The sequence below is a fragment of the Thunnus albacares genome, chromosome 2 (genome assembly GCF_914725855.1).
Source record: "Thunnus albacares chromosome 2, fThuAlb1.1, whole genome shotgun sequence".
Lineage (NCBI taxonomy): Eukaryota > Metazoa > Chordata > Actinopteri > Scombriformes > Scombridae > Thunnus > Thunnus albacares.
The window spans coordinates 16,475,367-16,537,047 of NC_058107.1; the positions used below are offsets into that span (position 1 = coordinate 16,475,367).

Consider the following 61,681-nt stretch of genomic DNA (forward strand, 5'->3'; position numbering starts at 1 on the left):
GCTATGAGTGCAAGCAGCCAACACTCTCATCATTGCTTCCCACGGCTTCCTTGATGGGTTGCAGTTGTGGCCTCATCACTACTACAGTTGTACTTTGAGCCAACCAGAACAGGCCTGTAAGTACTCCCTTATGAAAGACATAGTAATAGTGTAAGAAGGGTATTATACATGAATCAAAGAAATTGTTTCACAAAATGTATGTTTTCACAGAAAATCCTATAGCAATACCACAGAAGATTAAAGAAATATGACACAGGCCAAATGAGGTCACTATAATCTCACTGCTGAGTACCACAGGTGCATCTTTCCCCAGCTCCCTGCAGGAATATTCAAGCAATACCGTGGCGATTTTTCTATAGGGTAACATTTATTATTGGACCTTGGTGTGACCGAATCCCACGTTTTCCAATGAGGGCACGCGGCGGCAGCGCCCTCTGCTGGCTCACAGAAACTCCTCTTTATAAAGTGCTGCGATGCCTCGACACGCATGCAGTGCAAAAGAAGCGTTCACTCCCTCCAGAGGAGCGCACAGCTTTTGAGGGAGCCAGTTGGGGGGAAAAATCCAGTCAGCGTTTTGTTGCACTTTCAGATGAGTTCTTCTTCCTCGTTAGAGATATTGGCGTAACTGACAGATCATTTCACGCCAGTTTAAGGAATGTTTTAGGGACAAATTGTCTCCAAGGGGCAATATGAGCGGGCAGTCTGAGCCCTTATAATGCGGAGAGATCAAGTCTCAGTAGTTTGTCGGTATGAACGCAGCGCAGACGGACCCTGAGAAACTGCTTTCATGGATTGATTGATTGGTTGATTGGCATTTGATTTTTTTATTTTTTCCAAATCAGAGGATTCTTTTTTTCCTGTGCGGTGGTTAGTAGCCTATATTATATCAAAAACTGTGGAATATTATTGGGAATCGAGGATTTTTGGAGGTGCGTCTTTATTTTGGAGTTGAATGAGGATATTGATTTTTTACAGTTAGCCTACGCCTGGGTCAAGGATCCGGAGAGGGGAATTAACCTTTCACAAGGTGGAAATATTAGTCTAATTGGACTCCAACTCATCTTTCTTGCCGCTGAGTCCAATATGAAGTCTGTCACTGTGTGGGTGTGCGTGTGCAGCTTTCTTCTGCTCCTAGGTGAGAAGTGAAACATGGAGAAAAAAAATGTATAATGAACATTATGTGTAAATACAAGACACAGAGATAAATATTGACATCAATAATTATTGGTAGGGAGAATTTTTACATTTGGTAGGCTATGGTTCCACTTTTCTGAAGCCATACTTGTTTGAGGGCACAAGGTTATTCCGTTTTTATTAATTATTATTATTATGTGCAGTAAAATGCTGATGGGCGTTCACGTTACAGTCGGATGGTTTGATTAGATTACGTTTAATTATCACCCATAGCTACAGACCGAACTTGGTCGTCGCAAGTGAATCACTTATACTGGATCCATTAAACCACCACAGATTTCCTGCTGTAGAAATAAAAAAGCTCATTGTTGTAACAGCACAATGCAGCGTTTAGTCAGAAGAGAGGAATCTCTGTGGTCTTTTCAGTTACACACTTGTATTTGGTCGAATATGAGAAAATCCATCATCATCATCATCATCATCAACCTCATCATCACCTTTATCATCATTAACACGATCACCATCATCAGTGTCGTCCTCAGACGCCGGCACATCCTTTAAAATAATTGGACTGCTAAAACAATTTCACAGTTTAACTTCATGTCACTCTTTTTCTCACCCGTTGCTCTCTGATTCTGATGCAGCATCCATCCTCTTCCTCTCCGAGCTCAATGCTCGAGACCACCACAAGGGGTCTCTCTTGTCATTTCACTAGAACGGCTGGTACTTTGGTTTGTGTGAAGGAAGTGTGTTTGAATCTTGACTCCTGTCAGACGGCAACACCTTAGTCTCTGTGGATCAGTTTACTCATTGTAGGCCAAGTTTCTTGTTACTTAGATGTTAATTAAGTGTCGTTCTTGATTGGGCTCTTTTTTATGAGATAGTTAGTTATCATTCAATGATCTTGATTTAATAAGACTTAACAGGAGACTGAGAGGTGCAGGCTTGTTTGGTTTGGCGACCTCAGATACACTAAAGTGAGCACAGGTAAAGTGCTGAATACAAAATAAATGATACATCAAAATGAAGAAACTTCAGTTACCACATAGAGATACATTACCGGTAGACTCTGGTGGAAATTTAAGGGTTTAAGTGTCCTGCTAAAGATGCTTTGGCATGCATGGACATGCTGTCATACACCAACAAACCTGTTTATTCCTCCCACATCTAACCTGTTGCATCAAAAAACAAACCACCCCCCCCACCAAAAAAAAAAACAAGAATGAAAGCAGGTTTATGATATGATGATATTATTTGCTTGAATTTACACACACACACAAAATTCACATCAATTTACAATCTCCTTTTTCTTGACACCCCCACCTCTTTCTCCTCGTCCCCACCTAGATGAGGCAGCGAGTTCCTGGGATGGCTCCTCATCTTTGTCCATGTCCTTGGCCAACAGTGCTCCTGGATCTCCAGGCACTGACTCTGGGCCTGGAGCTCAGACAGAATGGGTGGACTGCATCCAGGCAAGTGACATGTGCAACCAGAACCCTTATTGCAGCTCTCGGTACCGGGTGATGCGCCAGTGCCTTGTGGGCAAGGAGAAGGAAGCCATGCTGGACAACAACAGGGAGTGCCAGGCTGCCTTGGAAGTGCTGCTAGTTAGTCCCCTGTTTGACTGCCGCTGCAAGAGGGGCATGAAGAAGGAGTTGCAGTGTCTGCAGAACTACTGGACCATCCACATGGGACTCACTGAAGGTAGGAGGCAGATGGTTTTACAATTCTCTGTCTCAGAGGTAGCCACATAAAATTCAAACCTGTCGCATACTAACACCTCTTCAGGTCATACTCTTTGTAAAACTACAAAAGGATTTGTGGAATTTGTGGAATTAGCACTTACTTTTTTCACATTTTACCAGTCTTATTATTGTGAGTGATCAGTCTTCAGTGTCACTTGCTTCCTTTTGTATTCCCTCTGTGGCTGTGAATTCAGTTTACAATGTGCTCAGTGGTGTTATAACTGAACATGTTTTGCACAGCTTTACAAGAGCCTCATATCACATGACAAGTGTACTACAAGATTCATGTGCATTGCAGTAAATAGTCTATCTGTGGATATGCATCATACCTCTATTGATATTAATGTGCATTCTTCTATTCTTCTTGCATCTATTTTAAATGAATCTTCCAATCTCAAGTACCAGTATAGTTTCCGAGCAAAGATGAGAAGGATACACACCACACCCTTTGTTGATGCCCTATTCCCTGATGCCCTCTTATTGTGATACCCAGAACCCCTAATGAAAAATATATGCTTTCCTACTTTCCTCACCCTTTCTAAGGTAATGGAGCTATAATGGGATTACATTAGGTAGACCTGTTATGGTGGACTTATTGGGTTTCACCTAAAGTGTTCCATATTACCATGTAATAAGGTTACAATTGTATAGCTCAGTGGCCCTTATGTGCCCACTTACGCAATACATAAAATAGCACTCTTGTTGTAACTTCTGGTTTTTACATTGCAATACATTTAGAGGGCATAAAGCAGCCCGCTGGACTGACATCACTCTTTCGTCCATCCTTAAGGGTAAAAAGCACACAGTGTTTCATATTAAGACAAATATGACTGAATCAGAGCTATTGGAGATGCCATGCCCCAGGGATCAGGCCAAAGGGGGACCTTTACCCTAGAGTGGCTGTTCTCCACGCTTGTACGCATGGCCGACTCCACAGTCCGAGTCTCTGATGTCACAGAGATATCACTCACAGAGATGCTGTGTAAACACGGAGGACATAATGTACTCAGCTGTTTTGACACGTGGGGTAATGGTGGAAACGTTGCAAAGACTCTGAGCTTTGAGCATTCTGGGCTTTTGTGTTGTGATCCGTGAAGTGATTCGACAGGCTGACTGCTCATAGCACCAGCTACACTTCATCACACTGATGGCAGCAGAGGGTCCCTGACATGAGTTCAAGGGAAATGTAATGACATGGATGCTCCCCAGGCCTTCTGTCTCTCTTCCTGCCTTTCTCCTCTTTTCTAACTCTTTCTCCTTTGCAATGATCTTTCTCTTCTCTCTCCCTCTTCATATGACTTTTTCTTTCTTACTCCTTTCCTAAGAAATAGTGGCATCAGTCAGAAGTGTTTGTGTTTGAATATATCATGCAAGTTGTCTGGCTGTCAAGGATAGAGACCTCCTGTGCCTGCAGTTTGCCCTTCACAGAGCTTTTTGCTTCTTTATGAAGAATGCTTCTCAGCAGTGTCCCGTTTTGGTCCTGTCGCCCTCAGAGATAAAACCCGCTTTAACAAAAACGAAAAGCTCTTACAGTGCAGCTTTAATCTAATCACGATCCATTGTGCAGTCAAGCAAGCTTTTGTTAACTGGAAACAATCTATGTACAACATCCATCTCTGGAAACAAACACGAAAGGCTGAATCCCAACAGACCCTCTCGAAATGGTGCTAAACCACTTTAAAAATCATTTATTCACAAAACGGGGAGTTTTCGATAGTTGTAGTAGTAGGGTTAGATAACATGTATTGCAGCTTTGAAAGTTGTATTTTACTTCTGTTAATATGGAGAAATGGAGAGAGCAAGAGCATATGAGACAGACAGATAAGAAAAGCTAGGAACTAGGAGGACTGAGATTTTAAAAGGCCTATGTAATTTTTGCTGATGTGATAAGCTCTGTATGAAGAGGAGTGTCTGGTTGATGGCTTTAGGACAAACACTCATCACTTTGCACATATGGCCACTTTCCTGTGACCTGAGGCCGATATAAAGTGTGGAAAGTCATATAGAAATCTCACTCTAGCAAGAACTTGGTGTGTTGCCTATGACCCATGTTGACCAGGGGCAGGAATTTGGCTCCTCGAGCTTGAGGGCTAAACCATTGTATCTGTGAAAAGAAAACCGATGTGGACCAGAGATGGAGTGGGTCTAAAACAATCCGCTGTACTCAGACCAGCCATCCACAAATGGCATACAGATACCCCACTGCCTCAGGCAAGGTTATCTCGCTACCTTAGTGTGTACTCTTGATTTCAAATACAGAAACAAATGAATGTAATAAACAGTTCGATAAGTTTACTGCTGAACATTAATAAATATGTAGCCCTAAATTGGACACAGTCAACAGGAAAGAAAATCTAGTGGCTTAAATTTTAATTGCATCAGCGTGATAAAGGTGCTTTATGTGCCTTTTTGTCAGAGCACATGAACTTAAGATTTTCAGATCAAATGTTAGTGTTGCAGCCTCATGATTCTGAAATGAATATAAATAAAAACATAAAATGTAGTTTTTTAAAGACCAGATCCTGTATTCGGTTTCATATTAAAGACTGGTTCTTCTTTAATGTTGACCATTTTGTGGTTTGAGTCTTGAGTAAGAAACACATTTCTTTTGAACAGGGGCATCAGAGAATTGTATGACCATGTCTTTGTAATGTGCTTACAAAATATGCACAGTAGTGAAATATGAATTTAAAAATCCAAGGGCATAGTTTTTGGTTCTTTGATGCTTCTTGATAAAAAAGCCTATAAATGCGATTTCCTGTGTTTATATACATGAACACCTCTTGAACTTAGTTGGAAGACTTGTTCATAACCCGACCACACTTTTTTCACATCTGAATGAAGGAAGGATCGCTTCAAGAACATCAAGCAAAGTACTCACATCAAAGATGATCATATTTCAAATGTGCACGTTACTGCATCCTACTATCTAGAAGATCTTTATTTCCCAGATGAAAAAGAGTTGTCATCTGAAGGACCCTAACATGTAGAAGTGCCATGTGGATCAGTTCAGGAGCCATCCTTGAAGTGATATGAACACAATTCAGGCATTCAAAACAACCTCGGCAAGGTCTGAGTCTTCAAATTCACTACTTTGCTGCTTTGTTTATTTCTTCTTCCACTTCAGAGACAAAACAGTTTTATTAGCACCGTAACCTAAAACAATGATAAGAACTAAATATTCTGATTCTGACTCTCTCAGATTTTTTAAAAATTTAATATGTTTTATTTAATATGTATTTGTAATTTTGAAATAGTGTGTTGAGGTTTTGAATGGATAATATTAATAATATCATTGTTATAATTATAATTCATATGGACCTAGATGACAGGCAGAAATGGATCAAAATCTTACTTTTTATGGGTACTAATTTAAAGCTTGAAATTGATGACTGGCGACCCTTTGAGTCCTTTGTTGAAGTATTTCACAACATGTTTTATGCAGAGCTGTGATGCATAACTTTAACACCTGCAGTTTGGAGACAGTTATGGTCAAAAGGGTTGTGGTCATTTTTTTCAATCATTGTTTGCCAATAAAAAAATTAAAAAGGTACAACCCCCCCCCCAAAAAAAACAAAAAATACTCTTGCCTCTTGTCCTTCTCTCATCTCTGCAAAAGTCAGAGAAAAGAAAAATAAGACTAAAGTAGACGATATCAACTCAATTTTAAGGTTAGCATCAGAAATTAAATACATGTCTTATCTGTTCAATTTTCAATTTCAGTTTTTTATCATTCTAGTTTTCATTTTAAATTGAAAATAATTGATAGCCTACTGAAAAATTGTTCTCCAACACTGAGGTAGTTCATGGCAAGGCCTGATTGCCATGGAAGCATGTAAAACAAGAAGGGAATATGTCATGTTACCTTGTATGTGAGGTGTGTGTTGATTATTGCTAAAACAGGACACCAGCAGCCAAACATTAGCATCACTTGTTCCCCAGATAGTGCACACTTAATCAGTAGAGTGTAGTGGATGCTTTCTGCTGTGAATTTCAGAGTGATTAAGTAAATATTGTCCATACCATTGTCTATGTTAACTGAAAATATCATGCTTATTTGAAAACAAGCTGAAGAGTCTATACCCTGAGATGGAAAAGATAATCTTTCAATCTTCAGCCAAGTCAAATCAGACCCACCAAAAAAGGCCCTGGTGGAAAGGCCCTTAAGCTGCAGTGTGTCTTGTGTCCGTGAGCTGCAACTGTAAATTACAGCGGTAATAAATAGCAAACAAAGTCCTTACACTTAAGAGCAGGATGAGTGTCTCCAGGAAGACGACTGAATCTTTTAAAGGTGTTTCATATTTGACAGTTTGTGTGATGAAATTGTGCATTGTTGCTGAGAAAACACTTAATACAGTACAGAGTGCCTCAGAGTGACAACGTGACTCAGTGCCGTCATCAAGTGTTGCTTGATGTGTCTTCTTGAAATACCACCAGAAAGCATTTTGACACATTTCAGCAGGTGGTGGCAGCTACATTTCTACAGCATTTTAAATTTTAAACACATTCCTCACCAGTGTGAATCTGTTTGAATAACAAGACCCCGTAGCTATGATGTGGGGTCAGATTTCCTTCTTGATCGGTATATTGTTGCCTGCCTTTAGGCTACTGTACTGCACTGTTTGGATTAAAAACCCTCTGCTAAAGGGTGTTATAATGCCATTCTTTGAGCGATCAGCAATGGTGCTAATGGTGACCTGTTAATTGGGTTTTCTAACAGAAAAGAGCAGCTGAATTCAATGCGTCAATGCAGCCGTCTTTGATGGATAATCGGTGGTTTCTGCTCTGAATGAGCCCATGTCAGTGTGAGGCAATGAGGTCTAGCAGTTTGAATCTATAAAAGAAGTAATTACTAAACAAGATACATTGGCTGCTACAGACAGGGATATTGTATAGGCAGCTGCGGTTCTCTTTCAATTGTACCCTGGGCCTCGTGGATATAGCCTAGAAGGTTTGCAGTGGAATTGGTAATTTAAATGATAAGTTCCACACCTCCAACATATATTATTTCATAGCCTTAGCTATGAAACCACAGCCTGCCTCTAAAAGTAGGAATCGAAGATCTTTTGTGAGGACCTTTCAGAGCAGTTTAATTAGCTGAGCCAACTTTCACTGCAGAGAGAAAAAGGAGAGCTCCACCAGTGCTCCACACTAGTCTTTCCCAGCTTATTGTTAGAGGAGACTGTATCTTTACATGAAATCACCAGAATACTAGACAGTTTTGTAGAATGATTTATTTTCTCCATTTTCATGGATGTCAGCATTGCAAAGGTCAGCCTCTGAATATGTCACTATATCATGCTAATATCACAAGTTGGCCCCTAATGCTGTGGGACGTCTCATGAAACGGACAGTGAGAATGCTGTGAACTCTATGATAGACTTACGCAAGGAAGAAGAGAGATGGAGAGAGCGAGAGAGAGGACAGGAGGTGAGGAAAGGGTGGTGGATAAATAATGAGGGGGGGGGGGGGAGAAAATTTAAGAGAGAGATTGAGAAACCCGAAGAATGAAAGAGCAAGAGGGAGAAAGAGAGAGTCACGGGGGTGGGGGGGCGGCGGGGGGGACTACAGAGGAGGGTAGGTTACAAAGGTACACAGTATTCCTGGGTGAAACCATCATTACTATGAGCAATGGTAGCAGTCACCGGCCATTACCTTAGCCATCCACTGTCATAAGCAGAACATTTTTCCAGCCTGCCCCGCATGTCAGGGGATAGGGGAAGCAGGCTCCTGCATGCTGAATATGTCCTCTTTGCTTTTTCCCTCCCTGCGCTGGAGACCCAGCCGACATTCGCTAGGTGGCTACTTCATCATCAGAGGAAGGGACCTGTCGATAGCCTCTGCATGTGATCAATAAGGTCTTTCACAGCTTTCCCATCCTCGTCCTTTTCATCCCTTCTTCTCCCCTTTCATCCCTCGTCCCAAAACGCAAAAAGGATCAGTGAAATATGATGACAAAACAGGCACTGTTTGTCCTCGTAAATCTGTCTAATGATTTTCTATACTGTAAGGTGAACGGCCCGAGATGACTCCCATTCACGAGGAGGCTGGTATAGAGTGTGACAGCATGGCTGAAATGAGGGCCAGGTAGCAGGGTTTAGATTAGCCTTTTATAGCAGAGTGAGTTCTCAGCGTCTCTCCATCAGAGGGGAGGGTGAGTGACGGGCCATTCTGCTCAGTGAATACTGTCATGATGTGGGCATTACGACTCACTCCTGGCAGAAAGATTCACAGCGGTGCTGAATGAATGTGCATCGCAGAAGTCAACTACCAGGCCCGGAGGCTGTCATCACAGCATGGCTACCGCTCTTTCTCTCTCTCTCTCTCTCTCTCTCTCTGTCTGTTACTCTCTTTCTCTCTCTGCATCATTAATAGAAATGGCTGAAAGAAGTCGAGTGAAATTATTGTTTAACACATTTTCTGCAGTCAGATTCAGTATTTGGGTTGTTATCTCTCAGTCACAATGGGAGCCATACAGCAGAAATAATCACGTTTACATTAAATATTTACGTTGTTTAATATCAACCAGCTGTTGTAAGTTTGTAAAATCCAAAATGATGAGGTTTTCTATTCACTAATTTCGATATAAAATGTAAAACGGGGAGGAGAGGAAAGGCTGATATATTGAGCTGCACTGCTTGTAATGTTATGTTGCTATGCCATAAAGATGATAGTCGTTTTTACTGAAAGTTTTGCAGGATTTACACCATATTCAACATTTAGTACCTGACACCAGGTATTAAAATGCTGATTTAGGTAAGCGAGTGTGTAACTATTCATATTAACTTTACATTTGCATAGCCAAAGGGAAAGCTTGAAAATTTCAGCACTCATTTTCTCAGCTGTGTTTGCCCACCATGCCACGCTGGATTGGAATTGTGACTTGAAATATTATTGTGAGCTAATCCAATATGCTATTTGTATGGTTTGAAATTGAGTTTAAAATGTCAATATCACTTCAAAAACTGAGGCGTTAACTGAATTTATGCTTCAACTCTTGTTCTGTGCAGCACAATTCCCAAAAAAAAAAAGATGCATTTATGCTATCACTTAACTTGATCGTCTCTTTGTTAAAATGAACAAATTATGGAAGTTGAAAGGAAAGATGAATGCACTTTATATAAATATAGTAAATTATCATATGCCAGTGTTTCCTCTGACACATTTCTATAAAATTCTGCTAGAAGTGTGTTTTGAGAAGCAATTTAAAGAGGAAACTGCTCTGGCTGACCAGATCTCTGACAGCTCATCTGCAAACTTTGGGAGCTCTGACAGCAAATGCTCAGTCACCTTTTGTTACCATTCAAGTCCATGCAACAACACGCAGGGCTTGGCAGAGGACCTCCGGCTGTGCTGCAGGCTGCTCAGGCTATGTTAAGCTTTCTTTGTGTGCAATTAATATAAAACAGAGGTAGTATTGTAATGTGTTGTTAATATTCAAAATTAAAGTAATATGTAATATGTAACAGGAGTGTTTGGACTTTTTTACAACATTGCCTGTAGCTAAAAGAGGACAATATAAAATCAATATTAAACAGGAACACAATCAGCACAGGGTACCTTTAAAAAAAACAAAACAAGGTGAATGACAGTTATTAAAATTGACTTTGCTTCCAGCCGTAAAGGGGTTGCCAAGAATGTCACTAAAAAAATCCATAGGACAGTTTCCATCACCTCAGGAGTTTAGCTTCATTGATAATGCATGTGAAAAGGTTGAGTGATGGTGCCTAACAGCTTCATAAAACCCCTTATGGCAAAGGAAAGGACTGTGAATCCACTTAAAAGCAGTATTACTCTCATGCTGTAACTAGGGGAAGGCCTGATTGTCTGTCTGAGCCGTGCCGGTCATTCTCCATACTGTCAGAGCAAATGGAGTCAAACGGAGGCTTAATTACAGCGATAAGTTGTTGCCCTGCAGCTAAAAACATCTTATCACTAAATAGCTGGGAAGAATTTTCTATTACTTGATGAATGCATAATTGGGTCCAGGGTGACTGTCAAAGAGCATTTTTTTTAAGTACAACAAGGCCTCCTGCTGTAGGTTTTTTTTCTTACATCCTAAGGGCTCGAGTGATTATGGTGTGTTTCGCAATATTGTAATTCAACACGGCTTGTAACATCCATGTAAATAAGCTTTTAAAATTCCTTCACTACAGCAACTGTTGTGTTTTATAGGATCACCACAGTACATTCTACACAGCTTACTTATGAAATTCAATGTGGCTTAACGCTGTTTGATTCCTGGCTGATAGTGCAGTAAGGCTTCCCCACATTGCAAGATGCTGCCTGAACAAAATGGTAAGCAACCACATAACACAATGTTTTGCTTTTGGCAAAAGATAGGGACTGTATTCCACGTTGTTCTGTTCAGCACAAAGTCCTCTTGGTGTACTGGACGAGGCATTACACTTTTCCATGGAATATTTGCCTCTTTCTGAAATACACAATAGCCATGTCTCCTGCTGAAAAAAAGACATGAAAGTAGGGTTAAGGTGGTTGTTTGCTGAGCAAGTGGTAGTCTTGAACTCTTGAAAGGCTTCTAAAGCACTATAGCTTCAGAAGGTAATTGTTGTAATTAGACATACTGAGAGATCTCAAGTCCGGCAGTCTCTCAAGTCTCTCTCTCTTGACAGAAATGTAAAAGACTAACATGAACGGAGATGTGGGTGATGCAAATCATGGTGAACAGGCAGAACTCCACTTTCAAATAACTGCATTTTTATGCACATCTTTCGATAACCAAACAAAAAAGACAAACTTCGAGGATTTAGATAATTTTCTCTAACGCTCTCTATCGCCCTCTTTGTATTTCTTCTTCTTCTCTTCTCCGATTTTCTCTCTCTTTTCTTTTCTTTTCTTTTCTTTTCTTTTCTTTTCTTTTCTTTTCTTTTCTTTTCTCTCTTTTGTGTCTCTGGTCTGACTCTCCTCCTTTTTTTCTTCTTCTCAAACACATATACAATCCTCAACTGTGCCAGATGTCAATAGCTATATGTGCTCAGAGAATGGCCAGCTGAGCTGCTCCATCTTGTTATGATTGTCAATATTGATGTAGAGGGGAGATGTAGACCTACACATAAAGCAATGACTGCATGAATGCAGATGAACCCACGTCTGAGGTTTGTTTTCTTTGCCCTCTGGACAAATGATAGAATATTCCCTTTAGTAATTCACTTTTCCCCTTGATTACCTAAGTGTAATCATTCCCTTTTACTGTGTGCCAGTGTACATGTCGTGTTTTCTTTTGCTTTTGATCAGTTTTAATGGACAAATTCAACTTGTACAACTTGCATTCCACTTATAGTAAAGTATTATTGCATAGCTGATGTTATCATGGGTTTCATTTTAGATTTCTGACTCTTATTTCATGATTAAATATGTTCACAGGAGACATAAAAAACCACTGTACTGTATGTACTGGTAAACATGGGTACACACACACACATAAATACACCTTCCACATGAGCCTTGCCTATTATCAGAGCAGTTACTAGACACCATTTTATTAGCTTGCCTCATCTGTTTCAAAAGCATCCAGAGAGCACATTGATAAACAAAATGTACTGTATCTATTGATTGGATCTACTGATTGGTTGTCCAGGCAGCGCAGTCTGGTACCAACAGGTTTCAGATTTTCTCATTTGTAGCAGCGGGCCTCCAAGCCTTCCTCACAACACCCTCACTGTGTTTCTGTTGGGATCCGAATGCAAAGCTATTACACACTGGAGGGTTTGTCTCAATCACACCGAATGGCTATGAATTTTAAATGCGGGATTAGGGCCTACAGAGAAGCAGGCACATGGGAGAGACTCAGTCAGTTGAGTGCTAATTTGATTTTTTTTTAATTCTTTTTTTCTTTTTTACAAACAGCTCTGGCAACACGTTGTTAGCAGGGAAGATACATTGCTTGTGCTTTAGTCCTTTAATTATATCCCTGAATCAAACCACATCTGCAACAAATACTCTCTCAAAAACGAAATGATTTGGCCATGGTGAACATCCTGATTTCTGTATGAAACATTTACTAATCGCTCACAATGAGTCACTTGTTGGTCAGCCTTTCGATTACTGGGAAATGACATCATCATCATTACAGTTAAACATTACCTGTCTTGAAATCTAAAACCTGCATCCAGTTGACCCATCAAATGAAAGATCAAAAAATACTTATTACAAAGTGTTTCTGTTATTCAGGGCCAAAAAAGAAATCATGAACAGAATGTACTTTCTGTTCTTGTGTGTTTTCCAGATTATTGGAGCTAAAATACATGTTTTCTAATGATTATTTCTAATGATTGTGCCCGCTTCTGTTTTGTTCTCTCAGAAACACTCAAATGCTCTGCTCTGCAGGGAAGGTAAAGTGCAGGTCATCCATTACAGTGACACTGAAAGTTTGTCATTCTTACTCTTGTTTCAGGTGGAGACATCGATGACTCATCTCCGTATGAACCTGTGGCACCCAACCGACACCCTGACGCATTCCGCTTGGCCTCCATCTCCTCAGGTATGACAGATTTGATCTTAACAGAAGCCTTAGTAGTTGATGAAATGAAAGAAAATACGATGTAAATATTTGCATGAGATGGTGCAATAGTCGTTCCTTTGGGATAAAAACAGCGTGGTGGTCCAAAGAGCCTTTGTGGTCAACTGATCTTCTTTTAATGGCATTTCACCACTTAACTGCTTTTGAATGAATTGGGTGCTTGCCGTTTGATCTGTCTTGTGACATATGAGGGTTGTTGTGGGATTGTGAGGTAAACCATTTACCCTCAGAAAACAACCCTACATTTTTTCCCAGCTATTGATTTTGCTCTCAGTTTGATTTCCTCTTTGGTTTACTAATTAAACAGCCTAGCAATCAGCAGGGGAGCTATAGCTTGCTATTTAATTTAGTGGTTATTACCATCATGGTATCACTAATCAATGCAGATCTTATTATAAAACACAGCTACATTGGTTAATGATGTGCAGAGAAGCAAGTTGTATCATAGGTGTGATTGGACACAGGGACAACGCCTGTCCATTGTCAGAGCTACAGACTACAGTCACTTGAAAATTCATTTTCTTTCATCCAGTTCTGACAGAAATTTCCGGAGGATGTTCTCTCCAATTTTTTTCCTTTTTTGCCAAAAGCAATCTACAAACACTGAAGACAGCACATTTCCCTTTTCTCTTGGCTGATGTATCTTGCTTTGTTTTATAACTGGGAGGTACAAGAAAGACACGCTTTTTGCATAATCCCCTTAGCTTGAAATCAGCAGTGTATCACTTGTTTTTGAAATTATGCTTGTTTGATATTTTGAAAGAAGGAGAGATTACCAATATAAATATGAAAAAGTGCAGGCTTTGATTATGGCAGAGTTTTGGGAAATGATGGCAAACTGTCTTCCTAGATTTAAGTGCATATTAATCTAGAAAGCATTTAGAAAGCACGAGGTTGCACAATCCTCAAAATTTGTTCTTTTAATGATACAAAAGTTTCATCTTTATTTGAGGTCTGCATCAAAAATGTTAATAGTAAATAGATGTATGATTTGTTTTATTAGGACTTTGTGAAAGGATAAACAAGCGAGTAAGAGTTATGGCTGTTTCAGTTTATCATGTTGCTATAACGCCACCTAAAGGGTAAATGCCATCAAGAATTGATAGGTACACATGTCTAAATATGGCTGCAATAGTGCAGTGTGCACAAGAATTATGGCTATGTATGTCAATTAGAATTAGGAAAACAGTTATAAGAAAAAAGTATGCAATATAAAAAAAAAAGAGAAATGAGAAATGTTATGAACTAAATTTGGTGAAGGCTGGATGACATTTGTAGAACGAGTGTTCACTGAAGGAGTAGTTTTGAGATGCCCTGCTAACTAACAGTCAAACTAAATAATAGTCAGAGTTCAGCCGTTTCTTAACCTACCAATGTAAGAGTTCAATTGCTCTGGTAAAACAAGGAGTGCTGTACAGTGCACCTAGACATATTAAGACACAACAAGGGACTCATTACTGTATCCATTTTTCTTCAGCTGTTTCCTCAATTCTCTCCAAGGTGAAATATTGGATTTGCTCTCTGAAATCTGTTTTGCCGCAAGCTTTCCTCATTATTTATCATTTCTGAGGACAGAGTAATTGATTGTGGCACTGAGAGAAAACCACAGGCAAACAGATAAGTAATTACACACTTGTTTTATGGAAATACTTCTCACTTCGATTACTGAACTGCACAAAAATGTTCATAATCACGTCTATAAATGTTAAACTGTAAGGAGACCCAGGGAATATCTGATATCTGGTTGGTTGATGAGGACAGGGGAATGTATACTCTCCAAGAGGAAAGGTAGGAAATTGAAAAATAATCTCTGCTATTTTATAAGTTTTTTTCTGGGAGAGAGATAAGGGACACAATCACACTCACACTCTGAAGTTAAAATGAAACAGAACATATGGAGACTCTGTTTCTGCATCGCCCCAAGAGATACCTACAAAACTATTTCACACAGGCCTCTTCCTCTAATGGGACTGTGTAGTCTTAGCCACTAATTTTTGCATATCTTCAAACTGAAAATTTGCATGCGCTGTACACACTCAGACAATCAGACAGTGAGTCAATTCTACCCTGTGGGGTCTGTCCCTTAAATATAGGCGGTGGCTACCCTCATTGATTTTTCTTTAGCAGCAGCATAACCATGGACAGCTTCGTCACGAAACACTGTGCCAATTTCTGCTCATTCTACTCACTACTACTCACGCAAAGTTCCATCTAGGGCTGACTAGAGGGTCTTTGTCGACAGCAGTGGGCCTTTTGCTGGAAATCTCTTTGCTGTGATGTGAATGTGATGGCATTCCCTGGAGCCCTGATCCACATGGACTATGCCTCTCCCTGCTAAAGGATGAGGGTGATGGTAGATTAGTTTTTTTATGACAAGTTGGACTGCCTTCAGTGTCACAAAACAACACTACACTACAAACACTGACAATTGGCTAACATTGAGAAGCTTTAGAAACTGGACCTTCCCATATTGCTGCTTTAAATGGACAACCTGTCCAATTGACATAGTAGCCTAACAGACACCTGACACAGTTACTGTAGGCCTGTTACATGCTTCCCGTTGCTAGACTCTGCAGACAGGTATGCATGTCAGAATACCTCAGCAATTACATAATTGCGACCTGGCAAATGCCTTATGCAATTTGAAACATCATGGTCTGCGGCCACACCATGGCTGTATAATAAGAACTGGATACAGCATTGGAAGCAGGGCCATGTTCATTTCTATGAAAGTTGCTCAGTTGCTCATGAAGCAAAAAAAGCCACTTCCTGCTGTAAAGAAATTACTCATATGAATGCATACTGTGCATGCGCACCAGAGACTTCAGGCAGCCGGGCCAGCTAACTTCCACTTTAGCCCTCTGGCTAACTTGAACAGGGATAAAACAATTCAAGTGTGCGGCTCTTCTAGACTTTCCAAATGTTACCAGACCGAATGGATCAATTTCTGATGAGTCATTTTGCGGGGGTTGTATCCACCGTTGTACAGCCGCTCCTTTTTCCATGATTGTGTGTGAAAAAAATGCTTTTTGGGCCCCTGTGGGGCTCCTTGTTGATGATTGGCTCATTCACTTCCGCTTCCGCCTCTTTCCAAAATGTTTATAAAGATGAGAGGAACAAAAAAGCAAGTGGAAAACAAAACACGCTTGCTGTACAGTGGCAACATACACCCACTAGAACCATTTTAACTAAAAAACGTTACATTCGGCTTCTCCTGCTTTCTTTTTCTACAGCAGCCTTCTCATGTGCTTGCTGTAGATTACAGTAGTCCACAGCACACGGAGAGCAATGACAACTCCCAGATTGCACACAGGTCGTGGCACGGACCATGCTAAGAGCTTTAGGCTCTGCTATCAGCTGGAACAAACATGTTCCACGTTCTATCCATCCAAGTGCTGCTTCAGGGGCTGCAGACAGATTCTGCCACACTTTGACCCAAAGGCTGGATCTGCCCAGTCTGCCACAATCTCGTTTCTGTCATGAAGTGTGATGCAGCCCACCTGCCCATCTTTCTGATGCAGTCAGGTTATTGCTGAGTGTCAGGTTACAGGGTACGATTATAAGGCGTCTGGTAAGGAGTCCCAAGACTCTGTAGGCACTCTGTAGAGACTGGAGAGGTTATATAGCAAATAGAGCCACACCAATAAATCTGCCTGGCTGATATATTGTCATCATTTTTTTTTAAACTCCTAATGATCAATATTAGTGTCGGCCTCAAAAATACAGGAGTGGGTGAGTTATAGAAGTAAAAACATGAATAAGTACTGACAGCTGACTGGAATCGAAAGTGATTGCTGGTTACCAGCCAGTGGAAATGCTGTGAGAAACACAGTTCTTCTCCTTCAGGAGCGACAGCTGTTCTGGTGTGCACAGTCTAGTCAGCCCTCAGCACTAGTGACAGTAAGCCTGTATCTGAAATATGATGATGGTTATGCATTGTAACCCTAGTTCTCAGGTAGGGCCTTGTAACAAGTCACCCTTATGAAAAGATTTATTGTGACTATGAACATACCTGCTACATACATCAGACAGTCAGATAGAGAGAAAAACAGAGAAAGAGAATGACTTGTTGCACTGGCTATGAAAACAACCAAAAAGTCTTGTCTCTGCCCCACAAAGACACTGACAGCTCCACATGGAAGAGGTTCACTAATAGCACAATGTGTTGCCATTCAGCCACCATAGAGACCAAGTAAGACTGAGTAAGAGAGAAAGAGACAACTTCAGCCCTTATAATCAGCATCTCAGTTGCAGTACTACTATCAAAATGAACACTACTCCAATGACAGAGGCAAAGGATACTGCAGCAAATTAAAGGATGTATGAAAGTGCACTTCACAGGAGCTCTCTGTTCAGCAACATGAAACTACAGCACAAACCAAAGACACACAATGTGCAATAACAGAATTATTTTCCTCTAACCTTACTACTGTCCCCGCCTTGTCTGCCACCAGTATTTCATAAGCGTATTTAGTTATTATTTTACCATGGAATTTAGGCTTGCAGCAAGTCCAGTTCAGTGCCCCATGATTGGATCAGCCAATCATATATTACATTTTTTTTTTCATCTCCAGCAGTATTGTGTCAAAGGAGTGACGCAAAAATGTCCTTCATGTTTATAAAAACACCAAAATATTATCAAATAAAGAACTTCCTAAAGTTAGCTTTCAAGCCCAAACCAAAGCCTCTTGCACTACTACTACCTCTTCACTTGTCATTGTGGTCTTTGGGAAAGCTAAGAAACAAGAGGTACATTTAGTCTTGCAAATAAAAGAGACTGTTTCCTAAAGAAAGGCATTTGCATGTAACTTTTTGCACTCAAAAAAAAAGTTCATCATTGAAATGATAGAGCACGCTGAGTGGGTCTTTCCCAGAGGAAATTTGTTGATAATCAGTTCTTTAGCCAAAACCCCTTCACTCAGTGTATGCATCTTGCGCAATGAATAATATTAATGCATATTTTCCCTGTTATAATCAAATTGGACTACACACCAGTGGGAATCTAACAAAATCAAGCAAAAGGATGAAGCATGGGGATGGTACAGGAAGGCACATTTGTCTTGTTTACAGTCCCACAACTGCCAATGACAGACAGCTTCTCGCCCCACCGACTTTAGTTACTTCAGAAAATGAATCACTTTTGGTGCCTGTCGTGATTCTGCTAGTTTGCCTGATGCATGCAGAACCTTTTGTTGATGAGGAGTAAGGCAACTAAAGATTATTTTCATTATTGATCAATCTGCAGATTACATTTTTGATAAATGGTTAATCATTTGGTCAATAAGATATCGAAAAACTGGGAAATAGCTGTCACAGTTTCCCAGTGTAAATTGACATCTTCAAATTGTTTGCTTTGTCTGAGAAACACTCAAAAATGTTCAGAAAACAATATCAAACAATATCATAGAAAACAAATAGAGCAGCATATCTTAACATTTGAGAAGCTGGAACCAGGGAATGTTTGGCATTTTTGTTTGTCTGACAATGTTGATGGAGCCAGAGATACAACTTGTAACCATTGTTTTCTTGGTTTAAAAGCAGAGCTGCTGTACCAGTCAGTATGCCACAACCTGGGTACCTGGTTATGTTTGGACTTGGGACTTGGAGAGATACATAATTGGTTTGGCTGTCTGGGGGTCTTTCCCACAGAAAAAAAAGAAATTAAAACAAATTTCCTGCATTTCTACACCACCTAACTTCTTGGATTAAATCATTTCCCCATGTTCTGTTTTCAGTCACAGTTAAGCTAAATGGCATGTTTCTCACCTTTGTAAACAGTTGGACTCCTGTGTGGATTGACAGACTGTGATTGACAGCCAAAGTATGCTGTGGCAACAATCAGCGACGGGTTTGACTGAACCAACTCAAAGGGTGGTCCAAAAATGTGTGAATTTTTTACTTGTTTTTGTCAGTTGCTGAAAATACTAAAATGATCATTGATAAAGGCTGCTTAAATATAATCACCTGATTGCGGGGACTGTATGATGATAAGTTTATTTTTAAAAAGACAAAAAGTGGGGTAGTGAAACCATAACTTTGCTCCCTCTAATTGAATAATGCATTTGCTCCACTTGCTGCATTGCTCAGGCGCATATGTGCCTCAACTCAAATCAATAAGACATCATGCATGAAGGATGTGGGAGAGCATCTTTCCTCCACAATACACCAGGACCCCCATCAAAGCCCAGATGAATGCCATATTACATACAGCATGCAAAGACATCATTGACTGTAATTGTTAATATGCTCCACATGAAATGTATTCCGTCCTCTTGACCCATCGCTGAGCTAATTAACTTATTAGGAGCAGAGGGCAGTGAAGAATCCTGCATTCAGGGGTCCCTTCAGGAATTGAGTTTAACATCCTTAAGTTAGACTTTCTAACTCTCAGCACTAAGCCTCTCACCTCGCAGCTCAGTGTGCCCACCATCCAATTAAATCCAGAAAGCTATTCCTACAGCTAGGGAAAAAGGACCAGTGCAACAGCCGTGCTCTGCATGCTGTTGAAATGTTTGACATTTTCACATTGTCCTCATAATAATTACTATTACTTAGGCAAACACTAAGATCTTTTCATGCATGCATATGGCAGGGTTTTTTTGGTTATTAGGGGTCTGGCAGTATCTGTGTATGTGTTTATTTGTGCATGATTGGTTCTGTATACGCCTGTGATTGCACTTGTGTGTATTTATATTACTTTGTTTATATGCTTCATTATTCTGTGTGAATTTTCTAATCAGTTTACCCTTAGCCCAGCCTCAGCTTGTCTTTCTCTGGGTCAGTAATGAGAGTTACTGTTCAAGGCTCACTTAACAGAGACTGTTTGTAATAGTCAGCGTTTTTCTAACAAGTTTGAATTAAACAGCAGTGAATAATCTGAGGCATGTTTGTTGTTTTAGTCTGTTAGTATGTTTAGTTGTTCCCAGCTTTTGCATGTGGTTAATGAATAAGAAAGCAGATTATTGATAGGATGTTGTATAGATTGTTTCAATACATTATGCATTATTTCTGGTGACGGTTGAGGGAGATAAACAGCATGCATATTAAGACTGAGGAGGCCACTGAGGAACGCTCAGGCTTTGAATTCCACAAGGAAGCTAAACTTGAAGGCAGATGCTCATAAACAGCTCAAGTATTTAAAAGTGTGTTTACAATGATTTAAAATTCCTTTGGACGCCCCTTACCCACCTCTCCTCTCCTCTTCTCCACACACATCCTCACATACAAATATTTATCCTTCTCTCATCATTTTCATCTCCCCACTCTCTCTCTTATTCTCACGCTGGTTCATTTCACAGCGATAATTTCATGCTCAGAGGTAAAACTCAGTTCATCCCTTAGAACAGAACATTTCATGAACTCCGCTGGTCTTCCTCTGATGACGTCTACTTGTATGACTTGCTCAGTAAGGCTTAGGGAGATGATGTTGTAGATCCAGTACAGCCTCTTCCTCCCCTCTGGAAACCCTGCTGCGACACAGAGTACAGAGCTAATGACTGATGAGCCCTTTGACACAGAAATGCTTGACATGCTCCTCAGGGTCTGGACTAAAGACTTCCCTAACAAGCTCTCGCACACTCACCCAAGGCCATATTAAATCCAAACTTTGGCACCTTTCCTAATTACTGAGAACATACCCGGAGCCAAGAGCCTCTTCCTAACCTGGGCTGAACTCCCCTCTGCAGCGCAGCGTCCCTCGAGTAAGGGATGATATATGAAATGCAGAATTCAAATTAGGCTGACGGAGAGCAATTACTGGGAAAGGAAGATCCCTTACTCTTTGGGAAAAAAGCATCAAAATCCAGATATAGTGTACGTGAATATTTAATCCACTTCCGCTCATTCAGACGTGCTCTGTCCACCTCCCTCACCTCCCTTTCTCTCTGTCTCTCTTTATTATCTCTCTGTCTTTTTTGGCCCCGGAACACAGATCTTGGGTAATTTTCTGTCCCTCTCCTTCCTCCTCCCTATAAGTCTCTCCTATCTCAGATTTTACTTCTCTGCTTCTTTCTCTCTACACTTCTTTGCCTCTATTTCTTTCTCTTGCTGTGTGTGCCGTATGTGCAGAAAGAATAGATGGTTATTACCACCACATTGCCAGAGAGCCCTATTAAAAGCCTATTTACAGTCAAACAGCAGGATCACCAATAGCAATGACGGTGTTTAACTGTTGTTGACATCAACTTACTGTTATCAGACCATTTTCCACATACACGAGGCAGTTGTGAGTAAACAACATTCGACTTTTTTTTGTGATTTCATATTTTGTGTTCGCCTAATTAATTCAACACGTCGCATTACACTGCATGCGCATGTAAAACATCTCTGCACTCGCTCATATTGGTTTATACAGCAGCCAACAAGTTGCAAGATATGATGGGAAGAACATTATTTATGAGTTTTCCAGCACTTAATGACACTGATTGTTCTGTGGTTATAGCATCCATTAATCAATCAATGCATCCGCCTGCCCATCTATCTGTTCATTCACTCAGTCTGTTCCTCGCTTGCTCATTTATCTATAGTACAACAGCCAGCAAGGTAAGTTAATAGATATGTGTGGACTATTGTGATGCTGAGAGCTGTTGATTGCACTGCTGATGGGCTGGGTTAATTATTCTGAGCATGAGTCGCACGTCTTCCCTGAATTAGGCTGGATTAATTGAAAGCTCTCCAGCATGTCTCTATAAGTGGCTGTCCAATCTGCGTCCTCTCATTTCACTGCTCTATCTGTCATGATCAAGTGCTGTAATCAACTGCTCAAGACTCCTCTCCCCTCTTAAAGCTTTTTCCATTTTTATACATATTGTATCATTAGCTTATCAACCCCTTTCTCTTCACATTATAGCAGAATATGTTTGCTGAAAACCTTCGTTGTAATGCACTTGGAAAATCAATTATCAGTCTGTAACACAATACTGCATATTTCCCCGCCCACATCCACTTCTTTACTTCCTTCCCCTTCTCCTACAGCTCTTTGCAATCATCCTGTTTGTGTGTAAGCACGTCAGAGCCATCAAGTAGGCTTTGTGTCTTATGTTCGCCTCAGGACATCTTTTTTGGTTGAGCACCAAATTCAATCTCAGCTCCCCAATCAGCGGTAGTAAAAATCCGTCCATCGCTGTAGCCTCAAAAGCGGCTTCGGCCCTGCTTGGTCAGATAAATCTTAGTAGCTCATCCTTCCCCTATTTTCTTTTCATCCTGGACCCCCCAGTGACCCACATTAGAGCCTGCAGATGGCCAGGGGAGATTTAGGAGCTGCAATCCATCAATGTAATGTAGCCTGAACCAGTCTCCTCCAGCTGGACCGTACCGCCCCCCTTCAGGCCCGCTTCAGCCAAGCTTGGCCCACTTTTGTAAAACTTTGGCCTTACCTCGGCCTCCTCCTGCCCGGTGCCAAAGTCATCTCTCTTATTGATTCTTATTGTAATCACAGATCAACCAGGCTTCTCCCACTTGACAATTGTCTCACATCTTGCCTGTAAGGTTTGATGTGCATTACTGTCGCATAAGTAAATGTTCTGAGCAGAGTTTTGTCTGCCTTTTCAGTCAATTACTGTACACTAACAAGTCTGAGTATCTTGGCAGACATCTGTTGTGGAGTGTTTATCCTTTCCCATTAGAGAGTGCAAAGATAAACAAGTTTTTCATTTGATGATAGAATGATGTCTTATTTGAATAAGTGTCATAAAAAGTTAATGCCCCATTATGTGAGCAAAGAAGGAAAGGTTCTCCCTGGTGGCCCGGGGACAAACACTGCATAGACAGCACTATTTGAACACCTACATCTGTTGAACTCAGAACATGTCCCTTAACTCCCTGCCTGTTTATCAGAGTGCCTGCTACATTTAACCTTGATGCATCAATGAAAGCCCTGGTTAACGGAAAGCTAGATTTACTGTACTTTCTGCTTTTGGGGATGAACTCCTGAGATTCTACTTCTGCTATTTTTCAGTGGCAGTGAGTTTTGTTTTATCTGATGTGATCTCAAACTGCAAAATCATTAATTTGGAAGGTTTGCTTATTTTTTTTCCTGCCGTTACGATGTGCTGTGTTCAATATATCCCCATTTCTAGGATTGATATTGTGCGATGCACAACTTGGAAACAATACAGCATCTCTGGCACACCCCTCTTAAATAAATGGTCTTCCTCCTGCTCCAGGCTGTCTGATAGACACAGAGTGAGATTGGTTCTGTTGAATAAGAGATGAATCTCACTTGGTGTCACCATGCCACCACGACCTCTGAAATATCATTATCTACAGGGGAGGGAGGTTAACGTCTCTAATATAGCCTGAACACAAGAGAGGGGTGCCACAAGTGAACATGATCCTGCTTTATTACCGGTATATTTCAGGAGAAACTGTGTTTTTTTTACTGCCATGTGGTACTGTTTATGCTGCATCTCAGAACACCCAAACACACCTAATGACATAATCTGTTTTCCAAATATGATGTGTAGCCTGAGGGGTAATTGTTATGTTTCAGTTTGTGATTACACTTGGAAAAAAAAATAATAAATCAGGGAACTTAAATCTTGTACTTGAACCATCCAGTTAGTGGATCATACAGCACAGAATGTATTACAGCATGGAGTCCTTGAGCGTAGCACCTTCTGGGCAGATGTTACAGTATTTAGTGTTGTTTCCCACTGACCAGCAAACACATTAATACATTTTCTTGTCAATAATTTCCCAAGGACTCCTGTTTGCTCTACATAATTTCCACTGAACTAATTTTAATAATCGTGTTTACTTCATTGTAAGTCAAATTACTAATATAACAAAAAAAATATGATTTGTGTTCAATCAAGGTATCTTATAATTCAATATGACAAGCGACAACTTGATAATGTACTAATATTATGATATTCACATCATAGTAATACCTGAAAATGAATAATTTATTAACATCCAATTTGGAATCATAACTTATTTCATTTATATTTCACTCAAGGTCTGAAACGCACTGAATCAATAATTCAGTTAGAGTGGATGTGGGTTAGCTGCAGGCATCCCCAAGTGGTCTGCTGTTGGTTGGAGAAACAGAGAAGTATAGATGATATTGAAGCGTCGTTTTCAGCGTTCAAGTCTAACATTTGCAATCAACTTCCCGTTGGGCAGAGATGCAAGGATTATTGTTTTATTTGTTGACTGTAGTTTGCAGCTGAGCCCACTGTATATCAGATTGATGTTGACTCCGAGGATCAATAGAAAGATTTTTATTTTGTTCTGTTGTGAGTGTATTTGAATCAGGTTGTGTTTGCTTACATACTAAGAAATTAACAAACTGCCCCTTTATGAATCATATGAAAACTATTCATCCCTCTTTGGAAATATACAGATTGTAAATAACACTGAAATCCACAAGACTATTTCATGTGTATCTGCTATGACCGGTATGTTTTAAATCAGTGTTTTGAAGTGGTTATGAGACTTAAGGTGTTTTTATCTTTTAGGTTTATTGTAGTCACTGAGTTCTCTCTCTTCTTTGTATCCACTGTCAGGGATGCTCACAGTGGCCCCAAAAGGTTTCCACTGTGCCGACACCGAGAGAACCTGCAACCCCTGTCTTGATGCGGCCAAAGCCTGCAACCTCAACGGCACCTGCAAGAGGCACCGCTCCTCCTACATTGCTACCTGCAGCAAGGAGGACCCCAACAAGGGTGAAACCTGCAGCAAGAAACGCTGCCACAAAGCACTGAGGTTATTCCTGGACCGTGTGCCCACTGAGTTCAGCCACCGGTTGCTTTTCTGCCCCTGCCAGAGTGAGGGCTGCGCCGAACGACGCAGGCAGACTATCGTGCCTGATTGCTCCTATAAAGATAAGGATAAACCCAATTGTCTGGAGCTGCGGAGGGTCTGCCGCCAGGACTCTCTCTGCAGGTGAAGGGAAGGGAACAATGGGTGGGGGTGTAGTGTATTTACCTGTACTGCGTGTATGAAGGGGTGTCAGGGCAGGCATTTTATGTGTCTGCATGTCTGTGTGTGAGTGTGTCTGTTTTTGTTTTGTTGGTTTGACGGCAGATTTTAGTGCTGAGCGTATGAGATGAGCTGCCACCAAACACATCTGAAGGTTCATCATCATCTTCTTATATTCATGGAAAATAAGAAAAGAAAATAGAATCCGTGTATTAGAGAGAGTTCCTGTTTGACAGCAATTTCCTCCTTCTCATGGCATTCTAAACTTTTGTATTTCTCTGCTGTAACTTTGCCAGCAAAGTAATTAGACTTTCAGGGAAGCCGTGGCTATTAAATGCAGGATGAAGATGTGAGGCTAAGTTGAAGGGACAACGCTCAATTAAGCTGAACAAAACATTAGTGGATCACTTTGGCTGCATGGGCCCTCTATTGGATTCAAGCAGCCGGATTCAATTCACACCTACCCAGCCGTGACATGTTTCCTTGTGTAAGTGCTGCTGAGAGCAGGTGAAACATAGCGGTTGTACTATCAGCCCAATCAGCTGTCAAGATCCCCCCGCCCACCCATCAAAAGCCTACACATCCAGCCAGTTGAAGGAGATATGCTCTGCCTTCATTAGTCTAATAGCATAAAAAAATGTGGGACATTTGAATAATTCTAAGCATTTAAAAGCTCATTTAGGAACCTAATGGAGTTTGACCAAGTGTTAGACCCTTGAATGCTCACTGCTAAAAATAATACTTGTGATGTGAGAATTATCAGAGGGGAAAACTTTTGGCTACTTTTCCATTTCCCAGTGTGACGGATGATTAGGCAGCTGATACAATTCCGTGACAATCAGTGACAGGTCTTGACAGAGTTGGTGTGTTTAATACACCAAGTAGCTGTCCAACCTCAGAAGGCACGGAAGACGACAACGCCAGCCACTTCTTCAGAAAAGTATGTTCAATTATTTTCAGTGTTTATTTTAATGTGACAGGTTTGGAATAAATTGGTTTAGCTTATTAGATATCGTCAGAATAATTTGTTTACCTTTCCTTAGAGTGTTTTTTTGTTATTGTAAGAATTATTAATGATTTACAGTCACCAAAATTGAAATTAGTCTTGATAACCATGCACAACAATCCTTTGTGAGAAATATATCTATGATACTTGACATTTATCTTGTTTCGGTAGAGGTGAGCAGCCTTCAAGGCTGAGTGTTAATGGCAAAAACCCAATTCCTCTCCACCAACACTGAATCCATCCACCACGCTGCTAAAGAAGGGAAACTCTATTGCCTCTCCTCCAATTTATGATTGTCTTGATAATTACCTGCTTGCCTGCATTGTGTAATCTGTTTTCAGGCTGAGTGGCTTTCTTTGACCTTTAGGCCCTCAGGTGCCTGCTGTGTGCCTGCTTATTGAGAAAGATGAAATAGAACGTTAAAGCTCATTATCTGTGGCTGCGTAATGCCCCACTGAGGTCAACAGCTCGATGAGCTTGTACACACTCATACAGTACACGGACACACGCTGGCATGCTCAGCGACAGACCAACAACCACACAGCAGCCATGCACACATCCAAACACACACACTCACTTACAACCACTTTGAGCTTGAACGTGACTCCAATAATCCACTGTTTGAGTGCTGCATTCTCCTGCAGTGAGTAAGTGCTGCCATGCAAGAGAATGTCACAACGATTCAATTAAAGTGAGATGTCATTGGTCAGTGCCGGGCTGACAGTGCTCTCTGATTGGTGATTCTCTCCTGCCTTGAGGTGTCCCCAATCAGTGTGAAATATTCCTAAAGTGTCCTCTATCTGTCTTGATGTCCTCTATCTGTCACATGATGTCAGACTTTATCACAGGTCCTTAGAAACAGTGATTTGTTATTTTATTTCATCTGGTAATTTATTGAAATACTGTAGTAACCAACACATTATATTCTTAATTTGTTCTGCACCTTCAGTATGTTGTACAAGCAAATTGAATTTAAAACTCATTTGTCATGCTAATGGAGAAAAAGTCAAGAGATTTGGGGTTCATTTTGTGCAACCTTGGTGCTGCAATGGAGCAACTCTCCCCAAACTTTTTAAACACAGAACTCACAACACACTCAAGCACAACACCGGAGGAAACTTTCCCTGGCCCTGTTCTCCCCTCTCAGAGATGTGTTGATAAAAGCAGAGAAAGATCATTCAACGACAGGTCTGTCTCCCTTGGGGACACCTGTCTGACTCCAAAGAGGGGATACACAGCGAGCCCAAGCCTGTTTAATTTTAACACTGGGGATGGATCGAGAGAGGGGGGAAGGAATGGTAGGATAAAGAGAGGGAGGGAGAGATAATGAGACACATAGAGAAGGAGGAGGGGGAGGGAGGGTCGCATGATTGATCCGGGCCGTAAAGCTACTGCAGTGGGTTGGAGGTCATTGGTTTGGTCATACAGCTATGGATCTCTGCAGCAAACTCTGCTGGCCATCTCAAAGACGAGCTTAGCTCCCTGCAACACACTCTGTTGAAGAAAGGGTCATGGCTCAAAACACACCCAAGTCAAAATGAATTTAAAAATGTATACTCACCTATTTTATTATTTATTTTAGACTTTGAAAAGCCAGCAATTCCTTGCTTTACACTCTGAAAGATGCCTTCAAATACTTTCTTCTTTGAGTTTTACCTCAAGCACGTCAGATGCCAGATTGGCTGTGATTTCACCTTTAGAGACTGTTCCAGGTGGAGCCCAGTGCTCAATCAAACAAAAGCTTTTTTTTGGGTGTCTTTTTTGGCATTTTTACCTTCATTGGACAGTCAACAGTGAAGTGATAGACAGGAAACATGGGGAGAGAGATGAGTATGACATGCAACAAAGGTCCCTGGCTGGAATCAAACCGGCTGTTACGTGGCATGTGCAGTAACCATTCGGCTACCATGGCGCTCCTAAATAAAAAAATAAATATTTGAAAGGATTTCAAATATTTCATCTTGGCTTGGGCTTAGGTGGCATATTGCACGAGGAGATTTCATTCTCTTCTTGGTCTCTGTGGAGGCAATTGTTGACATACTCTTGAGATCTGGGGACTGTAGATGGACAGTGAACAAGTGTTCCCAGGCCTTATTTCTTACACCTGGTTGTATTTCTGCTGCAGTTATTATGTCATTTCCTTCCATAATCCTGCACAAATAGAGAAAAACAGACATTCCTTTTGGTTACTGTTCTCCTATTTCCCTCACTTCCTCTCTTCTCATTTCTCTACACTGTGTTCTCACCATGCTTCCAGTGGATCCAGCATCTATTCATTTAGGACTGCTGAGTCCACAGAGTGACAATAGGCTATATTTGGATGTGCTGTTTTGGGTAGTGTACTGTGAGCATTTGTGTGTACTGTACATGCATGTATGCAAGCAGAGAAACTCCCTGTCCATTTCCATATCAGTTCACACAACACAAGCCCAATGAAGCCTAACCTAAAGAGCCTTGAGTTGTATATGTGTAGTGTATTGATCGTCTGAAGGATCAATGCAACACTTCTATCTTTGATTTATATTCCATGGTCTCCAGGCTCACTGGGTGCTCTTTGATTGAGTTCTTTAGCCACTGGTTTTCAAAGTGGGGAGCTGAGAGACAATCGATCACTGTACAGGTAACCTGACCCAGTTTGGGAGATGTACTGTACTAGGCTGCCTTTGCTAACAGAAAACTTGCAGACTACTTCAATCTCTCTCTTTCACACATACACACACACACACAGACCTAAATCAACAGTCTATTCTGTTGTATCTGACAACTCCAGCCTCCACTGAGGGGGAACAGTATAGGGAGAATGACTGGCCCAGATGGCATTACTCTGTAGTTTTTCAAACAAAGCTGAAGGAAATCAGGATGCTGTTGCACTTTTATCATCAATCTCTCTCTGTCTCTGTCTCTGTCTCTGTCTCTCTCTTTCATATAAATACACATACACGTTTGTGTACTTGTACTTGATGTATTACCACTAACCCCTAACCCCCGTTCACACATATGGTCAGTTTGCTGTGATGTGCTGTAAAAAAGGTTAAAATATTGTAACCCTAGTTCTATAAACACAGGTGGGGCCCTCTACTAGACTCTATGGGTAATACTTTCCTCCAATCACACGCACGTAATCGCCCACTGAAATTTGCATGTATATAGTGGGCCAATCAGGACCCGCCTACCAATTATGTTTGTCTCACACAGTATGGAAAGCAGCATCTCACTGCTTCTCACATCCTGAAACCACTTCAGTGGATAGCATAGGAACGGCAGGGTCCATAGGTAGAGGGCTCCACCTGTGCTCATAGAACTAGGGTCACAATAACCTAACCTTCGTTCTATCTTACACAGGCCCGATGAATGGAGACACACATCACTGGGCGTAGTCTCCCAACCAGCTGTAAGAAACGTTTCACGAGGGGGTGGGCGAAGACAGGTCTGTCGCCAAACCTCTCCCATTGCACATGTCAGGGGGTCTAGTCTGCCTACCTCGCACCAGCGTTGGAATCCCAACTACCTTGCTTGTAGCAAGCAATGGTGGATCCTGCTCTTGACGTCAGGATGGTCTGTACCACCTGTGCAGACAGTCCAGCCACATCAGCCTGTCCCTTTCATGGAGCCAAGGCTGGAGAGGTTGGCCCAACATGGGCAGCACACCTATTGAGCCTGCCTCCTGGGACAGGGCCTCCCCACGCTCGGGGAATGGACCAGGGCTAGGTCGCCAACATCTGGGTCATCTCTGCGTACCACAGCGCTGAACGGCGGTCCGAGGCTATCAGGTCGAACAACAGTCACTCTTGTCTCATTCTCTCCAGGAAAGGGGTATGAGACGAAGAGGAGGAAAGGCATAAAGCAGCCTCCTCGGTCATGGCGTGTGTGTAAATGTGACCACCCCAGGGGTGGATTGTCTTGCAGCATCTGGGAGAACCAGAGCTTGCAGTGGATGTTGTTTTGACTCGCGAACAGGTATACTTCCACTTTTCCGAACCAGTGTCAAATCTGCTGCACCACCTCGGGATGCAGCACCCACTTGTCTGCCATAGGGCCGCCTCTTGACATGAGATCAATGTCCCTGGATTTGGGACCTGGAATGTGGAGGGCTCTGAAAGACAGGAGGTGTTCTTAGGCCCACAACAACAGGTTCTCTACAATCCTCAACAGGGCTGCGGATGGACTCCGTCCTGCCTTGATGTAGGCAACCATAGTGCAGTTGTCTGTTCTCACCAACACATGTCTCCCCTGAACCAGAATCTGGAAGTGTTGGAGAACCAAGAGCACCACCCAAACTTTGAGGAGGTTTATGTGTTGGTTTTCCCCTGAAGGCCACACACCACCTATTGTTCTCCCCAGGCAGGTACCCTTCATCCCGTCAGAGATGCATCTGTGAACACCACTATGTAGGAGGTCACTCGACCCAGTGGTGTCCCTGATGACACATGCTGTGGGGATCCCCAATAATGCATGTCCTCCTGCACTGATAGGGGAACTTCACCATGCAGTACTCATGCCTCTTGGGATCCAAGCGCAAGCTGGCAAACCACCATTACAGGCGTCGTATGTGCAGGAACCCTAGTGGAACCACTGGATGGCCCGCTGCCTTGAGCCCCAACACCTGCATGACAGTCAAAACTGTCACTGCTGCTCCCCACCACAGCCTGAGAACTGCCTACTGCAGGGCCATCAGTCTGTTCTTTTCCGACAGAACGGCCCGCAGAGTGACTGAGTTGAGCACAACCCCTCTGCGGGGGTCTGCCGGCATTTTTCATCCTGGCATGGGCCACTCCACGGCCACGGGAGGGCTGGTGCTGCGGTGACTCTGTTGAGGTGGTCTGGCAGTGAGTTCCAGCCACACGTAATGGGAGCCCACTGTGGCAAGCGACATCATATGCCCCACAGCAGTAGCAACTCCCTGAATCAGGTTATTCATCTGGCTGGTGCAGCCCAGACACCCGACACTGAAACTGCAGCTTGTTAGCTGCTGTGTCCAGCTGGAAAATCTTTATAAATTTAAAAAATATATATTTTAAAATATTCCAGCGTGTCCATGTCCTGAACTGACTGATGACTTTGTCTTCAATGACTCCATCCTGGACGCTTTGACACACTGCTGGATGAGCTGGGCCTTAAGAGCCCTCACATGGCTGGCTAACTGGTTTGGGCGGGATAGATAGGGGCAGTATGAGCCCTACACGCTCTGCCACCACAACCTCTGGGAAATTACAGCGACCTGAAGTTGTAGGTGGATTTTCGAAGGTCAACGATGATGCAGACACAGACAAGAGGATGACATCATTGTCTATCTGCAAAGCCGCTGGGACAGTCTCAGCCAAGGCGTCTGGCGGCAAAACCACATTTGAAGCTTCAATTTAAAAGGCCGTACTCTTAAACACCCTGGACAGAGGGACCAAAATGTTCTTGCTTTCCACAGATTTCCTCATTCACATGGTCTCAAACTCAAAAAGGGTCCTCACAAAGATGGAAGTATAAAAGCCCATGCATGCATCAGATTTCCTTAACTCACCTTTAAAAGTCTGTGCTCAAGGTAATACCTGGACTGTTTCTATCTCCCTGGTTACAATACAAGCTATCAAAGTGAAGTGTCTTTTCTGATAGCGTAAAGCTCTGGTTTTGCAAGCGAAGCATGTGTCAATTGGTGACCTTTTCCTCATACATAGTAGAGTTTGCTGCAGTGTGCGGCTTTAATCAGGCCCCAGCTCCGGCAGAGACGTGCTCAGCTTGCTGGCTACACATGAGAGCGGCAAACAGGGTGAGAGGAAAGCAAGAGAGAGAGAGAAAGTAGAGAGGGATGAGGCAGGAACTGGAAAAAAGAATGTGCATTTAATTCCAATACATGGATTAGTATATGCCCATTTAGTTTCCTAACTGTAATCTCTAAGGGAACATGGTATAGCTGAAAACTGTAGTCATTACTGACTAGGCCCCATCCTTTCCTCCACAATCTCTTCCTCCCGAGGTACCGTATCTATTATTAATGCAAACATTATCAATAGGAATTCAGACTTATCTAAAGAATGGTCCATGTGTGGTTTTAATTGTGTCAATTAGGGCCTGCTCTTCCACTCTTTATCCCTTTACTCCTAACTTGTCTTTGCACTTAAGGAGTCTCACTGAAAGATGTAGCTTGAACCTTTCTTTCAACTTTTCTCACAGAGTTGTTAAATATGTGAGTAATAGTTCTTTAATTACTCGTAATAACTGTTCCGCAGCACACTACTAACTCACTCTGTCACTTTTTCAGTGACAGTTCATCCATTTGTTTGACATGCACACTTTGTGTGGGGGGATAGCTGTTTGCCTTGTTCAGAGTGTATTTAGGGAGTTCAGATAACCTTGAATAATCTACTCACCCCTTACCAAACAGACAGTACTAGGTTGTGTGTGTGGCATGCTTGATTTAGCATTCATTCCAATGACATAACATTCAGTAGGGGGTTGTAAGACATCTGCAGCGGGTGGTGTAGCGAGAGGCAGGGAGAGAGTAAGCAAGAGAGAAATTGAGCAAGTAAAAGAAACAATGAATTGCAAGCCAATTTTATGGTCACCAAACAAGGAACATTGTAATCATGCATAAGTAAGTGTTTCAAAATTAAACAAAAAGTGGGTTAATTAAATGAAAGTGCAAGTTCAGACTGTTGTTTTTTTTACTTGGGATTTGCTCCTTGATAATGTAGGGGAGGATGTGTCACCAGACAGTTTTTGTTAGTTGAAATTCTCTGCTGAGTAAGAGGTGAAAGGTTGTGTCATGTGACAGCTAAGCTAAACTGCCTTGTGTTTTGACTGAATGCCATCTGTCCACGTTGCCCTTTTAGAGTATTGACTGGGAATCCCAATGAGTACAGTGCTGCCAAAAAAGGCAGGCCTCTGCGCAGGCACATTCAAGAGAAAATAGCTGTAGGTGAAATGGACTATCACCTCTGACCAGAGCAACCAAGAGACTGTCTCAGGGTCACCAGTAGAAATTTAGGTGGGAAAGCAGGAGCCGAATTCAGCAGACCAAATTATTAGACACTGAAGAGTGTATTTTAGTGGAAAGGAAAAAATATAAAACTCAGACAGATGTTATGCCCTTTTAATCAAAATATATTCATAGCACTCCACTCACAAAGTCAGTGCTGTATTGTTAGGCTTTTCATAATAAGTGTTATGACGTAATGAGCCATGCTGCACAATGCAGGAAATTCAGTGTGTCAAAAGAAAGTAATAGTCGAATCTCAGCATTGTCAAGGGCCATTGTTTGCTTTGGCATTTAACATGAAGTGACAAAAGGACACACAAGGCCGCTGAGTCCTATTGATTGAACCAGGGTCAAATTCCCTCACCGTGAGTTTGCACATGAGCACTTGAGGCTGCAATGACAATCAGTGTCACTGACAACAGGGCATTAATCAGAGGGGAGAGGAGAAGAGATGAGAGGACAGGACAGGAGAGGAGAGGAAAGGAGAGGAGAGGAAAGGAAAGGAAAGGAAAGGAAAGGAAAGGAAAGGAAAAGAAAGGAAAGGAAAGGAAAGGAAAGGAAAGGAAAAGAAAGGAAAGGAAAGGAGTAGAGAGGAGACATAAGGTCGGTGCTCATTTGCTTCATGTAAGTGCTATTATGTTGCCAGCTATTGTGTCATGGTTATTGTTATACTTTCTGTAGATGAGTGAGAGATATGGCCTCTACAGCCTCACTAGGCTGAAGACTGAGGGAAGTGATAAGAATGAAGAGCGGTAATTTCACATTTAACAGAAATTATCATCCATAGAAGAACACACATTTGTAGACAGAGCATACGGGGGAAGTCTCTAAACCAGATAGGACTCTCAGCAGACTGTTGTTTTTAATGTAGAAAGGAAGCTATTAGAGGACTTTAGAGTCTGATAACTGTTTTTCTTCCTGCCTCTCCTCCTTCAAGAGGAAATGGTTTCCAAGACTGACACTCATCTGATTTGAGTCACATTGTTTGTCACGGGCATCAAGTGATAGGAATAAGAATCCATATAAAAAGCCATTAGTTTTCTATTACTGCCAAGCTGGATGGACAGGCACTCAGCGCTCAGCCGAATCACTGTGTTTAAAGTGTCAGGTTTGCTGAAAGAAGTCTACCTCTGTGGGGGCTCCCCTGCCACTTCCCTGGGGGCTGAGTGGCTGAAATGACCATAAAACTCTGTTGAGCTAGACAGCCTGTAATTTCAGCAGCGAGTGGCGCCTCGCCGAGGTATAATGGAAAGCCCGTGGAAGCCATGAAATGTGCTGCATCCCGGTGTTGGAACACCATTGTCTGAACACTCAGGACACCTCTCTAAACTTTAAATTACTGTTTTTAAGCCATCATTGTCTGAAAGAGCTCCGCTTCTAAAAAGAAACACGGTGCTTGTTCGGTTTCTTTAATCTTCCGTGGTCTTTGCCTTTCTTACAGAAATCTGACGTTCATATTCTTTATTAACACAAAAGTAAAAGACCCTTTGCCCATTAGAACTAGAAAAATGGGAAATGTGGTTCCAAAGGTTGCTTTGTATAGGCACAATAGAATTTTTCTGTCTCCCCTTTTTAGTTATATCTTTTTATCATCTGTGAAGTGAAGTACCGTCTTTTAGTCCGAACAGGGATGGATGAGAGAGAGAGAGAGCTCTGAGTGAAGAGGACAGGTGTGGAGAGGGATACATTTGTATTTGTGTGTGCGTTTTTTTTTTTTGTTGTTGTATGAATTAGCATTATGTACTGTGTATCGCTATTTGAGTGTGCGTGTGCATGTGTGTGCATCCGTATCAGTCTTTGCAGCCATGGTAGAGCGAGCATACGTCCTGTTCTCTGAAGCGAGGCTTGTCACGTCGAGAGGCTCTCTGGGTGATTTGATAGGAGGGCGGATGGAGATGGAGTTGGAGTAATGAAGTGAGTCTGAGTGGGGTTTGCTGCTGGAGGCCCCAAGCCCATCACACCACACTGACTGCATCTCTGCTATGCTGAAAGACACAGAGAGAGAGAGAGAGAGAGAGAGAACGACAGACAGGGAGTCAGAGAGATCGTTACCTCATCACCCCTCATTCCCCCTCAGCCAAATCAGCTTGTCTCCGCTGTCTTCATTCGTAGACTTAGGATGCAGCACAACAGTAAGCACACTTGGTCTTTAACTCATAGCGACAACAAAAGGACTTTCTCTGTGATAGACTGTGTTATGGCTTCCCTGAGTTCTCTGAATGACAATGTCCCTTTTTCTGATAGCAACAGATTCAGTGTTTGCAGATAAGTATACAGGTTCAGGCTCGGTATCATTACAATGCATGTCATCTGATCCAGTTACTCCAGAACCTTATGAAAAAGCCACAAAATAATGAATAAGTGATCAAGTAGCGCCACTGTAGAACGAATAATAAGTGATACAGCTGTGATGTATATTTAAAGACAAGGCAATATGTAAATTTTGGTGACATTAACATTCCACCTGTTTAAGCTACTGTGGCGTGCAGTGGTGTGCACCATCAGCACTTTGTCATTTTTTAAAAATAAGAATCTCCTGCTCAGTGCGTGAATACAGTGCTGTCAAACTTTCTCACTGACTACAGTATAATTCAATGACTAGATAGATACTGTAGGCAATAAGTCCAAATGAATCATTAACAGTTTTGTTAATTCAGTCATGTGTGTATGTGAGAATGCGTGCAAAGACGCTCATTCACATCATATTTTCTCAAGTACTGTTGTTGTCCTTTGAGAGAATATGTATTTAAAGGTGTTATATTTGTAAATGAAGTGATTATTAACACATCTGTTTTAAAACATTGGGATAATTACTTATTTGAAGGAGACCAGCACCAGGTAAAGACTACACATATTTTTCTTTTGTGATTTTTATGAGAAGTCTCCTAGATTGCTTTATGGAACAAATCAACAAACAGGATAGTGTTCTTGCAGTACAAATCATGGATTTTTTTTTTTTTTTACATCTTGTCTACATGGGTTATACAGTGAAATAATGAGTAAAAAATTAGCCGAGTTCCACATGTAGAGCATAAGAGAAGCACAAGATGTTAAATGTCCAGTGTGGACAGCAGCATTGGTTGAAAGCACATGGAAGCGTATCTTGTTCTGTGAGATGAATAACCCCGGTGAGATGTCCGACTCCGGGATGGACATGACATTTTGAAATTTGAAGTTTGTTGAAAATAATCCTAACCTTCCTCAGAGAAAAGAGAAAACCTCTGACTGAATAAACAAATTTTGACACCAGGAAAAAAAATGCTGTCTTAATGAAACAGTACCAACACCTCTGGCTTGAGATATAGGCTGGCACTCATCTGGATAGTGAGTCAGTTCTTTATGGTAATTAAAATGTGCCACACTTAATCTGAAAATGATGTTTTAGCATCCTTTAAAAAACAGGAAAGTCACAATAACAATGACTTGAAATACCAGACGGGAACACATGAAGTCAACTGCCCTTATAAACCTGTGCGTGTGTGTGTGTGTGTGTGTGTGTGTGTGTGTGTGTGTGTGTGTGTATGTGTGGATGCTTGTTTGGGTTGTGCTAAGGATGAGACAATACGCGTTACATTACAGTACCTTTGAACTTAAGGCAGCAAAAACTGGTCAGACCAGGTCAGACCGGAATGAGAGAGAAATGTGCAATGGATTGTGATTCACTTAGTGGGCAGCTGTGATGTGAACAGTACAGACAGAGCAACTTTGCACACGCTACTCCCAATAAACCCACTTAAGTGGATTAGCAATGCCACCCTGGGGGCCTGCACAGACTTAAAGCTCTTATCACAAACACACACAGAAACAAAACATACTATTTTTATCGGTTCCCTCGGTTTTTTGGAGAAAGTGAGTTCCGGAGACAGTTGCGGTGTCAAGGATATGCATGGAAGCATCGGCCAAAAGAGGTATATGACATCTTTTTCATCCTTACCCACATTCACCACTGCTGGGTTTATGTTGCATGTTGTGAAGATAGTAAATAGCTTGTTGGTACTGAGGTGTGTGAGTGAGCCCTGGTTGTTATTCAGGACACCTGTTGTAGCGCCCCAAAAACAGATGTTGCATACTTTCCCCTTTTGATGCTGGTCACAATTGGCAGCTGCTCAAGAGCAAAAATTATGCCAAAAAATTAGGCCCAGTGCTTTGAATTTGTGTGTATGTTTGTCTGTGTATATATGTGTGGGCATCTGTCGTGTACTCGGAGTTTGTGACTGAACCCTGCCTCTTTCTCTGACTGTGCTGTGCTTCATGTTTGTTGTGCAGGTCTAGGCTGGCTGATTTCATGGTAAACTGCCGGAGTTATCCACCCACAGTGAGCACCTGTCCCAACCAAGACAATCACCAAGCCTGCCTGGCCTCCTACACAAGGCTCATCGGTCAGTATGGTCAGGGTTGCGGGTGACTCTGTAATGGAGTGAGAGTGTGTTTGTGTGTGCGAGAAAAAGAGCGAAAAAAAAAAAAGGAGCAAAATGGTAGGAGACATACAGGAATGCACATTTATCCACAATATTTTTCTCACATTTCAGATACATGGTGAGATAAAGAGTGATGGTTAAGGGTCTAGACAGGAACAGACACTGTGACAGCAGTTTACTCTACCTTCAGTTTTATTCTAGAGGCAAGCAGGCAGAGGAGTGAGACTCGGTTTTTCCCTCCTGGCCTGATATCTCCCCCAGCACACTGGACATCAGTTCACTACTAGAAGTAATTAGAGAGAAGAGGCACAGAGAGAGTGTTTACTTAATTAAAATACTTGATGACCATCTGTTTGCTCATAGTAAATATTGCTCAAACAATGTGCGCTGACTAGTACATGCATATTTTTCAAACCCAGCCAGTGAATTGATAACAGCACCTTGGTGATGTTGCAGCGGCATCACAGAGCTCACAAAGAGTTCCAAATGCAAATTTGCATGAAAATCCTTTTTTTTTATTAGTATAGTGGTTGTTGAAGTGTCCATATTTCTGTATCAGTCAGTGCTTCCTCACCATGTGTCATAAATCGTGTAGTATGAAGTGAAAATATGCCGTGGTGCTTCCTGGATTTCTCTGAAAACTGTTACACAAAGTGCATCTAACACCCCTGACTCCAGCTAAAAGCATCGACACAGAGAGACATTTGAAAAGTAAAATGTTTTGGTACAGTAGTGTTATACTCAAACAGCGCGCACAGTTCCTAAAGCACCTACTTTGCAAAATATTCATAACATAATGGCCTCTTTACATCTAAAATAAAGCATTACAGAATACTTCACCTTTAAATAAACTCAAACAGTGCAAGCCCATTCCTATGACTAACATCTTGTTGTCCATTTTATATACTATTTGCAATAAATATAGTCCATTATTGTCCATTAGTGACCCATAACTGTTAGACCTAATGTGTGTATGTGTCTGTGTTTGTGCGTGGATGCCCTCACAGGGACCGACATGACTCCAAACTATGTCGACAGCAACTTCTCCAACTGGACCATCTCCCCGTGGTGCACCTGTAAGGGCAGTGGAAACCAGGAAGAGGAATGTCTGAAATTCCTGCAGAGCTTCACCGATAACACATGCCTAAGTGAGCATATTCTGCATGCATCTAAAATGTGTTTTGTAACTGATAGGGGTCCAACGGTCATTTAATATTGATAAGAGCACAAGTGTGTGATGCAGTAGTTACTTTTGCTGCCATGTAAGAGTACAACGAGCCATGAACTTCGATCTAATGCAACTTTAATGGTTTCATGTCAGATTCTGTTTTTCAATGTTGTTTAGCTCTCCAGTGAGATTACTGCGGATGTGATGTTGTTGAGGAGTGGATGATGATGGCAGGGCTAAATGTGTGGAAAAAATTAAGGGTGGGGCTGGAGATGGGGGATATAGTCTTCAGATATCTAGGTATTAAAATGAAAAAGAAAATGAACTTATTGTCAGTTTTAATTTATTAATTTTATTTAAATTAAATGGAGCATAGTGATTTATGTATTTTATTTGGTAATGGAGGGACAAGGGAGGAAATAAAGCTGGAAGGATTAAATGAAAATATTTATGGATGGCTGTATGGAACTTCTTGAAGTCCTAATGAAAAGTTGTCTGGTACATAGTTTGATACAACTTATCCACGGACACTCCTTTGCCCACTGATTAAGTTGGAATTAAAGTTCTTAGTTTCCCAGGAATTTCTTATCACTTCTCATCCGTCCTTTGGGCAAGATCTGCCCAGACTTTAATACAAAAGAAACCATTTGCATGTCATTTTCACATTCAATCTTAGAGAGTTTAAGGGCTTATCCTCTACGGGATAAAATGTCATGAAAAGGAACAGATCTAGCACAAATGAAATAATAGAGGAAGCTAAAATACATATAATTTGCACATCTCATGCATAACACACAGGCTCCAGCATGACAGAGTGGTTACCTCAGACATTCTTACAATTCTTTAGAAGTAAAATACAGCAAGCTCTGTCCTTGCTATGGCGGAGTGAGCAGTGTCATCAGTGCTACAAGACACCATTGCCTTTTACATGTTCCATTGTGTGGATAATGCTTTCAGACCATTTCAATAGATTGCTGGGGTACCGTTTTAGCTGAGTGTGCAGGATGAGGGATGAGGCTGGGAGCTGAGGAGGCGTCTTGAAAAATAACACAAAATGCAGCATCTTCTCTCTGCAGTCAAGGGGAACGAGTGATAAACTTCGACACACCAGGGAGGAGAATATACACAAAATCACACTCACTATACCACATTCACTGTATGAATATATACCTACATACATACATACATACATGAACAGACAAATGATTTTCAGCTCCCTATGAACACCATCAACCCCACAGTCTCAAGCTTATCATTCCACCTTCGCTGTTTCTTTGACTGCTTCTGCAAAAAAAATATTTTTTTTTACATTGATTGATAAAACCAAAGTACATTAAAAATTAAAACTATGTGTGTATGACAAATAATTTACTATTCACACTCTCCTTCACACTTGCTCCATACAAGTTCAAGCAAAGGAATAGGAGTAGTCTTAAAATTTAGTCGATTGGGGGGAGGCTAACAGAAAAAATCCCAGATAAAAGGATATTATAGTGAAGGTCCAAACATAGGTTGAACCCTGGTTCCCCTCCTTTCTTCATCTCTTTTCCTCTTATTCTTTCCTCCCTTATCTCTTACTCCATCTGTCCCTGCAGGTAGGGCAATACAGGCTATGCCCAGGGGTTAAAGGAAAACTTATCTAGAGTCATTAAAAAACTGAATTGCTATTGGCAATCACTCAGTCGAACATTTGAGTGCAGTAAAACATCCTGTATGGAGGCCCTCAAGCCAACTAGTTTGATTTATGGCTTTATTCCCCAATCTTACAGCATCTGTAGGGGGATAGCTAGCTATAGCCCACCCTGACAAACAGATGCGGAACATCGCATGTCTCAGCAGTACTTTACTAGCGCCTCACAGCTAGCATTAAAGTTGTTAGGCTTCACTGGTGTGCTCTGTTTCTTTATTTTCTGTCCTTTTGTGTGTGTGTGTGTGTATGTATGTGTGTGTGTGTGTGTGTGTGTGTGTGTGTGTGTGTGCGCGCAACACTGTGTAGGTGGACAGAGGATGTGACAGACAAATCTATGTAGCCATATCTGCAGTACTAAGAACTGTGTTTGTGTCCATCAGGATTATGCATGTGTGTTCCACAACCGTCCTATTTGTCCTTTGTGTGGCGGTGGGGAAATGCCATTTTCTCTTTTGTTTGTTAATGTTTTGAATTTGATCAGTCACATAAATCTATTCAAAGTCATCTCTGCATTCTGACCTTATAATGGACATGGTTTCCAAGCAATTATAAACCTTGCCTTCTCTCTGGCTGAACAAAGAGAAACAAACCTCATGTTTTAAACGGATGAGCGTTGAAAAAGGTACTCAGCCCCTATTTTACCATATCTAGTTGAAAAGCTGACTGAACAGGGATTTATCAAATTTTTGCAGAGACTCACACATGCACTTAGACACAAAATTACACATACATACAGTACATCTGCAGGCAGATGCACAAGCACTCATATGCATTCACAGTCCGCTGTCCTCTGGTTGAGCTGATTGATTTTCTACTTTTTAAAAGATTTCATCTCTCAGTGTAGTACTGCTGGCAAGCAAATTAGGGTTGATCATCTCAAGTGTGGACATTATGCTACAATTTGGTCAGTTTGCAATTTGAGAATGGCTGCTGCAACATAAAAGGGTTTTTGTAATGAGCTGAGGACATGAACCAAAGTTGTTTGTATTTGATGAATGCGTCCATTGTCTCAGCAGGATTCTCTCATAGAAGGATTGTTACTGGCTGAATTAATTGCATAAACTTGTTAGACATTCATAACGAAGGCACAGCTTAAAATATTAAACGTGGGGCAGTGCTGGTATTTTGTGACAGATTTCACAAATAAATCTCAGATTGCTGTTTTTGATTAGTTTGGTGTACAACTCCCAGGCTTACTGACAAAGCAAAAAGACTGGCTCTCCATGCTCTTTTTACTTCTTCCCCACTACTTTCCACTCCTCCTTCGTTCCCTGGGTTGCCAAAGATTGGGCAGGGGACCAAGAAGTTGACTTAGAGCTGTCTGTGTGCTAGCTGGCTTCTTGCTGGGATTGCAGTCAAAAACAAATGACTTTATATCTCTGTCCCCGCAGGAAATGCCATCCAGGCCTTTGGTTATGGGACAGACTACATGCAGAACAAAAATGTGTCTGTCCCAGGCCCTTCAGTGACGACAAACACAGGGTCGGATAGGTCAACAGGCACTTCAGAACCTCCCTTTGTCATCATTGAGAAGGTAAGATATTGCAAATGTTACATTTAAATGTAAAATATGTGTCATTACTTACTGGCTGCTTGTCAGTCAGGTTGGCCTTACCATATTATACTGTATATAGGTCACCTCACTGTGTAAAATTTAAATAGAAGTGATTCTTTTGTTGCTGCAAAAATATATCCACACATTTTCAGCAGTTTCCAGCAACTTCTTTGCATAAATGGACCTATTACATGAAGAACCACAAAAACACTCCTCCACTCTGCTTCCATGAAAGGAGGATTTCATACAGTGGCAAAATCATAAAGCTTAACACGCTACACCATTCACATTCACATCACATTCAATCTCTATGCTTGTTAAAGCAATTGGCACATCAGAACAGACGCTTTATGATAAGACAGTTTATGCTACACCCAAGATGATGACATTTGGTTGAAATATTATATTTCTCTCTCACACAATGAAATAGTGAAATAAATGTGAGGTGGGGGTTTTAATCTGGATTAGAGATTCTAAAATACTGGCCCAGGGCCTATTCTCTGCTGAATGCTGTCTGCTCTGAAGACTGCAGTCAACTAGACTGCTAGAACTGGGTTCACCGTCTAGAGCAGAAAAACATCACTCTTTGCTGTGCAGCAGGAATACATGTGTGTTTGTCTTCTAGTAGAACTGCACTTCATTTTCTGTTCAAATGAAATGTGTAAATGACAGTGTATATATGACAATGTGTATATTGTCTGCCAAAGACTCCCTCTCTCTCTCTCGAACAGGACAGAAATATTTCACTTTGCATTTGGGGCAGAGGAGAGGTTTTTCATTCTTTCTTTTCTTTTTCTATCTAGGTGTTTGACTTTGATTAGTTTTCACAATGAAATATTTTATATGTGCTGTTGAGCCTTCTAGTATGAGACTAATGATGTTTTTCACCTTTGCAGTATCCAGTTACCAAGCTTGGCTGAAATAGACATTGTGGTATAAAACTGTACTTTGTAAAACCTTCTACTGCTGCTGCTGATGTTATTGTTAATGTCATTTTTCAGTGACTATTACAGATATACATGAAATCCAAGCCGTGTGCAATGTTTATGAATGTAAATTTGTGTGCTGAATGAATGTCTCCCATTAAGACATCTATTTTGAGTAATTCTAGAGGCTTTCACATTGCACCCAAGTCATGCAGTATTGTCCTTTACGCAGAAACCCTCATTGTTGTGAAGACAGCAAATTAAAACCTTAAAAATGTTGCAAAGAGGAGAATTAATGAACAAGCACCACTGATAACAATAACAGTGTTTATGTATGGGAAAGGTGTTAAAGAGAGAGAGGATGGTCGGGAGGGAGTGGATGGTGGAATTGCTTTCTCCAAAGGTCCTGTGTGTGTATGTCAGTATTGATGCACTGCTCTGTGCCTGTCTCACTGCAGCGTAGTGTTTAATTTATTGTAAAAATGGTAATTAGGAAACAATAAGACGTGTGATTACTCAAGCAGGAAGTTTATAATTAGAGAGGGAGCTGGTAGGGACATTTTGGGCGGCCCTGCATTCTCAGACAACTATGCCTGGCAATTAAAACTTGTCAAACTTCCATGGCAGATAAATTGGGGGAGTGTTGTTATGGTATGAGTTGTCTTGGCAGAAGACTGACTGTCCAAGGCTGTAAATCTCACAGTGGCCAGCATGGACTCCTTGGGAGCACACACACACACACACACACACACACGTATACAAATAGTCTGGGTAACAGAATATATTAGGTTTGTGATGGATGGATGGACAGAAGGTGACCATGACATCAAATGATAACCTATAACATGAAGAACAGTTAGCGAAAAGTGACTATTGAGGAGAAACTGCTGTCTGTGACTAAGCCTGTTCATGTCAGTCATAGTGCACACTTATAAGCTAATTTAGATTCATAATTATTTAAAATGTCGCTACCAGTGGTTGTGGGCTTTATCCCATGCTCCGAGAGTAAACATGTGGGCTGAAGCTTGGTCCTTTGAGTATTGTAAGTCAGAGGAGTAGCCATCACAAGCCCTGCTTTGTTTGTATACAGAGAAAAACAATTGTTTTCCCATATACTAATGTGTTTCTGTGGAGTTTGATGAAGGAAATTGTAAACTCTCAGTGATGTCTCTGCCATATTCCCGGGGTCGGCATGAGTCTCTCAGATAAGATGGATTTTGTGTGTCTTATAATTGTAATCCTGATTTGAATTTTAATACCCTAACTTAACAGATTCTTTAAATAAGAATTGTTTAAATTGAACAGCCCATTTTTATTGCATTTGACGTTTCATTTACACTGCAATATAAACCAACTAGTGCATGCAAAAAGTCCCTCCTCCACCCCTCCAGTGGCTGAGAAGTTGGTGTTGCCTGTGTTCCCATGTAGCACTGTCATGTGTTGATTTTCAGCTCAATTGAATGGAATTGATCGCGGATAGAAACTGTGTAACTCAGGGTTACTCAATAACTAGCCTTGGGAAATGCAGCCCTATTGCACTGTAAATCTGATAATGTGCTGATCAAAAGTGAAAACAGTCCCTATCTACATGTGTAGTTACCTATTCAATGACAAGTGGGATGCTTATCAACTGTTTTAATAAACACTTGTGTGGACGTCTGTGCATGAAAAGCACGAGTCAACAAATGCAATTTTTGACATTGTCTGTATTCCGTCACGGTGTATGCATATGTATGAGTGTGTTTGTGCTTTTAGCCATGTGTTTACGTGTGTGTGTATGTGTGTGTGTTTGTGTGTGTGTGTGTGTGTGTGTGTGTGTTTGTACCTTCTCAAAAGCCTGAGTCTATGTGTGGATATTGGCTGCAGCCAGAGATCTGGACTCATGTCAACAGGCTGCTGCCACACATCACTGCCCTTGCTAATTAATTGGCTTTTAGTCGCGGATGTGTTTGGTGCATTGTCAAGCTACCCGTAGCTTTTTTCCCCTTTTTTTGGCAAGTGTCATTTAACCATTTCTTTATGGAGTGACTCTGTAAGTCTTTTGGATACCCCTCCTTTCTCCCTCTCACTCTCCCTTCCTCCTTCTCTCCCTTTCCAGGAAAAGAAAAATACCTTACCTGTTAATATAATTCCACACTATTTCCTTGTTTCATTACTTATTTTCTTGTTTATGTGTTGCCTTGTTCTGTTGGAAGATGAGGTGCTGGTAGATAACATCTGAGTAGATGCTTTTTTTTTCTATGTACAGGGAAATGGGCCGAAGTGCAATCTCTGCAAAGGTTACATTGGTGAAGATGAGTTGAGGGGATGGTGGAGGAGGAGGAGAAGAAAATGTTTCATGTTCCTTATGATGTGCTTCTGTATTGCTGTGCTGGACTGAAAATGATGCCTCCGCAAATTGAGCGAGACTACTTTGACTTGGAGGCAAATGGTTATGCTTTGTGTTACGGGAATCCAAGAAAATTGAAAAAGTATTCAAAATGCTAACAATTTTATGGAAAAGCACATAATAAGGCCATTGTAGTGTGGATGTAACAGTGGAACTCTGGAGGCCATACAGTTTAATATCTGGACTGATGTGTTCCTGCTGCTCTCTGCCATAATGTGAACATTGTAGTAAACTACATTTTGTCTCAGTTTGCACACTGTACAAAACTTGATTTTCTCTCGCACATAGAAATAAACACTGTAATGTTTTGATTCATATTGTGCAAAGTCAAACTGCATACGAGGGGTCTTGTAACTGTGTTGTTTGGCCTCTGCTTGCTGTAATTTATGCCTTATGAAATATTGAAAGAAATTCACAGCCGCTGCTGGCTTCAGTAGTATGTGTTTGGCTTGGTAGCATGTTTTTCTTGTAAATAAAGTCTGTAATGATAGCTTTAAAAACTGTTTAGAGACTTGCTGGCACAACCTAAAAGACTTTAAGAAAAAAGAGGAAGTCCTCACAAGAAGCTTTCCTTTGTTGCCAACTTGTTTAAGAAGCGGAGAACATACTAAGCAGCAGGGGCTTGAAATATACTTCACATATCAAAACATTTGGTGGATCAAACACTTAAATGTTTGTGCCAAAGTGGGTCTGCCATGGATACATGTAATTTCTCTCTCTTGCTCTGACTTTCTGACTCATGTTCTCTCTTCTCCTCCTCAGCTCTGACCCTGTCCTGTCTCACCTCCCTCCTGTCTCCTCCTCCCCCTCTGCCTCATCAAATGCCAGAACAGGAGAGAAGCACAAGTGTCTGAGTCATGTCTAACCTTTACACATCTCTCTCCCTCTGTGTGTCCCTCTATCTGCCCAGTATCCTGAACCAAGAGACGGTGGCTCAAACAAACCCCGGGGCCTGCCAGAGGATCACTCTGCCTGTCTGTGTGCCAACGTCTGGGCTCTGCTTCCCGGCCTGGCTTTGGCTCTGGTCCTGGCTCAGCATGCCTTATAGAAGCGCCAGGAGGAGAAAAAAGAGGTCATCCACCCACAAGCTGATCCCAAAAGCAGAAGGTGTTATTTCTGAGACTGATATTAAGAAGGCTGAATCTCTGGGCAGTTGACATAAATGGCATTTATGAAAGAGGAAAAACAAAAGGAGGAAAGAGGCGGAAAATATTTAAATGTTACAACTGTGAATTTGTTGTTCATTTAATGTAATTTTAGGGCGGATCACAACTGTGATGGAGCACATGGCTTTAAAAAAGACCCTTGTTGTGAGACGCCATGAAGGCCATTCTCTGGGAATGATTCTCCCTCTGACTGAGACACAAAAAACCTGGAGGACTGAAGCTGATCATGTCAAAGAATTCTATACTTTTCTCACCAAAAGGAGGGAGAGAGGGGAATAAACAACATTAGTAAAAGAAGACAGGATTGACGGAAAAGAAATTGTTTCAGGGGGGAAAGGAATGAGTGAGAGGTAAATGGGGTAGAGAGCGAAAAGAGAAAGAGAGAGAGAGAGAGAGACATATTTCTGATATCAGTCACACGTTTTTTTTTGGTCTTGAATTGATTCTTGACTTAATCTTCTCTTGGATGAAGAGACCACAAATTTAGGGGCGGGGATGGTGGGTGATTACATTCTGTCTCTTCAACACTAGTGTAAACTCTAAACTGTAAAGCCTACTCAGTGTTCTAAGTGTTGGTATAGTATTCGTGACCATAATCAATCTACCGTACAGCTCTTTCATTTGGGTGCTACAGTATACTTTTTCAGCAGACGGCGAAATGAACTACGGCGATGCTGCCAGTTAATGGTTCTTTGGTCATTTGAGATGTTGTTGTTGATGACTGTGGGTGTGCGCCATACGTCCACCTGCACATGTGTATATTTCTGTCTCTATGTATATAAACATCATTTTTCTTTCATTCAACCTAATGATATCTACAGTACCTTAAATGGACATGACTCCATGCTATGATGATCTCTGTATTGAGTATGAAAAAGATTTGGTACTAATGGAAGGCCTTCATTATCTGCGTTTATATTTGTCTATAAAGGTTTGATGACAAAGAATGTATACAGGGATGAGATTAAACAAGCTCTAGCTGCTTGGAAAGCCATAACCTGTGTGTGAGTATCATACTGTGTTCACTGTGTGTGTCGACAATTATTACAGTGTGTGTGCGTCTGTGTTTACATCCAAGAGAAATGGAGCTTATAAGGAGCGGCTGAAATTGCCAATGTGGGGGTTCGTTCGGCCCCCTCAGAGAGCAGAGGTTATGATGCATAGTGTAATTAACTGCAGGGTTTTTGGAAGTAAGGGCAGCCAGCAGTTTTTTAAAGTGCTTGTGACCCAGCCAGGACATGTTTCAACTCCACTGTTTCTCATTTTATAGAATATATTAAAGGTCCCATATTTTAGGAATTCAAACATTTCCTTAATGCACACACATACTGTACTGTATATGAACATATCTATCAACTGAAAAAGATCTGAACCTTTCCTTTCAGAAATCAATTTTTGTTCAAAGTTTATTAAAATTGCCTTCCAAATAATGTAATTTAATATGACGTTATGGAAAATATGCTTATTCACTTTCTTGCAAAGAGTTAGAAGAGAGGATAGATTCCAATCCTGTCTTCTCAAATTTACGTTCATATACTACTAAATTGCAACAGCAAATATGTTTTGCTAAAAACGTAATGCTGGCTGAATGACATAGTAGTTCTTTTTTTCCCACCAAAATATCCAATCTTGCGGTACAGTATCCGCAAGCACAAAACAGCATCATCAAACTTTCTGTGCTTATGTTTAGGCACTGGCAGCACTTGGTTAAGGTGAGAGAAAGGTCTTGGTTTAATACAGAAAAAACTCTGCAAGGAATTGAAGCATAACACATTTATTAATATGTCAACAAAATAACAATCTTACATTAACCTTGACCAAAATGCTTTTGTTGCCTAAACCTGACCACATGTGGGACTCAAACCCTGGTCTCTGGTGTCAGAGTCCTGCATCTTGTACACTCTCCATCCAGCCTGACTGCCCCCTCTGACTTCAGAGCAATATATAAATGTAGCACTTCATTCATTAAAAAAAAACATTGCCTGTGAACATAATCCAGGCATCGATTACATTTGCTAATGCGATGTAATTTGGAAGACAATTTAGTGTAAATGTAATTTCTAGGAGACAAGGTTGCTGTATGCTAAATATGAAGCAACCACCAGCAGCTGGTTAGCTTAGCTTAGTAGTAAGACTGGAAACAGCTAGCCTGGCTTTGTCCTAAAGTAACAAAATCCACCTACCAGCACCTCTAAAGCTCACTAAAACCAAAAATGAAAAAAACAAAATGTAGAAATGACAATCTTGGGCTATACAGAGGCAGTTTCATATTGACATTTGGATAAATTGAGTCTTGATACAAAACTCAAAGGCCTATATCTGTAAGAGATTGGGGACAAAACATAGTCCTTCCTTTTCTTATTCCAAACCTCAGCTGAAGCTAATATCAGGAGAAACTTCAGCAGTCTTTGGTTGCTGAATCAATTGGGTATCTTCAGAAATTATTCCCTCTTTTTTGGAACTTGCCTTCGACCGCAGCTCAGCACATAAATGCAGTCAAGGGAAACACAGAAAAGGGAATTTCATAATCAAAAGACTAACATTGGAGGGTACTCACTTGATTTTTGCACAGAACAAGGACTGTGGGTTTTGTCTGCCATCTTTGAGTAGCATTAGGAAGGGATCTCTTCATGGCCAGTGTGGAAAACAGGAATGATTACAACAACCAATAACTTTTTCAACTTTTGAAAATAGGTTGTAAAATAGACTTGTATCATTGGAGCTGGAAAGTATTAAGACTAATTTGAACTATAGGATCTGGTTACTTCAGCAAATCAGTGTATCTACTGAATTGAGAAAATTTTGCAGTCATTCAGTGTAAAATGTAATAATGTAACAATATTTATTTGCAAAATTTGATGAAGAGCCATACATTTTCAACATTGCAATCAATATCGGTCAGAATAATTTATGACCATGAATTGACAATATACTGCTATATTCATTCACTAATATTCATAGTGTATAAATATACACTAAAAATATTATTTTACCCATGATGCATTGCTTTTCTCTTCAAAATATAAACTCTCTGACATGTAAAGAATATCCAAACTTTCATTGGCATTTTTGCAAATGAAAGATGTATTTTTGTATGTTTATGCTTACATCATTTTTCCCCCTTCCTTGCAGTGAAATCACGTTGACTGTCACCACACAATCAGTATTTCCACCTAAATGTTTATATATTCAGGCGACACATCAAGTATAGTGTTGTGCCACATAAATGCATGCTACTCAGTCAAACAGCTTTATGTTACTTGTGGATTCAGAAAAAGGTTTACTATCTGTCACTGGAACAGATGTAAAGTTAAACTCTGCTCAATATGTTTTTGTTAACTGTGGTTTCAGCCTATACAGTGTGGTCACGTCTGGTAGAAATTACAATGATTTTCCTAAACTGGTGAGGTTACTGCTCTGTGCTTCTGAGAATCTAAAATGTCAAACACTTCAAAGTATTACTTATGATTTTTAAGCATGAGTTCCACATTCAACACATCTGAAAAAAGACACTGTGTTTGATGTTTTGGCTCGCTCTTGTTAACGTTTTGGATGTCAAAAGATATGGTGAAGGTACGCTGTAAAAAAAAAAAAAAAAAAGGAAAAAAAAAGAAAGGACAGACATTTCCATTTTAGGCATTTTTCACCAGTCTCCTAACAAATAATCACACATTTGTAACATCAATCACGGCTTCAAACTGCCAAAGTCTTTGAAAAGATAATGTAACCAAACACATTAGTAATTTGCGTGTGCTGTCAGAAGTAATTCTACAACCCGCATGCATCTCAAGCATCTCTTTCCTTTTTTATCAGATATTGTTCCAGGCAATGCTGCATTCCTTTTGAATTATAATGTACCTCTGTAAAAGTTTACACGCTCCTCTACATTACTCTTACGATATAGAATATGTGATTTAGAGATATGGCTGTCTAAGTAAAAAAAAAAAAGGAAAATACTGTAGGCATGAGGTGGCAAAACAGTTAGATTTAAACAAATCTAAAACATATCTAAAACATCAACAGTAAAAGTCAGGCTCGGTGTTTGAGAATCAAAGAGCAAGAGCTTCTTATCTTACATCAACATTTAACAATTTCACTGGGAGAAATCCATCAAGGATGAATCAGAGCTGCCAATTCACCAGCAGGAACAGCCACAGTAGTCCATAATGCGTTACAGCCATAATGTAGTGCAGACCCCATTACAGACACAGCTCGATGCTCAAGATTTTTCCTTTAACATACATATCTGAGCATATACCATAGTGAGATGTGTATGGCCAGTTTGACACCTGGGCCCTTCTTTACCTGCAGTCGCTTACAACTCTATGTATTTTACATCATGCCTGAATAATTGAGAGCTCATGAGTCTGCAGCAGGATTATTACTGGGAGAAGGCAAAATGCAAACAGACTGCAGCATTTGTACCTGGATGATAACAGGAATCTGGTGATGTTTCTGGGTTATGTACTGTGAGAAGTCAAAGACTGACACGTCATGTTCAACCTTTCTGACAACATAAAATGTTTTTTTGGCTTTCACCCTTTGAGTGGAACCAAAAAGAGTTCTCCTGCAGTTAGTCACACCTCCACAGTGTGCCGTAAATGTAAATGACTGCATTTATCTGTTAGCAGTATATTCTGTTATGTAAATACAACATGAAAGTGAACTTCTGCCCTGCTGTGTATATTTTACAGTCTGCTCAATCAGATAATTTACAGCCGAAAGCTCTCTGGGCTTCCTGTTTACGCAGCTGTCCCCAGAACAATGCTGTCTACACCTCCACGACTATTAATCAAACTTTGATTTGGTCAGTTTGTTGCTTACTTTTCAGAAAAATTGATGACGCACTGTGAGTGATTCAGCCTCCCATAAAGGCGATCAAAACTGGCAGATAAATTAAGGGTTTTGACATGTTGAAAATGCTAATAAACTGATCAAAATTCAAAACTCCCCTCTTTTCATTTTCCCCTCCCAGGAGTGGGTCTGAGTTTGGGGTGGAAAAGACAGCAGATCAGCAGTTCTTACACAGCTTAAGAGAATGTATATGCAGGAGACCTACACAGCACACAGCACAATTTAGAAATGTATCAGAGATTTTATGGCAGATACTGTCGGTGCAGGAGCACAGCGGTGGGACAGCTTGAAAAGAGACAGAATAAAGTGCTTTTATGGGGGAAAAAAGTGAACTGTGGCAGCCGGGTTTGAATGTTTGATGTAAAGCCAAAACGATACGGTTATCTGTCTGCATGAGCATAATTTAAGCTATTGAGACAGAAATGCGTAGGACATGTGTCTGTGTGTAGAACAAAGTGCAGCTGCACAACTTTAAAGCACAAACCAGTTGCACAGTTGTGGCGGCTCCTTTTGTCCCTGTGTCCTTGCATTCCTGTGTTTAAACACAGAGTGTTCACGCTTGTCTCTGTGTGAATACATGTGTACACAAGGCGGTATGTGTGTGTGTGTGTGGATATGATTGGGAAAGAGTGAAAAAATCTTGAAACAGGGAATTTGCTAGGAGAGCAATTTTCTTTTTTTTCTCAAAAGGAATCCTTGTGGAGTCCAGTTTGTTTCTTCTCTTTACAGACGGGCAGAAGAGGAGAAGCGGAGGAGGCAGGTAGCGGAGGGGTTTTGGGGGCACGGGAATAAGAAAGCGGCAGGTAGCTGTACATTTCACAGTTGATTAATGACTCAGTAGGATGATGTCTCTTATCAACACTCTGCACATGGCGGTGAGAGAAGAAAGGTTTACTGGGGCTAGGAATGCTCCAATCACAGACGGCTCCTGTTGCCGTCCCATCATTCTATTCTGTGCTCACCCACCTGTTTTTGTGGGGTTCTCCTCTTCTTCTTCCTCTTCTTCTTCCTCTTCTTCTTCTTCTTCTTCTTCTTCTCTAGCAGTTTGCAGCTGACGCAATTGGACCCTTTACCCTGTGTTCGGTAAGGTGCCAATGAGTTTTGTCTGAGAAATATGTGATACATCTGCTGCTGTGGAGTTCACGGTGTGTATCATGGTCTTTGTTTGGAGATTACCACAGGAACTGATGTAAAAGCTTGTAATGAGCTGTTAATGGGCCTTATGTCATCATTCAGGAGAAAAACGTAGTAGGCTGCCTGCTAAAAGCTAAAAAAGATCCCCCAGTAAAATATTTAGTAATAGATACAGATGTGCTTGAAAATATATCACTTTCACGGATGACAGAACGGGATGTTTGATATAAACTGCCGTTTATCAAGTTTGATACACAGCCTGGATGTGTTGATTCTTGATAAATATGTATGGCATGCACTAATGGCTCTCTAAACCGCTGAGATATGGGCTCAGAATGATAGTTCTTTCGATGCCTGCATGGGCAGAAAAATTCTAGCCACAGCATGTATCCTCAGCAATGTACAGTAATGCGCTGTGAATATAATAACATAAATCGCAAGACAGAAAATGAGAAAAGAAAGAGCAGCAAACAAACTCAAAGTGATGGAAGGCTCACATTGTTGCGTGTAGTGTATATCCTTGTGAGATTAACTATTACTTTAATGCAAGCGAACAATGTTCAGATGTTTCTGTCACCAATAGTACACCAAATTATTTTCTTTGTGCTTTCATTTGTTCCACTAAAGGTGTTAATATTTTACTGTAATGTGAGAAACGCACTCTGGTAGATCGATTTGCTGTGCAATATTAAAGGCAGTTGTAGGGAATTAAAGTCATTAGAATAAGACAAATGCAACACTGGTGAGTCTCTGGGCGGACTGCTAACCTAAGGCTGTTAGGAGGATTTTTTTTTTTTTGCCTTACTTGGAGAGATCAGAGAAGACAAAAGACAGTGAAAGCAGAAACTACCACTTTCTTTTCTCTAGAGTTGTCATATTGTTTATTAACTGTAGGGGAAGGAATAATAATACCTCACTGTTAAAACTAAATAGGGCAAGTGTTCATCATGCGACATGTGATGCTCTTCTCACACTCAGTTTGTGATTCTAGCCGACATTACAGGTGTATTTAAATTTAAAATATTGCTCATTAGAAGTCTCACAATGCATTTTGGAATCTCAGCACGTGCTTCCTTTAAATGTGTTTTTCAAACACACATTAAACAAAACAAAGGTTGGCCCAAGCAGTACCCGAGGGGTCGCGGTTCCAGATGGCAGCAAGAGGTAATTGAAAAATATGAACCTCAATACCCCGCATCCCTGCAACCCAAGCGGTGGCTGAACACAAATATTTCTGCCTCTCCAGTGGATTTCCTGCATGATAAGACAAATTTGATCAATATAAATGACACATTTATGGTGTAACCATTTCAGAGTTTTTTTTTAAAACATGCCTGAAAACCTTTTATATATTGGATTATGTAGCTATATGTCTAATCTACACTTGTGATTCAGATGTCCATGTCATTCCTGAGGAACGATTTAATCTGAGTCTGATAAGTGGTCATTCATGATATAAGAAGATATTATAGTATAATGTAAAGTACCTTTTCACTCTGTGAAGTCCGGATTTGAGGGTCAAATCTTTTCAAATTTCAAATGTCATTGTGAGTGAGCTTCAGCAAAATTCTGTTTCAAAATCACTCAATGATCTGTTCATGTTTTGCCCATGCTTGTTTCAGGAGTGAGGCATAGCAAAACTCTACATATATGTTATTGGAAAAGAGTCAATCAGGGCTGTATGTCCTTTTACGTTGACACACAGGAAAGAAGAACACATGCTTTTAGATTTCTTTTAAAGGACAAATGAAAGTTTGTCAATGTTGTTCTATTTTTAATTAATTGTTAAACAGTCTTTATAGTTGCTACTGTACAAAAAAAACAGTGTTACTTATGACACGCTGTTAGACAAGTGAAAATTGTTTCACTGAAGAGGAGAGAAACACCGAGACAGAGAGGGAGACTGTAATTGGAAATCAAAACAAGGGCCATATTTTTTTTAAGCAAACATCTTGGTTGTCTGGCGAGGAGCGTGGACAGCAGTATTGAACCAGACCACTTGAGATGTAATTCCTTGCTCCGTTGAAGAAAGACTGGACATTTCTATTGTCAAGGAAAAAAAAAAGTGAAAGTGAAAGAAAGAGAGGGGGACAGATAGAGTGAAAGAGAGGCATCAGCAGGAACAAAGAGGCGTTGGAGAGAATGCGGGAAGGAGGGAGAAGAGGACTCAAGCTAGTGGAACTGTGAAACAATCCGATATGGATTCTGCCATGGCTGTACGACTTTGACTGTGTCATGCTCACCCCTCTGCCTCTCACATGTAGGGTGGTTATTGATGGAGCCGTCATATCCAGGCTGAACATCTGTGATGAAATTCTACTCCTCTTATTGGATTTGGTGATGGGATCTCTGTCTCTCACACAGCTGTAGTCTGGCCTTTATTGCACAGCCACAGTCATCCTGTGGAGGGCACATACTGTATATACACAACACTGTATGGAGTCCTGCGCTTAGGGATTATGTTGCCGCTCACCACTGCAGCTGTCATTTACCCTCCTTGGATTGGTTTGTCAACAGTGCATTTTTACTGTATTTTAATACTGTTTTTCACTCTCAGAAGAATGTCAGCAATTAAATCAGGAGCTAAATGTTACTTGTGCTTTCTGAAAACATATTTTTTTGCAAAGGGAGAAAGGCAGAAAGCAAACATAATGTACACAACCCCCTAAAGAAAAAGATTGGAAAACTAGAACCAAAGTTAGTATCAGTGCTGGCTGCAGGCAGCATGCAACAATATTGATGGGAAGTGGCATTAGTGGGAGAGCGGGGAAGTAGCCTGTATATGAAAAGAATACAATAGAATACAATAGAAGTAGTGGTGTGATACAATAATTTATTGTTAATTTACTAGGATGGCATCTGAATATTACATTGGACTCAGGTCCATGAGGAGCCACGTGGCCCAAGGGAGGAGCTCTCATCCAAATTTCCAACAGGAGGAAAAAAAACGAAAGGCAAGAGAGCGAGAAAGAGGGACAGCACAAACAGAGCGAGGAGACAGAGTATAAAATTCACATGACAGGTCTGGTTATCTTGAATGCAAATGCCGGCTGTGTGTTTGCTGGAATGACACATCGGTTCTTTTATTGATAAATTGAGGGCCGCTATGCTATAATGCTACCAATATACTTTGCAGGGGCCTGGGTAAAGGACCCACTCTAAAGGCATAGATGATGACAGACTGTTTAGACTGCCTCTCATTACTCTTGCACCTCCTGGCCCAGCGCGTTTACATGTTTATGACGTACACATAGTGAAAGATTCATTATTCCTGCTGCCGGTGGTGATTTAAAATGGTATGGGTGGATTTTTGGATTACGGGAGCTCTCAAAAAAAAAAAAATAAGCCTCCATTTTTCTCAGTACTGAAATATTTGAATTTAGAGCAGCAGATGACCCATCAAGACACCACCCGCAGATAAAACAAAACCCAGCAATACACTGATGATTTCTGTGGGTTACACTTGGCTTTTGCAGTCTGCTTTTTCAGCTTTTGATTATATGATTACAGTATTTCCTGGTGTGTGGGAGGAAGGAATTGTTAGACAGCAACTCTATTTCAATTACATTTTCTACACTCCTTCGATGATAGAAAATTTAGTTTGTGCCAGCATTCTCCGTGATACAGAATTTCTACATATTCTTCATCTAATCCCACAACTTCAACTATCTAAAACATCAGACTAAATTCATACAATACACTGTAAGGTGTGGAAATCCATTATGCAAATATATTCAATCCATATCTCTGTGCAACACTGTTGAAGAGGCCAATATAGGAGCTTCTTTTTTGCATTCTCTCTGTGGACATACACACACCAGCCCGTTCTCGGCACACACACATATAACCTGATGCAAGTGTCTTTCAGACTTGTAATCATATTTACATGAACTGTACGTATTCCAGCAGGAATGCTGTAGGAGACCTAATTACTTGGGGAGGATTTTGAAGGCCAATCTTAGTAAAACATCACTGTTATAAAGCAAAGGAAAAGGCACAGTGAGCAGTCCAGCAGTGTTTATCTCTGGACTAGTATTCAGAAAAAAATGATTTTCATTAAAAATTCAGCGTCAGTTCATGCTGAATATCTTAAGGTTCACAATTCATTACATTCCGTTCCCCCTTTCTTTCTCTCTGATGAGCAAGTGTTTCCCCTCACTGAGGGTGCTGCAGGGCTGCGCAACAACTTGCTACCCCTCAACCAATTAGAAAATTACTCAGCATATGAAATACTGTACACTAGTGCTTCATCAATTACCGTAAAACTGAGTATTTCACTGCTCCAGCAAATCTGCCGCAACTGTGGTGGTGGTCTTATTTATTTCCTGATTTTAACAGCCATATTATATACAACTGCAAATAATATTAATGAATTATAAATATTTAAGTGTGTTACGCAACCAAAAGCAGGGGGGAAATGTACAGGTCTGGATGCTGGAATGAGGTGGCAGTTGTTGGGGATCACTCATTATGACAGAGATGACATTTCACCACATCAAACAATATTGATATTGATAACAATGCATTATCATAATGAATCTTGCATTTATCAGTATCAGCAGCTAATAAATTGGGAGCTCTAAATGGTGATATAGCGTTTCAACATATGCAGTGCACCTTAATGGCGAGAGCGTTCATTAACGTAAAGAAAAAAAGAAAGAAAGGAAGAGAGAAGAGATTTTGAGAGCCAAAATATTTTTGCAGTTTGTAGTCCAGCTAAAAACACAATAGAGTTAAGCTCAGATCAAAAACCACAGTGAAAGCATGGCGGGGAGATTTATTTTGTGGAAAGAAAGTCTGAGTAAAGGTGAACATGCAGAGCTTAGTGCAATGGTAGAGAGCAGCTCTGGGAATCTCAGTGTGATATTGCAAGTGTGTGCATGTGTGTGTGTGTGTGTGTAGCTTCACGTAAGGGTGTGTTGAAGTTTGTATTTTTAGGTCTTCGCCCTGGGCCGTTGTGCTATCCTGAGTCTGTGTACTTTATGTATGCATTGAGGCATACATGGACAGGGGGGTCGGGGAGGGGGGGAGTGAGAGAGAGAAAGAGGAGCTGATAGTGGAAGAGATGAATGGAGGGAAGAAGAAGTGATGATGAACCCCCCTTCTCACCCCTGTACCCCCCACCGCCACGCAAAACCCCCTTCAGAGGTGAGTTCCAGGTTTGTATTTTGAATGAGCATATTGGCTGGAGAACCACACTTCACAACCAACACAACCCGAGCCCAGAGGACCCCACAGGGCCTCCACCTGCTGCGGATGGACATGCTGAACAAACCCAATGTCAGGTCAGAACACCTCCTCTTACAACCACACATCAGGCAGGGCAGAGATAGAGCGATAGAGAGAGAGAGGGAAAAAAAAGAGAAAGAAAGGCGGGGGGAGTGCAAAGAGGAAAGGTGGAGGAAGAGATGCGGACAGTGAGAAATAACGAGAGAGTTGGGGAAACTGAGGAAAATGAAAGAGGGGGAGGGGTGATGTCTTACAGATAGTGATGAGAAGGGGGGAGGCCTATATATGCTGTGTGTGTGTGTGTATAGTGGAGTATTGGAGAGAGGGAGCAAAAGGGAGATAGCAAAAAAGTGAGAAATCACATACCTGGCTGACGGGGATTTTTTTGTTTTTGTTTTTTTTACTAAGTCAGTTTTCTGTGCTCTCTTTCTCCCACTACAGCAGTTTCTTGGTGAATACTGATACAGCACAGACAAATACCAAATACTGCATGTTGTAGCTACAAATGACAATAAAGTTTTGAAGATTGGAGCTAAATAATGTGATTACTCTTTCTGCAGAAAAATGTTGCGTGTTAGATGGGGGGAACAAATAGAAGAAGAGAAAACCTTTTACAAACACTCTAGAGCTGCAAGGATTAGTCGATTAATCAATTAGTCAATTGACAGAAAATTAATTGCTAACTATTTTGATAATTGTTCAATCGTTTTTTCATTTTTTAAGATAAAATACTCAAATTCTCTCGTTCCAGCTTATTAAAGGATATTATTTTCTGGTTTCTTTAGGCTTCTATAATAGAAAACTGAATATCTTTGTGTTATGGACATTTGAGGTTGCATATCAGGCTTTGGGAAATAGTGACATTTTATAGACCAAATGACTGATTAATCAAAAAAAACAATTGAGTGATTAATCGATATTGAAAATAACCAGTTGCAGCCCTAAAACACTCTTCTATTAATCGTTCATATAATATTTAATCGTAAACAGCAAAAAATCCCTGTCATGAAAATATTTTGAGTCATTAACTGGATACTGTTAAGTGGAAATAGCACAGCTGGAAGGCTTAATACATAATGAGGTGGATCAATGTGGTATGTTTGCAGGAAATGTACATGTATTTATCATAAATGAATAACGATATCTGTCAGGCTTTCTATCACCAACATGATGAGTGCTCCCTCTTACAAAGGCATCAGTGGAAATTCCATGAGATGGAAAGGAAACATGGAGAGATATAGAGCTGTACAGAGAGGAAGAGGGAACATTTCATGGAAAAAGAAGGGGGTGTGTGATTAATTGACGAGGTCAAGTATGCTAAAAGAAAAAAAAAACAGCTGCTTGATGATGGTTCCAGCTAATGGAGGAAGACAATAAGGCAATAATGGACAAACACAATACTGCAAATTCATTCTCATAGAAATGGTTTCTCCAAATGCTTCCTGTCAACAGAAGTGCTGTTGTCTTTTGCTCTGACTTTAAGGGAGATTTTTGGCCAGACATTAAAACTTCTTCTGATAAACATTCAAGCATTTTCACAGCTAATACACTGAAGACCACACCACCCAAGGCCATAGCATTATAAAACATTTCATACTCCTTGTTGGCTTTCTTATCTAAATGATTCATTAAAAGTGACTAAATACTGTAGCCTTCAGAAATGTGGGAACATATGAGTATAGACGTGGCAAAGATAGACTATAGTTGTGGTATTTTAAGGACAAGAACTGTAGCACTGGAGACTATAAATGTTGCAATACACATTCTATGATGTTTAATCAATTTGCAAAACCATTGGCTGGAATTGTCTTTCTTTTAGCAATCTTAACTTACATCTTCAGCCAAATGGGACACACAATCCACTGTTACTGGAATAGTGATGTTTCTTTTGGAAGGGGATTGAGACTGTGAGGAGGTTAAAAAACACCCAAACTACGGTATGCCAATAACAGTGACAGGTTTAGCGTGACAGAGCCCAGAATGTATTATGATATTTATTCTCACTTACTGTCTCTTCTCATTTTTCTCTCCCCCCACACCCACATCTGCAAGTCACAAAAACAAGTTTGGTATAGCTGAAGTCCACTCTGAAGTTACAACAAGTTACAGATCTAGACTTGCAAGGTTGTTCTATGAGTTGCAGCTCTACCGTTCCCAGTCCCGTCCCCCTGCAGCACTCAGGTCTAATGAGTTGAAACGAAAAAGAGACCAACTGCTGACGTTAGTGGCTGAGCATTAGCTTGGACCAGGCCCCATGCAGACCCACTTATCTGTAAATCACCTGTGTTCTGCAAGCCGTATGGCCAATTATATTGAGCTAAACCAGTCCACCAGAAACAAATCAGAACAGTGTTGTCATCCGCTTATTCCCAATCTACAGAGAAATTCTGTTACTTTATTTAACCTGTATCTGCTTATAAGGGATAACCATATTAGGATATAATGTATTTTTCAAGATCTGGCTTCTTCCTCACTTGCCTGCTTGGGTCAATCATCACCATAACTGGAAAAAGGGAATAGTGTGCAGAGGGTATGTCTGTGTGTATGTGTGTGAAGCTGCTCCAAGTCATTAATAATGTTCTTTTGGTCTGATATGATTGAGTTTATTTGAGTTTACCGCACAGCACAGCTGGGCATCAAATCAATCTCTGTAGGATTTTTTCAACAAGATATCAAGTCCACAGTGGAATATAATAATACTTTTTACTCATGGTTCATAGGGTGTATGTGGGAACTGAACTGCTACTGTAGGGTCAAACTGCTTCTGATCCAGGATCTGTTTAAACTTCTTCCTCAGCTTTAACCATTACAGTGGAGTCCCCTCAAACACAAGGAAATTGACTGCAGTATTGATCTCCATGTAAGAGGCAGAGATAACATTGACATGACATTATGTCTAGTAATTTATCTTTCGGCTCTTGATAAAATGATTGACAGTAGAAGTGGATTCTTATCAGGGTTGAGTAGCCTCTCTATTCATCAAAATTATAAGTCACTGTATGAAAGTGAGAGTGTCTGTGCTGATAAATGGACTCTCGGGGAGAGTGTTTGATGTTGGACTTAACTATGCTTTCTCACCAAGGAAGAGACAATTTAAAACAACCAACACACTCCCAAAAAGCCGCCTTTGAAAACACTGATACCGATATCAACTCAACAGTGAGTGAAACATATCACAGTTTCAACTTTTATTTTCTTTTATTTTCGGTTTGTGTGTGTGTGTGTGTGTGTGTGTGTGTGTGTGTGTGTGTGTGTGTGTGTGTGTATGTGTGTTTGTGTGTATGCACCTGTGTCCGCTGGCGCGCACGTATTTGTGTTTGTGTCCACTCTCCTGTTCTGCCTAGTGGTCCACTCAAATTACACACTCTATTATCTGGTCTCTCCAGCCAGCAAGCTCATTTGGAAATGAGATTTAAAATAGCAATAGAATTATGTGGAAAAAATGGAAGAGAGAGTGATTTTAAAATTGTTTTGTCAGGGGTTGGTCCAAATCACAACTGGGCGTTTGGAAAAAGGCATATAGAAAGACGTAATGGCAGTGACTAACTGCTAGCCAGTGTTTTTGTGTATTCAGGCCCCCTTGCTGAAAGCAGTATTTTCTCCACAGTTTGAAATCCTTTTCCCAGGATAATTATCCATTGTAGATGCCCATCCTCAGATAATGACTGCCTCGCCACTGAGCTAGGAAATTAACAGGGACCCTGTGTGCTGCAAGCACAATGGAGGTACTGCCCCCTGTATCAGCACTCAGCTAATTTTAACCAAGGGGAGAAATGGGGAAGCTGTTGTTAATACTCCCCTCCTGCTTATAAGGAATAACATAATTTCATTTCATGTA

General features: G+C 40.9%; 1 protein-coding gene across 2 annotated transcripts; it reads left to right on the forward strand.

The window, feature by feature from the left end:
* The first annotated feature begins 1,040 nt into the window (after window positions 1-1,040).
* Window positions 1,041-47,620, forward strand: LOC122994307 (GDNF family receptor alpha-2-like). Of its 2 annotated transcripts, none has more exons than XM_044368921.1 (8): window positions 1,041-1,135; window positions 2,482-2,838; window positions 13,294-13,380; window positions 24,927-25,305; window positions 37,581-37,693; window positions 38,740-38,880; window positions 41,982-42,124; window positions 46,371-47,620. In XM_044368921.1, the coding sequence occupies exons 1-8, from the start codon at window positions 1,084-1,086 to the stop codon at window positions 46,506-46,508; spliced, it is 1,410 nt and encodes a 469-aa protein (XP_044224856.1). In that variant the 5' UTR covers window positions 1,041-1,083; the 3' UTR covers window positions 46,509-47,620. The 2 variants fall into 2 exon arrangements, with proteins under 2 accessions (XP_044224856.1, XP_044224863.1); XM_044368928.1 differs by lacking the exon at window positions 1,041-1,135 and adding an exon at window positions 1,899-2,121.
* Window positions 47,621-61,681: the final 14,061 nt, after the last annotated feature.

Bases quoted from the DNA above. Each gene is read 5' to 3' on its own strand.
- LOC122994307 (XM_044368921.1), top strand. From the start codon at position 1,084: ATGAAGTCTGTCACTGTGTGGGTGTGCGTGTGCAGCTTTCTTCTGCTC. The intron at 25,306-37,580 runs GTGAAGGGAAGG...TTTGTTGTGCAG, and splicing joins CGCCAGGACTCTCTCTGCAG to GTCTAGGCTGGCTGATTTCA. The intron at 38,881-41,981 runs GTGAGCATATTC...CTGTCCCCGCAG, and splicing joins CACCGATAACACATGCCTAA to GAAATGCCATCCAGGCCTTT.